At 38.9% G+C, this 58544-nt stretch overlaps 2 protein-coding genes across 22 annotated transcripts; both read right to left on the bottom strand.

Annotated features, from left to right (window-relative positions):
- Positions 1 to 642: 642 nt before the first annotated feature.
- lpin1a (lipin 1a) lies at positions 643 to 20886 on the bottom strand. Of its 20 annotated transcripts, none has more exons than XM_020699726.3 (24): positions 20403 to 20886; positions 14513 to 14713; positions 14152 to 14247; positions 11415 to 11505; positions 11109 to 11331; positions 10234 to 10293; positions 10025 to 10123; positions 9740 to 9848; positions 8689 to 8872; positions 8060 to 8209; positions 7885 to 7978; positions 7361 to 7560; positions 7003 to 7096; positions 5881 to 5950; positions 4960 to 5046; positions 4508 to 4600; positions 4352 to 4413; positions 4128 to 4260; positions 3452 to 3600; positions 3211 to 3297; positions 2679 to 2831; positions 2464 to 2578; positions 2203 to 2306; positions 643 to 2109 (listed from the first exon to the last, which is right to left on the bottom strand). In XM_020699726.3, exons 1-24 carry the CDS (start codon positions 20475 to 20477, stop codon positions 1941 to 1943), a joined length of 2898 nt encoding a protein of 965 aa, XP_020555385.1. In that variant the 5' UTR covers positions 20478 to 20886; the 3' UTR covers positions 643 to 1940. The 20 variants fall into 20 exon arrangements, with proteins under 20 accessions (XP_020555385.1, XP_020555401.1, XP_020555388.1 ...); XM_020699742.3 differs by having other exon boundaries at positions 8060 to 8119; XM_020699729.3 differs by having other exon boundaries at positions 9740 to 9845.
- A 157-nt stretch (positions 20887 to 21043) lies between these two features.
- greb1 (growth regulating estrogen receptor binding 1) lies at positions 21044 to 47352 on the bottom strand. 2 transcript variants are annotated; one of them, XM_011492600.4, is made up of 35 exons: positions 47215 to 47352; positions 42065 to 42216; positions 41839 to 41946; positions 41056 to 41232; positions 40693 to 40875; positions 38149 to 38244; positions 36636 to 36758; positions 35021 to 35182; positions 34765 to 34887; positions 33427 to 33612; positions 32622 to 32758; positions 32249 to 32519; positions 32046 to 32174; positions 30673 to 30861; positions 30363 to 30560; positions 30036 to 30219; positions 29726 to 29909; positions 29504 to 29640; positions 29060 to 29411; positions 28837 to 28952; positions 28520 to 28731; positions 28204 to 28409; positions 27872 to 28104; positions 27585 to 27741; positions 27170 to 27272; positions 26904 to 27059; positions 26640 to 26776; positions 26396 to 26557; positions 25670 to 25874; positions 25231 to 25390; positions 24954 to 25072; positions 24144 to 24376; positions 22825 to 23025; positions 22607 to 22745; positions 21044 to 21869 (listed from the first exon to the last, which is right to left on the bottom strand). In XM_011492600.4, the coding sequence occupies exons 2-35, from the start codon at positions 42207 to 42209 to the stop codon at positions 21706 to 21708; spliced, it is 5787 nt and encodes a 1928-aa protein (XP_011490902.1). In that variant the 5' UTR covers positions 42210 to 42216; positions 47215 to 47352; the 3' UTR covers positions 21044 to 21705. The 2 variants fall into 2 exon arrangements, with proteins under 2 accessions (XP_011490902.1, XP_020555377.1); XM_020699718.3 differs by having other exon boundaries at positions 27872 to 28101.
- Between the last annotated feature and the right edge of the window lie 11192 nt (positions 47353 to 58544).

Below are 58544 nucleotides of genomic sequence, written 5' to 3'. Positions count from 1 at the left end.
CAGGGGATTTTTCTTTACCCTAACAGAAGAAAATGTTTTCACATGTAAAGAATTTAGTTTACTTTGCAAACCAGAAGTAGAACGTTTCCTTTGCAGGTCTGGGGAAGTTCCTTTTAACTTGGTTTCTGACAGAGGAAGTCAATGAAAAGAAGTTAAATTTAAAAGAATAAAAATAGAAATTTTCTTTGAATTTTTGGAAATATTTTTCTTTTAAAAAGATAATAATAATAATATGTGTGGTTGCACACTGACTGACAAAACACTAACTTTTCATGGCAGACAGAGAACTATAGCTTCAATTAATTTATTACAAAAAATATGATTATAAAGCTCATATTCTCACGAATATTCACATTTTACATTCAAGGCAATAATCTATCAGATGTGTTTTGTCACTCTTGTTCCATAAATATGAGGTCATCTTTACAACCACATAAAGTTACAAGATGACTTGTGTGTTATGTGAATGCAAAGTGTAAATTAAAAAAAAATATATATATTTTTGACAATCTTCACTTCAACCAGAAATACAGCAGCCAACCTTACATTTAGGTGCAATTGCATGTATTTATTTATTAGCTATGAGATGTACTTGCATAACGTCCCACTTTAGATGGCTGCAATTAGCACCAGTCAAAAAAGTTTCATTTGTTTTATGTTTATTTAGAGTAGTTACATCGTATTGAAGTCGTACAAATCTCACAGACCATCTTCCATCTCACATATAAATACATCATAGTAGCCGTTTTGAGGACCAGTGCTTAAAAACATAAACTTCAAAGAAATATGCATTAAACACCTGATAGATGCTTCTGATGAGGAGTGCTCCTGGCATCTCGAGGGCAGGTTAGTGCGGCTTACACATAAGTACAAAAGATTTTTACAAATCTGCGAAGTATCAACACTTTAAACATAAAAAATATAAGATCTTAGTCATTCATAAGTCCATGAAAAAAATTGCATTGATGAGCATTAGTTGTTAGAACAATGAGTAATATCATAAATAACATTCTAACATATTACAAGTCCCTTTAGTTGCATATTTAAAAAAATACAGACTGTTTATGTTTGCATTGGCCTCGTAACTGAACAGGTTAAAATGTGCCTTGACCACGTGTTTCACAGTAGAACGGTCAAAAGACCACATGTATGAAATGAACCTGAAAAAATGTGGGCACAGAAGATTCCAGATGACATTTTCTGCACTTTATATTTTCATCCACTGAATGGTTTGGGGTTTGGTTCATTTTTGTCTACATTCTGAATACCTTTACCAGGCAAAACTTAAAACAACTTTATATGCTATACAGAGAATGCTTTGCATGTTATATTTACAAATTATATAGATATACTAGAAAAATACTTTATAAATAAATTATTAAAGATGCATTACTTTCTTTCTTGTGCAGGTGTAGTATTGTGGAAAGAAATGATTACCGTAGTTGAAATAATTACTTATAAAGTAAATTAATACTACCGTACGCAGTGCAATCTTGTTTTTGAGTGAGTTTGTTTGAAAGGCAGTCCCTTAAAAATTTCTAACATTTGTAGAACTCCAACTGTGTTGTATTAACAAAAGTTTCACACTAGTTTAACTACACAAGTTCTGTTTAAGCTTTTTATCATTTGTAGCTGTTTTTTTGCCTGGATTCAAATGTTTGATGTCTTTTGATTGTTGTCATATGTTAGTGTCATATTTTTGTAATACTTTCATTTACTTTAAATCAGTAGTCAAAGTTCAAAAAATGTGTTTTCTTTGAGCTTGAGAGCAACTTTCACTATCCATGGAAAGAAAAAGTTTGCTGGTTGTTTCCATCCCTGTTCTTGTAATCCCTTTTGAGCTTTGCTGTCAAACCGATAGAAGATAACTGTTGGCTCTTGCCAGCCTGTGAAATGAACAACTCTGTACCAGCCTGCCTGCTAGCACTGATGCCATTTCTTCAGCTTGTACCCTGCAGGTCTTCTTCCTTGTCCTGACTGGTGCTGTCACATAGTTCTTTGTTCCAGGAATTGCACTCATCTGAAGTGTCAGGGTGAGAGAAGTTGGCCTCCCCATCTGAGTCCAGGACTGGGAAGACGTGGTCAACCATGTCACACAGGCGCACAAAGCTAATAGAGACAGAAAAAGATTTCAGTTTTCAATGTGCAAAGATTAAAATCAGGCTGTGTTAAAAAAAAAAGTAGACACAAAGAGTTGCTTACGAGGAGACATTTGTTTTGGCATGCTCCTGAACCAGCTCCCCCTTTGGATTGACAGTAAAAATTCGGTTTAGAGGAATGCCTACCTCCTTGTAGGAATAAACGTCCTGAAATCACACACAACAAATGTGAAAAAAGTAAAAGATCCATATTTATATATGAATTTAACATCAAAAGATGACAACGATTATGCCAACATCATGAACATGTAAGTTTCTGATTGAAGTGGGCCATACAGAGTGTGTACCACTTCAGCAACCTCACCGTAGCTCTGTTTCCAAACGCCGCGTAGAAAGGTTCACTGTTTGGGTAGAAAAGGTGCTTGATGTCTGTGAGACACTCAATCTTAAATTTCTCTGGTTTCTTCTCAATCACTTCCCTGCACAACATAAAAAGAGCTCTAAATCATCTGTTTTTTTTTCCTTAAAACCTGAGGAGACCTCTAATTATTTTGGTCTAAAACATTCAAACGTGTTAACCTGTGGAAGGCAGAGAACAGACTGCTGGGGCTGAGCAGCACCGGGCCCATAGGCAGCATGGTTCCCCTCTCGTTGACCCAGTGCAGGTAACCTCGGGTCATATCAGCCATGCCAATAGCCCTTGCTGAGCAATACATAAATTTATATCCATTCCTATGAATAAAAAAAAAATGATAATACATTTTATTCATAATGCTTGAATATGTTAAATCTTACAGCAGAAATACATTAAAAAAGTTGACAAACTTATTCATAGAATGGAAACTATTCAGAATTTCTGTTTAACAGATACTTTTTTTTATTCAAATGATGCTATGTTGACAATTACATATTTTTAAGAACCAAAATGTTAATCTGGTAGCATAGATATAATTTTGTCATACTTTTCTGTTAAGATAAAACTAGCTGAGCTCTTCAAGGGAGGCAAACTTAATTTAAATTTTTGCCAGTTGTTTTGTAAACAAAAGAAAAAGCAAAATGTGGCAAAACAAAAGAGGAAATCTTTATCAAATTTATCCAAAACAGAACTCACAAGCTGACTCTGTGGTAGAGCCGTGCAATACCCTGGTGTGTCCAATCTTTTCCTAGTGTGGGGAGGATGTGACCCAGGGTGTCAGACCTGCAGCGTTACAGGTGAGAAGCAAAACCCTTCAACTAATCCAGATGTTACTGAGCACTAATTGCATATTCATGCATGGCTTTAAGCTTTAACCACAAACAATCTACAGAATGGTGTGAACTCAAACTGATGGAGAGATCTTGCACTAAGTTACCTGGTAATGGTTCCATCAATATCGGAGATGACTATTTTGTCATTCCAGCTCCACAGATAGATTGTGCCATGGCATCGACAGGTGCCTTGATACTGGGTGGTCACACTGAACACGACCTCGTTGGGACCTTCCTTTAGCTGCAGGCTGGCCTGCAAAAACAGGTAGAAACATAATTCAAATGGGATTCAATGGTTCACAAGCTAATACAACCGATAAATCATGTTATTTGTTTCATAATTAGCCAAACTTTCCTAATTTTTGACTGTTGTTTGTCTGTCTATAAATTTGGCAAAGACACTGTATTTAAAGAGGTAACTTGGGGGAACCATATATTTTGAAGTGGGTGTTTTTGTCCTAGTAACAGCAAATTTTGAAATAACAATAATTAATAACAAGATATGAAACTTAGAAGACATTAAGGATGACTTGGAATCAACAAGAATGTGTAGCTTTACATCTTTTGTTCTTTGGGAGGATTTTTATTTTCTAAAGTTGCTACATGTGTAGTGAATAACAAAAAGCAAAGCTACTGCAGCCACTCAGGTTTCCTGAAATGTGTGTTCAGTTGGACTGTTTTCCAACATAAGATTAATCACACCTCTGTGACACTCAAACTCACACACAATAATTGAACTAAAAATGGGTGTTAATTTTTCAAAAGGAACAGATATTGTACCAATTGGTCTGAAGTGAGGCGGAGGGTCTTCTTATAGCAGACAGTGCCTGAAAGGACCTCTGGCTGACACGATCCAGACACCTGAGAGGGGATTCTGTGATCCTCATCACTTGATGAAGACTCATCCTTGAAGCTGAAAAATCAAAGGAATCCAGTTTGGTGCAAGAAGAAAAAAATGGCTTAAGGGAATTTATTTAGGAAGTTAAAAATACATTTAAAGGCACCTGTTTGCTGAAGCCATAGCTAGTGAGTTGTCTTCTCTGTCTCCTGCTTCCGTTACCATTTCCTACACAGCACAGAGATCACAGCTGGTTCAGTTTACCAAATCCAGCAGGGAAGGCAAAGGATGGTTAGATCTGCTTAACAGCTTTTTCCCTGACCGATTTAGAGTCAGTGTTCCTGCTTCTCCACGAGAACCACCAGCGTCCACCCTTCTTTGGCATCCTCTCTTTCATGATGTTCTCCACAGACTCCTGAGGGCAGTGATGAGCAGACAACTCAAAACTGAATGGAAATGTGACTCAAGAACAGAACAAAGACCAGCAACCAAAAGAACAAAATAACGAAGCATCACATTTCAGTTTTTCCCAACTAATCTATCAAACTGAAAGAAGATGGAAACACAGGCGAGAGGTAAGGGGGCAGGCTCATGAATGAGAGATCTTTGACAATATGAAAGAAGAGGGGAATGGATGATGGATTCACTAGAAGACTAGCAAGAAAAACAGAAAAGAGAAGCTGGCAAACAGGACAACAGAGATGACGAAGAACCAACTAGACAGTAGAGAACATGCTCTGAACAACAATCAAGCAAAGCAAGAGGCCATCATACAGGTGGAGAGGAGCTGTAGCCAAACAGGCTTGGGAAGCAGTACGAGAAGAAGCCGAAAGCAGAAAAGACATAACTCAAACACCAACACTAGGTGAACATAAATGTAAGGAGGATGGTGATCAAAATAACAAATATAAACGAACAGAGGTAAAAAAAAAGGGGATAAAAAAGGACATTATTCAAGTGTTAGGATAGCACATTTATTTTAAACTATTAAATGACATTTGGCTATATACATTAGCAACATCTGCTGCTACTGCTGCTAGCTTTCAGCTGAATTATCCAGATGTAAAAGGATGCCAGCTAACAGCAGAGTGAAAAATCAGGTGCAGGGGCATTCTTTACAAAATGCTTGGAGGCACAGGAGGAAAAAACACAGAGGGTTGAAAGAGGTCCAATGTGTCAATCACTACCTAACAAATGATTATGAAACACGCAGACTTGGTTAAACCCATTAAACTGCATGCTCAACAGCCTGTTTTACACATTCAGTCTGTCGATACACAGAAAAAGCAGTGATTAGAGAGTAGAACACAGCAGCTGCAGGCTTTTCACCCTGACAATTAAACTTCAAAATGGTTTTCACTGAGGCTCAAACACACTGGTAACAATTTTTCATGCAGGTTTTTCTCAAATCTGATTGAGCTCTTGAGTATATTTTATTTGCTTATTTTATTTGTATTACATTTTTGCTTTTAGTCAAATATTTGTACCTTTTATGATAACTAAATACTTTATTCCTTTGTCCATTCCACAACAGAGACTTTACATACAAGGTTTTAAATCAGTTTCTAAGCGCTTTATTGAAGAATTAATCCCACAGCAGTATAAAAATCATAAAAAATAGCTAAAGACATTTTCTGACTAATACACTGCTATATCCCCCAAACATGTCCTAATCTTGTTCCATGGCGGTCTTACCTGTGGCAGGGGCTTCTTGTAGACCTGCATGGCCAGCATGACAGGAGCAGCGGTGCTCCAGTTGTAGTATCTACAACATAAAAGAACAAAAAAAAAGGTTTGTCTCTTCAAAAAAAGTCATCTGTAAAAGACTGATTACGGATTTGACTCTAAATATCAGACTGAAGGACCTGCATTACCTGATTTTTTTAAATGTGTAATTCCTTAAAGCGGTTGCTCCTATATAATTCTATAACCTTCAAAAAATACTGCAGATACTGATAATCAACTCAATGACAAGTTTTCTTAAACAAAAAAACATGTTTGTTAGATTTAGCTTCAAGATCTTAAAATCGGCAAAAATGAGCCAAAAGAGCTATCTTGACACTAACATTGAATCTAAATGTCAAAGTTGTCTTGTGAAAATTACCATAACAAGCGAGCTTAATATGAATATGTGCAAAATTAGCTTAAAAAGCTAGTTTGAAATCATCGGAAAAGATGGTTTAAGACCAAATTAGCCTAAAAACCCCAAGAAATGCCAAAATGCTTTTGACCTGATTGCTCGACGCTGAAATCAGCTAAATTAGTTAACGATGGGGCAGAATTAGCTGGAAACACTGGTAATCTCTAAATTAGGCTAAAGATATGACAGTTATTGTATTTTTGTTAAGTTCAAAAATACAGAACTATGACGACTTAGCAGTTTTGAAAGTGAATATTGCATCGCTAAAAGCATTTAGCTTTACACAATCGAATAAAAAATAAAAAAGATGAACAATATTCTCTTTTAGTTTGAGAACAGCCTTCTTTTTAGTTTCATCGCTAGATGCAATTAAGAAAATAACTAAAGAATGACAATAGTTTGATTGCTTAATGCAATAAAACTCTTAAAAATGTTCTACGATTGAAAAGGAGTGGTTGCTAAATTTGGTAATAATTTTTAAACAAAAAGATCAAATGAAAAAAGCTTTCAAAACAATATAAATGTTTTATAGACTTAATTTGCAAGCACATTTCATGTGAAAAAGGACATGCTTAAACCAGAATTTAACACTTTGAAATACACTGTTTTTATTTGTTTCATTCAGCTACAGCACATGTCTAATTAGTTATTACATCTTTTGACAGAGTGGTACTCACTTGTTTCCTATCTTGACTACCAAGTTTGGATCATCAATGATGGAAGGATTTTCTGAGAATTGCTGGTAGGAAATTGTCCTCTTCATGAATTGCTCTGTTACACAAAGCACACCCAGCACATAAACAAATCAAGAAAAATGCACAGATTGAGGTTTGACACACTACTTAGTGAAAACTGTCATTAAATGTTCCATACTTTGCCTTCAATGGTTGTCCTAGTTCAATTTTAAAGACTTTGACAGCTAGATTTAAAGACGTAACAAAAAATGATGAACGCAAATGACTAGAAACTAAAGCAACTGAGTGCTTCACTGAGACAAACGAAGCTTCTTTCTTTGGACAAATGTTTTGTTTTTACCTCTGGTTATCTCCTTGTTGTCAGTAAGTCCTCCACACAACGAGATTGCAACGTGGGGCAGGTCGCTAATTTGATCCAGCAAGCTGTCAATCCCACTGTCCATCCCACTGCTGCTCACTGACTGTGGAGACTGGTTGGCGCTCCTCACATCCATCATCATCAACTCAGACTCCCCTTTCATGGAGCTGCTGCCTCCATCACTGAAGAGGAAAACACAAAAAGGTTTGTAAAAGTTGACCTAAATTGTTATTTTTTTTAAACTTAGAAGATATTATTACTTATAGAATATATATATATATATATATATATATATATATATATATATATATATATATATATATATATATATATATATATATATATATATATATATATATATATATATATATATATATCAGCGGCTATGTCAAACATGGCAGAAAATGTTTGTCTTCATCAGTAGGTTCACACTTTGGCCACCAGAGGGAGCTATAATGTATTTAACACAGGTGTTCATGTTTAGGCTGTAAAGTATGAATTTTTACCTTTTAGGGAAATATAAAGCAGCCACTTCTGGCTCCAGCTCGGCAATGTCATCCAGATAAATGCCATCTGCACCAAGATGCTGGCTTCTCTTTTCTACAACAGACATTATTAAACTTCTTTAGCAGCGAGAAAATGAAGTGCTTTGACAGATGAAGGCTGGCAAAAACACCACACCTTTCTTCCTGGATGGTGAATCAGTCCTAATGATTGGGCTTCCTCTGTTCCTGCCTTCATCTAGGTGATCAGGGAAAATCTTTGTTGCTGAACAAACTGCAAAACTGTTCGTCTCTGTGTATGACGACCCAATGTTCTCTATCTCTCTATCTGCATAAAAAAGCAGAGGTCAAACCAGACTCAACGCACTCATATCTTCATGTGTATCAATAATAGTCAAACTAACTTGCAAATAAACTTCATTAAACCCTCATCTTAAAACTAAAGCTGCAAAATGTCAAACAAAGGTCAAGTTGTACTTCTCAGTACAACCACTAGAGCTCAGTAAAGTTTCAAACTGATGTGTGAAATAGAACTGTGTTGTTAACATGTAAGTTGATGTGTTATAAATTCGGTCACATTAAAATCAATTATGAATTTTTATCTTTCAGAGATTATTCAGCAGGAGAAGCTGGATTCAAAAAGCACTTGGATCTTCGTTTTTCCCTACAAGAACATTTTGATATTTTTGTCTTAGCCTCAACACACTCGATTTCACACTGTTTTTCTATCGGCCCACAGTGGACATGAACTACATAATCACCAAGCTCTGCTCCATATGCATCCCCACTCCCCCCACATCACTTTACCTCCATTCTCTTTGTCTTTGTCCTTTTCGAGGGCTGCAGTCTCCTCAGGGTGAGGGGAGTAGGAAGCGATGGAAGCAGAAACTGGCCCTGTTTCACAGATGGCTCTGAAATGAGTGCTGGCAGTAACTGGGATGGAGACTGCAACTGAAGAATCCTGCTTCTGATGGGAGGTGAGGAATGGTGGCTGTAAAAAAGAGGAACTGTTTACAAAACTCTTCTTTTTCGGTATAGAAACTTAAAACAATATCACTTAAACTACACAGAAAAGGTTAAACACTTCTAAATGACCATGTTGGTTACAGAGATCAGTACAAGCAAAACTTTTAATGAAAAAATTCACATATCTATTGAAGGAAAATGTAATTGTACAGGATTTTTTGCACAGTTTTTTTTTTTTTTTGCTATTTTTTTAAAATCCCAAGTGACAAGCAAAATGCTTGTGAGGTTTGAAAAGCATCTACGCTATGTGATGAAATTCATTCATTCATTTTCTTCCATTTCTCCCTTTCGGGGTCACAGAGCCTATCCCGGCCACTTATGGGCGAAGGCAGGGGACACCCTGGACAGGTTGCCAGTCTGTCGCAGGGTCACACATATCACACACCCATGCACACTCACATTCACACCTATGGACAATTTGGAGTCACCAATTAACCTATGAAGCATGTTTTTGGATGGTGGGAGGAAGAAACAGGGAGAACATGCAAACTCCACACAGAAAGGTCCCCCATAGTTGTTCTGTTTCAGGTCCCCCAGCCAGGACTTGAACCGGGGGCCTTCTTGCTGTGAGGCAGGAGCGCTAACCACTGCGCCATCTGTCTGTTTTTCAAATAAAAATAGACAGAATGATTTACAGATTAATTATGAATTACTTCGCTCTAAAGAAATCTACAGTCACCCCAATGTTTGGTAAAAGGGTTGAAGCATTTTTAGGGTTATTTTTTATACCTCGTATGGATAAAAGTGTAATCTGATCATAAACCTTTCTCCAAAAGTAGTTAGTCGTGTAATCACTGGGTAGTTTTACATATGTGTGTTTGTGTGTGTGTACCTGGGCGGCCTGGGGTAGCTCCCCCCACGCCCACTGCATCTCAGGGTTGGCCCGATTGGTCAGTTCTGAATCACTCTTTGGTGTTAATGATGGTGATTCATCTGGACTGCTATGGAGGAACAAATACTTGATTCAGACCAGTTTTCACTCTACGTTTACCATGCGCTTTTCTTTTATTCCCAATTGAACATGATTTATTATATGAAAATCTACAAACTTTTCCCTTTGAAGGGCATTTTCATTATCATGTCATTTATTCATAAGAAGTGGAAATGAAGTCGATACCCAGCAAGAGAAGAAAACTGAGATATCATCTGAGGACAAGAGATGGAGAGACCGCACAGTGCAGGGATGGACGGAGTCTCTTTAGCCACATTACTGAAGCTAGAGAGGGTGAAAAAAGAAAAAAGAGATGAGAAAAGAAGAAAGAAATAACAAAAATCCCACTTATGAAGATATATAAAAAAAGGTAAATATGAGAGGTGGATAAAAACCTTTGCAAATGAGGCCAGCTGATTGGGTGCACGTTGGCTGATGGGCTTTGATCACTGGATCTGAATACAAAAACACACAGATGCAGATTTTTACAGCAATCATTCTTTATTCACCCCTACTAAATTTAAATAGTCAACATGTTGATTTTTAAAATCGCTTTAAAAATCAAAAAAGAGGTCTCAAATGCTTCGAAAAAAAATATCCCTGTTAAATATTGGAACCTTCATGCATCTTGACATTTTTCTTTTCTATGTTACGGCATTTCAAAAATGTTCCCAGCTCAGCATGTGGGAAGTTTGCTTTAAAAAAGGTTCAAACCTCTAGCAGAACCATTGCCTTCCCCGACTATTATTTCAGGGAGAGCTCTGTGGGAACAGAACCAACCACTGGAGCAGATCCAGCAGCTCAGATGCTTTTCAAACAGCTTCATTCACAACGTGCTTGAACATGCAGTCTCACACGCCCATGTCTTTAATGGTTTTAAGGTTTGTTATTTAGTTTATTGAAATTTCTGAAATACTTACAACACATATTAAAAAAAACATTTATCCAACTGATGAAAATAAAAAAAGTCCCAAAATGCACAGTCATGCATGATTCATTAAATGATTATGTATATTTACTGAGCAGCCTTATGCAGCATTGTTTCTGCACCAAATGGTTAAATCTGGGAGGCAATAGTTAGGAACCATTTGTTTTGCAGCTACCATCGATGCTTAATCCCCTGTTTTTAAAACTCCTTTATTTATTTCTAATCCTCTGACTTTTGCCAGACAATCCTTTTACCATCATACATGACTAAAGGCACCTAAAATTACTCCACCTAACACACTTAGGAACATTTTTGAACTATTATTGTTGCACACAAGCACACCTGCAGTTGTCTCCCTCCTTCTCGTCATCAGAGCTCAGGTCAATAGTGAACATGTCCTCATCCTCTGAGAAGTCATCGCCACTCTCCTCTCTCCTGCCTGCTCCTCCAGCTCCTCCAACTCCTCCTGCCTCTGGCCTAGCCTTTCTTCTCCTTTTTCTCCTCTTCTTTTCTGTACCTCCATCAGCATACTGTGCTCCCAGGCTTTGGACAGGATGTGAGCCGTCTGCAGAAAGCATAGAAAACCCATCTTCAATATTGTCACAATAACACAATTCCCCAACATTCTCTTCTCTCAGCTGATCCTACCAAGATGATGTGGGCTTCGCAGCTCCTTCTCCATTAAATCCTCCCCTGTTGACAAGATGGGGGATGTTGCAAGGTAGGATGGAACCACTTCCTGTGGGCACGGAGACATAATTACATGACTTTAGATGAGTTCATGTGTAAATAAAAATGAATCCACAACAGTTTTTGCTTTCTCTATAGTAATGTTTTAATTTTTGCCTTCAAGATGGAACATTTTTTATGAGAAAAGAAAAATCAATGTGACTTCCTGTTGTAAGAATCTGCTGATAAATTGCATTCATCCTACAGCCAAGCAGCAGATGGTTTAATTTCCCAGCGGGGACATGGACATGTGTCTTAGTCAAACTTTAGAGAGCGAAAAACTATGAGTTTCCACTAAATCGAAGCAGAATTTAAATATTAGTTTGTCTTGATTTTCCCCAATTATTTGTGATATATTTCCAAAAGTGTCGAAATTGTAAGGAATTATGCTTTTCTTAAAAGAACTTTACAAAAAAAACAATACAATAAATGTGAACAATATGAACAAAATAATGCACAACAGTACAGTTTAAAATTACCCTATAAGCTTTAAGAGAACTTAATAAGTAAATTACTATTATTTCTGTTCTAATTTAATTCTTTACGATATAACCCATCAGGGTTGTCATATTTAAAGCTAAAAAAAATGCCCGTACATTTAGCATCATTTAAAAGGGTGAATATGCATTTTCTGTGTTTCTGAATATCACATTGCGATAGCTACTGTCCTCCATCTCCCTGAAAGAGACTCAACATTTCCCTGTTGTTTTTTTCTGAATTTCTGGTAAATATATAATATATGATAAACTGAGCAGGCCACAGGGGGCACATGCAGCATGCAGCAGGGTCTACTGTCTCAGCATTCATTTTGTCACAGCATTAGGTCACAGTCAAATGAGAAGACTACATTCTCACAAACATTTTCTACAAAGTCACCCATCCCATCTCTTTTTTTTATACTTTAGTCTTTGATGACCATTGTTTTTTTTCCCTGCAAAACAATTCAGATGTGATCTTAATGGTGTTTGATATGAAAGAGCATTTCACAAAAGAATCTAAGTCACATGGTGCAAAAAGCAAACATTTAGGGTAATTCGCCTATATTTACATTAGTTTTATCATTGAGAGACTGAGCAATCAATGGGATTATTGGACTTCAGATCTCGGATATGCACAGATATCTGCTGCTGCTGCAAACTGAACTTGGTAAACATGGTTCATCATGTCTCACATGCAAGTTCTAGACTATGACCAAATGAACAAGCCCCAACAGGTAACGTAGGTCTTGAGGAGCACAGGTAAACACTGTTGGGTAAGAGCAGCACAGTGAATTGAGCTTTGTGCCATTTATTTGTTGAAGTTACGGTCCTAAAATTAGTGAGAGGAATTATCTTTGATGGATATTTTTGATTTTAACAAAGACGAGTGACGGTTTGTGAGGAAAAATCTAAAGCTGCTGCTGGAAGTGGAGTTTCCTTTTGAGTCTAAGTTAAGCAAAATTTTTAGTATTACAATCAGAGTAAAATATGATATTGTTATGTGACATTTTCTCTGACCTCTTGTGTTCTCCATTGAGTGCAGAATTTTAAAGCAGTCGGGGCTTAAGACGCAGAGCCTGAAGAGAGCAGAGCTATAAATAGATGCCTGGGGGTTTTCCACTCTCCAGGCAGGTTTGCGTTCAGGAGACATGCTTCTTTAAAGTCATTGATAAGAGTATTTACAGACGTTGGCTCACAAACTGCAGGCAGTCAGAAAGGCAGAATCGCACCAATGTTATCCTACAGATTTAGAAGTAGTGCAAATCTCCCGTGATTAGGACTTTTCTCTCTTAACTCTTCATTATGGAACAAAGCCAGCCAACACAGCAGCTGCTGATCTTTGCCCACCACACACAAACAGACTCTTTTTCTTTAGGAGGAACTGTGGTCACTAGTTTCCCACATCTGATGCCATCTAAATATCAACCCACCTTAAAATATTCTGATACTTTGGAAAGCTCTAGGAAGGAGATTTGGAAATCTTTCAAAAATATTTTTAGTTCATTTCCTGTTGTTGTCAGATCACATAACTGCAAAGAATTTACCAACTGTGCTAGTCAAAATCCAGATAAATAAAGATGGAAAAAACAACATCAGAGGAAGGACAACCTGGATCAACATGGCTGTGACAGGAACTGAATGTTTGCCAGCATTTCTGACCAATCCGATCATGGTATGAGAGTAACAATGACATCGTCAGCTTAATTTGAGTGTGTATTCCGAGAAACTGGACATGCTGACTCCACAAGAGGACAGGAACTTCAGATCTGATAGGTTTCTTGTTCAAACAGAGAACAATATGAATGTACAGAACATTATATAATAGTACCGGTAACTTTAAAATACAGCCTATAAAAAAGTGAGTTATACAGTAATTGGTAGATCTAAAGTAATTTCAAACTACTAAGAAGATGATTGTTTCTGTCATCTTTGGGCTTGCCTGAACAGGAAAAACCCACAATTTAGGAATGACTATGACTATTACAATAACAACCAGGTGTAGTTTTACGTTGATCAAAGTTGTAAAACTAGTGGGACATCCCAGGAGAGAAAAAAACAGTATCCCTCCCTGACACCAAACTTTCTGCAGCTGTATCTTGAGGCTGTATAATTTCTGCAGATATTTGCATAATCGGTTCACATGTGCGTTTATTTATTCACTGTCGGTCACAGCCCACCAGCTTGTTCTCCATCTCCTTGACGAAGAAGGCCTCTCCATTCTCCCCCAACTTCATGTGCAAGCTCACAGGCTCCCCATTGATCTCTATGTCCACCTGCAACACAATAGAACAAGCTTTTTAATGGATTTTTTTAACCTCGTATGCATTTTCTGAATATGCTTTTGAGTAAAATATACACCAAAGACAGTCATTAGACACAAAGTTCATCCCAGATATCTGGATGTATAGCTGTCATGGATTCCTACATGCAAAACTGAAAAAGTGGAATGTCATCAGCATACAGTTTAGTTCTAAAAAGAAATGGTGTTTGAATGTGAACTGACAAAGTAGGTGTGGAGAATGAGTCGACCGATCTCACCACTTTTTCCCGGGATCTCAGCACACCCATTTTTCCAAAGCGGACATGGAACGGGGAGCACTGCAGGGAGCCATCGGGCTGTCGGACCACTATGACGTCGATGCATCCAGACAGAGTTGCAGGGTTGAGTCCTCTGTACAGCTCCTTCACCTGGACAAACACCTGGCCCGCCAGCTGTCCCACATAGTTCATGGTCTGTAACTGGGGACAAGACGAACGCATCCAGAATTTGTTCTCTTCATGATCAATTGCCTAAAAGGTCACATCATAAATCAAGGGGTGAACAGTCGTTCAGTCACATGAGGATGTGTTGTGACCCAAAAACATGGAGTCATGTCGCAGAAACCCCTTTCTTTACTCTGAATGAATTTATGCTCAGTGTGTCAGGTATGCTTGTGGGTGTAACTGATGCTGTCTGGAAAAAAAAGTCGGCTTCTCTCAACGTTTTTCTGTTTTTTCCTGTCACTTTTAAAAACAATTGTAAAGCTGAAACGTAGATACAACCGTTAGAATTAGGAGATTTTTTGCCCTGTGATGTAGAATGTTTTACTTTCACAATACCAAATTCAAGCCTCAAGAGGAGAGAAATACTATAACTGGGCTCCAGAACTGATGCTGATGCTTTTTATGTTTTGCTATTTTATTGTTGATTCTCATTTATATTTATTTTATTTACATTTATATATAGGGAAAAAGGAATTTTGTGAACTGCATGGATGGGTAAACACCTTTAGAGTGAGTGGATGTTTTTCTAAAGCATGTATCTCTTGCTCAATAACTATGGGGTGGGGGGTGGGGGGACTGATTGCATAATAAAACGACCCTTTAACTCACTCTCGCTTCCTAATTCCCTGAATTGTTTTGTTCTAACAGAAACAATGTGCGCCAGTGTGTACTCATATGTAAACCTTTGCACTGATTTCACTTTCAACATTACCTACGTGCAAACCGACCATTCATTCGCAAACAAGCAGTTCCGCAGATGTTTACAGAAGTACTGCTGTGACTTTATCCAGCGTGTGCACAGCCGAACCTCAACATTAACAACTTATTTATACCTTTTTTTGCCACTTCATAGGGAACCAAAGCCAACAATTACAAAGCATTTCTTAAACGATGATTTGCATCGGAAGTGCATCTTTTTTCCTGCACACCGAGGTCAAATTGTCAACAAAAAGGGTCAAAATGTCCTATTTAATTGATGCAAGTCCAAATATAACAGCACGAAAAGGAGGTTGATAAATTTTATTTCTGCACAATTTTGATCAATGTGCCAGCAAACAGTTAAAGAGATAAACAATAGATTATGTCCTAATAGAACACCAACCCAAGAAGGGATAGTTTAGCCCATAAAAAAACATAATGCAAAAAAAATTTAGCATTCCTGTCAGGAAAGGCCCCCATAGAAACAGAAAAAACCCAAACACAGTGGCATCCTGGCTCACTCTTCCAGGACATCTCTGTTTAGCAGCCAACACTCACTGGGCTTTTTCCATTATGTAATAAGCCATCACGAGACATCTCATAGGGTGACTGGGTGTCCTTCAATGACACAAAAGAATGAAGTAAACATAACAAACAACACTGTTTGTTTGAGGGGCAGATTTTCAGATTTTAACCAAATGACATTAAGATCATTTATGTGTGCAGACCAGCAGCCACAGTCAAAGAAGCTGTAGGATTAAAAATAATCAAGTGAAGGATTACCCTAATAAATCCCGTTATTCTGCTGGAGCAGCCACTTTAACTCTTCTTCTTGTTCGATTTCTAAGCACAAATATTAATGGTAGATTTTCACTTTAGGGGCATCATCGTGGATGCTTTCACGATCACGTTGCTGGAACACGAGCAGCGACATGTAAACGTCTGGGGTGAAGCTCTGCAATCCACTGGCACGGCGGCACATCAGCAGCAGGCTTTCCACCAGCACACACAACCTCCAATCCCACTGACACGACGCTGGTGTAAACACATTAGGCAATTATTCACACGGCTGCGGCGCGCGCGCGCCCTTTGCTTACACTGTTTACTGACGTCGCTCTTTGCTCCGGGATCCGTCCGCCATTCAGTTCTTCTCCCAGCCTCCCGGTCCTCGGTACTACTGATGCGCGCTAGCTCCCCCCACAAACGAACCCCCCCAACCTTTCATATCCCGCATCATTTAGACATTTGATCTGCAAGCTGCTCCTCCAACGGCAGCTGAAATATTCCACCCACTGTCACGCCGCGCCGCGCAGGGAGGCTGTGATTGGCTGACTCCGGGGTGACGTCATTTATTTTTATTACTTTTTTTTCCTGAGAGATCCCCACAAAACATGCTGGATTTCATCATAACTGGTCCCTGTTCATGCATGTTCCAAATACCAGGCAACAGAGACTGAAATCCTTATAAGCATGGTCCTCTCATACCATAATTTATTTGAATGAGAAAAAAAGACGATTTTACAACATAAAGAACCCTAAAACCCGGTATTATACTTGTCAAACTTAAAAAAAAAGTTATTTGGTTTAAAAAATAATTGATAGTAATAAATTATTTCTTAAAGTTACAATGTCTCGTTCATATACAGACTTTCCACCTAAATCCTGCATGCACACCGCTGAATAACCCAGATGCATGCAAGGTTAACCTACAAGTATTTTGTTTTGTAATATAGTCTGTTCAATCACTATGCACACTAGTGAGCAGTCTTTTAGATAAAACTTTTTATAATTTGGATTTTTTATTAAATATGCAATTTAACTGATTTTGTGTTTGAATAGGTGACTGATAACGCATTATGATGTAGATAGATTTATTGTCACATGTACAATGATATTTAAAGCTGTCACTGTAAAAACATTTAGTAGAAAATGTATTTTACAGATTGTTTTGCACAACATTTAGTGAAAACCTGAAATTCTGTGACATTGTTAAAGCCTCATTTGTGAATAATGAATGTAATAGCTCACTTCTTGTTAAGCTGGATTCATTACTTGATTAATAAAGTGTCGGAGTGGGACACTCGATTACACAAATATCTGAGCAGATCCCAAATTAAACTGCTTGCAAGAACTTAAAGCACAAATAGTATACATGCTGCACGTTACAAAAGAATGAGGAACCCTTATATCATGTTCCTGCTCCGAAGAAACATAATGCGTGTTGAGGACAAAAATAGCAGTGAAGGGTTCATTTTACAAGAATAGCTGTGTTCTCTCTCGAAAGCAGTCTTCTCTCATTTTATAAGTTGACAAGAGCAACATGATGGATTCAGAGACACTCTAATACCAAAACCAAAGATATTCAAAGATGATCAGGGCCTGGCCTTAAGAGATGGCTTTCAATTACAGTGTTTGCTTACTATTTTACAACAATTTTATCATGTGTTAAGGAAAATGTTCCTTTAGTTTATTGTCTAGTTTAATCAAATAACTACAGTCTTATGTAAGGTGCTGTTTACTGTCGCCAGAGTCCACTCTGAACACAGAGTTCATTTCCATCTTTTAGAAACAAACATAAAAAGTTCGCTCCCCTCTGAGTCACCCCAAACCAGGACTTGGTCTTGCTCAATGATTCTAAGAATCCCCTTGACGGAGGTAGGCTGATTCTCGCTGGTCCTTCTTACATAAATGGCAGCAGATTATGTGTGTGAAACTTAAGTACAAACATGTGCTCCAGCTAATGACCATGAATAAAACGTCACCACCATTTGACAGATAGTTTGGTCTGCAAGTGTAGACCACGTGATTGCCTGTTTTCTTTGGCCAAATAGCTAAAGAGCACACACACAAACACACAAGTGCGCCCACACAGAGGCTGTCCAAGCCAGAGAAGAAAGATGGGAACATGTGCTGAACTTTCTAAGAACTGACTCAGTTCACAGGGAGGAATAAATAGCCAATCAGATAGGGAGGGAAAGGGAAGCAGAGAAAGGACCACCTCTCGTTTCGATGAATGCTTGTGTTTGAGAGGACATGGGGGTGTCACGTGGACAAAGTTAAATGAAGTATGACATGGAAAAGATTTACTGCAATGATCCTGTGCTATGTTCAGGTCAGGCGCTCAAAGAGGCTTTTCGTGCACCACCCATGATTGCAAGTTAGAGTAGTTAAAGTAATAAGATAAGATAATAGACAGTGTCATTGATACTGCCAGAATTTTTAATATTTTGACCAAACTTGCAAAAAAAGAATAAGATTGTTTGGTTGCTAACAGTAATTAAACTTAACTGTTCTTATCAGTGCCAAACTAATGAATTGATTCGTTTGATTCATGAGCTCACAATTTGTTTCAATTCATCTTGATTTCAGTAGATATCAATTTGTTTGTCAAATTTTCCTTTTATGGAAAGCATCTGGTATGGCTATAAAATGAACTTTTCATAAAAAAATAGATTTTCATAGTGAGCAAATAAGGAAATATCCCCTAAATGAGACAAAAATAATTATTTGCCTGCTTTATTTAAGTTAAATTATATTTGTGTTATTTGTAGCTTAGCACTCTATATGCCCACGTTTTTTCAGCAGGACGGGTCTGTGGGGCGACCACGTGACAGAATCGGGATCAAGGGGAACGATAGGAGTTTGCCGAGACAGGGCTAGACTGATCTCTCTCTCTCTCTCTCTCTCTCTCTCTCTCTCTCTCTCTCTCTCTCTCTCTCTCTCTCTCTCTCTCTCTCTCTCTCTCTCTCTCTCTCTCTCAGGGACTCCTTCTGAGGTCAACAATGCATTCATTTCATCACCATAGTTGTGGGAGGGGTGGCGGGGTCTGTTAGGGGGATGGAGTTGAGTGAGCCAATCACAGAGCTACCTGAGCCACACACTGCAGCTCAACCACTCAATCCTGCCAGACACATTACAGGGCTTTGAAACAATCTCATTAGTTTGTCCAGGAACAGACAAGCTAAGTTAAAGCTGGTACTGGATAAAATACAGCGTACAGTTCATCATTTAAAACATACTGTACTTGCAGAACGATGCAGGGCTGCTTTGTACTTTAGTTGTTTCTGTGCATCTCAAGCAGTGCAAAAAGTCCAAAAAATGAGGTTCATGAAACATCTTAAAAACATTTCTGCATTTATTTATCTAATTTTTAATACTGATAGAATCTATCAGCTTTCATCACAGGTATAGTATAGAAAAATACACAGGTGCTGAATAGGTCCAGAACACAAGAATTTAGTTGTTAGGTAACATCTGAGCTGCTTGAGCTACAAGCTTTTCTGTGTGGACTTCAGAGCATGTGTGGAGATATGAGCTAGAGATATGAGGCACATGGATCTGTTGCAGGTTCACACACACCAACTTGTAAAGGGCACACATGGGAACTGTAAACAGTTATGTGAAGCACCTCCCCTTTCACCTGTTTTCAGACATCACACACATTCGGGGAGCCTTAGGAGGTCTAGAGTTTAGAAAATAAAACCAGATATGAGCTAAAAAATAACAGCTGTAAAAGAAAATGTCCTTAAAGATAAAAAAAAACAACCTTTTACAGCTTTGGTTCAACAAAAATAGGAGAAGTAGGAGCAGACCCTGTTGTGAAAATGATAATAAAAGCATTAACACCTCAAAAAGTGCTAGTTATCTGAGTTTGCAGATCTGAACTATTTAGCGTGACTGAACGAGAACATACTTTGTTTTTCATGCAAACATGTCAGACTGGGCTAAAGACTCAACATGAGCTTCTGGCAGCCTTGTAACTCCGAAAGGGATGAAACGGGTTTAGAAGATGAACGAATGAATGACTCAACACGTTAAGCACGAAGACACCAGTTACCTTTTTATTTTACACAGCTGTTAGTTTGGTACATCTCAGCTGTTTCCTTATACTACCTCCCATCTTTTATCCCCCCTTTCACATGTGCAGAAGTGCAATATAGTCTGTATAATAATTGAGTATTGTTACCAAGGACCAGCTGTCAGGGGGGCTGCTATCCTCACTGTGGATGCTGAGGTCCTCCTCCTCTTCCATGGGGGTCATGGCTTCAATTTTGGAAAATCTCAAGCAGAAGCTGCTGTTTAATAGTCTCAATGATCAGAACATCTGTAGGAGTCCTTAAGAGCGAAACAAAAATTAGTCCCCGTAAAAAAAATAAGAGAAAAAAAAAAGATTTCCGTGGCTTTAAGTTCAGTTTTAGTAGGAACACTTGTTTCTTTCCTGGACAGCTTTATGAAAAAGTTTTATTAGCTGTACAGTATTTTGTTATGTCTTCATGGAGGTGCAGAGGCTCTTCTAGAACATCCATGACGAGTTCTTCAACTAAGTGAGCGGCTCACGTGCAAGTGTTTTAGACTAAATTTATCAACCAGGGTCTACTAGAAATGAACTTCTTGGAGGAAATCTGAGAAGATCCTAAGCTACTGCGCTCTGCTGCTGCCTTAGGTGCTGTTCTAACGTTAAACGGCAACAACAAGATATATTACAGTGTTCTTTAAATCCATCTGCTTGTGCTTGTAAATCTATAAACAAAATGTAGGGCATGGTAAACATTCAAGGCTATTACACTGTCACTTAAAGGGGCATTCACAAACACACTCAGGCAACAATTGAAACAACTGTACATTTATAAAATCTGCAGTATCAAAAACTGTACAAAGGAAAAGGCTGTCAGAATACAGACGGTTCATGTTTCTAGCACAGTTACAAAGATCATAACAACTTTTTCCCAGCCAGATTGTGAATAAGTACTTTTCTTTACATTAAACAAATAAGAAAAAAAATATACATTTGACATTTTGGTAAAAACTTACTGGACAATGAAAAGAACTTCTATAAAAAGTTGCCAGAAATTTTACACAAACTGCAAAGACATGAGCACTGGCGTGCAGTAAGAAACTCTAAAAAGGTAAAATAATGATCCAAGCTAGTCTCCGAAATGTATCCACTCTTTCTCTAGTTTGTAATCTGATGTTGAATCAGAGCAAATTATGATTGGCCTTGATGTACTTCAGAAAAGAACTAATGAAGGTTGCAAGAAAGGAAGATCAACAGAGTCTCTGCTTTATCTGCTGCCATCATGAAGCAGTAAATGAAAGACTAAAATTAATTAGTCTTTCATTTACACAAGATTATTGTCTTCAACATCAATGCATACAGAAATAAACATCTGTGCTTTGTCCACATGTGATATGGTAAAGTATTTTAGTGCATTCCTTCTCTTTGGTGATATGAAACTCTGAGCTACTCTGAGTTTGAATGCCTGTTGCGGTCAGATGTGTTTGCCAGTCAGAAAGAAGAGCGGTCGGTCCTCTTTGGCGTTGGCGGTTTGGAATTCATCGCTGAGCCTGAACCTCCACTCCTCCTCCAGCTCTAGCCTGCCCACCGTCTGCCTCAGCGAGCTCCGGTCTGCACTGATGACACACAGGGTGGCACCTGTAGGAGATTTGAGGGTGGGGGGCAGACACTTTTTTCATGACGTAAAAATAAGGAAAACAAGTTGAAGACGTTCAAAACATGGATCTGGGCTTTAACATGTTAGTGTGAGTTTATTTGAACATCTTTCTAAATGGCTTTTATTTATTATTGTTTTATTTAAACCTTTAAAAAGGCTGATAACGGTTTTGTGTGCAAATATAATCTTGACTTCTTAGTCAAAGTTAGACATTTTATCTAATAATTCAATAGTTTTTACTAAGGTTATAACTTTGGAATTCTTTACTAATTAGTAAGAATCCAATAGTCTAATAATGTAGCTGTTACTCTGCAGGACTGTGATTCAATCATGTAGGAATATTATTAATCATAATAAAAATAAATCATATCAAGTCTGTCTTCTTTCTCATTCGGCTTTTCCCATCAGGGGTCGCCTCAGCGAAACAACCTCTCTTTTTGAGGACGAGTCGCATGGTTAACTTGGCAATGTTTTACACCGGATGCCGTTCCTGACGCAACCCTCTCAATTTAACCGGGCTTGGGACCGGCACAGAAGCAGAGAAGGGAATAGGGAGCAGCCCGGATTTGAACCCTGGTTTCACGGACGGAAGGCGCCACAAACCAGCACGAGCTAAATTGGCTCCATATCAAGTCTGTGATCATCTTGATTTAACTTTATTTAAGAGCACAATTTCACACATATTCTTTCCTGATGTGTTTACGGTTTTCTGCTTTACCTTTGAGGAAGGTGAACTTCTTGAGGAAGCCAGATGTCACAAACGCATCGGCAAAACAGAGAAGCAGTCCACTAAACAGCAACCCTGTGGTGCTGATGTTGACAGAGTGAGGTCTGGAACTCATAAAACACACCGTTACCTGCAGGAGGGAAGCAGTCTGTTACGCTAGCACAGGTAGAGGGGGTTTGACCTGGCAGGTTAGGTGTGAGAGTCCGTACCTCAGGACCCAGGTTGAGGTAGCAGTCTACAGACAGAACTGGGTTTGCGTAGTTCTTGATGCTGAGCGGAAACAACTTCTGGCTTGTGTGCTGGAGGTACTTTTCCAAAAGGAGCTGCGCCGGTGTGGCCAAGAAAAGATGCTTGCTGTCTGGGGCACAGATATACTGTGAAGGTCCCACTGAGGTGGGAACATCTGTCATCTGGAGGAAATTCAGGTGAGAGAAAAACCTGATCAGATAATTTTCTTCTAAAAACTGACGTCAAAACAGTTTGAAAACCAGCGAAGAAGAAAACAGAGAAATCAAGCTGCTTGTTTTGTGATTCAACTGTTGAAAATAAAGTATTTCCATAGAAAATATCATAACAAGAATAAAATCGTGTGACTATCACTTTTTTTTTGTTCTGTTGGCCTCTGCTTATCAAAGAAAAACTATGAAGATGTGGCTGGAGTGTTTATGTACCAGATTGACTTTTCCCTCTATGACTCCTTTGTACAACCCTATATTAATAAATGGACAGGAAAAATCTAAATATATTGACTGTATCTGTTTAAGGGGCTCACCCAAGTTTCTTCTAACACTGCGCTCTCACCGAGCTGGGAAGTCTTTGTAAACGCGCGCATATATGCACTTTGGGCTTTCGTGTTCAAAACTCTCACACTCATGCGTCGCTACTCAAGTTTTTAAGTTCATTTGGCATAAAATGCGCAGCAACTGAATACGCACTGAAAGTTAAACCCGTTGAACTTTGACCAATCAGGGACTCAGCTTTTGTAGTTTCCTTTTTAATTCATGGAAGTGCAAACCGTTTGAAGATTGATCATGGAGAAGAAATTAATCATTTTGTTTTGTACCCAGCCAGAATTATATGAAACCAAGTCTTTCATATATCAGAATAAAGCTGTGAAAGGAAAAGTCTGGAGCAAGGTTCATGACATTTGCACCACTTAAACATTATATGTGACTTTAACTCTTGTCAGTCCATGCCAAAGGTGTTCTTTTTGTAAGTAAACTGTGGTTTTTAGTCTACCGGTACGTCCTGTTAATGTTTCGTGCCGGAGACACTGCATTAGTTTTATTAACAAAATTGCCAATCCTGAAAAAACTACTGAATGTTTTGGTACTACATAAGGAGGTGCAACAAGATGTATTGCTTACAGGAAAAAGAAAATCATTATTTACCTTTATTATTATCTTAACATATTCAAAATCACTTGTTTCCTTTTGTCTCTTTTTATAAGTAACTCATTCAATTCCTTTTTTATTCAAATGTTATTTTTTATGTGACAGCTGCTGTTAAATGTTTTCTCCATTTGTACCTTGGTCTTTATGATAAAGGTTTTGTATCCTCCTATAGTGATCTGCTTCTTCATGACGCTGAAGTTGTTGAATCTGCAGACAATGAGGCCAGCACTGTGCAGCCTCAGGGTGAAGTCTACGTCATGGCAAGTGAAGCGGTTCTGGTCATACTGGACGTTCTGACTCCGGTCAACATTGAGGAGAAGGAAATCATAAAGGTGACCCCTAAAGAAGGGCTCCCATCTTTTACTCCCTAGTTCAAAAGTAAAAAAAAAAAGAGATTGCAACCTTAGATTAGTACAAGAAGGTTTTAAAAATAATAACCCCTTTAACACCGGAGCTTAGGCTTCGGTGTTTACATTCTTTTGATTATTGTTCACAGTAATGAAGTAATTTATGCAAATAACCAATCAATCAGCTGATTCTGTTGGGGGAAAAAAACGTATTTGCGCCATTATGCAACACTTCACGTTAGTAATGTGTCGCTGTGCAAAACCGATACGAAAAGCTGCTTTTCTCCGCGTCAGAATGAGCGGTCTCACATTGATCATGTAACCAGTTGAAGATTTATGGTATGTCAAAGAGTGTCTACATTTAGGTGTCCCCTGCGACATCTCCGGTGTTAGAGGGTTAAACAATACTTCAGAATCATTCGGAAATCCATGTTTGGGAGGATAAAAATGTGTCTATAAAAAGCTAATAGCTGCCAGTCGTTTAACTGGTCTGTTTGTGTTTTAGGTAGAAATGTCTTAAATTAAGTTTTGTTCGAAGGTTAAGAAAGTACTTTCATTTGTAAGTGTTCTTCTGTCTTTAATGTTCTGGGTTCTGACCTTTAAGCCCACGGCTACTCCACTTCCTGATGCCACACAGGCTGTATTGGGCCAGTTCCGGACAGGCCTCCATGTGTTGAAGGACCTGCTTCAATGAAACTGCATGCTCCACTGGTCCACTAAAAACAGCAAGGTTAAAAAGTATAAAGTACTATACAAATAAAGCTAACATCTTCAACTGTGACATCTGTAACATCTTCAACTCTAAAGTTTACAGTGATAGAACAATAGACTTGATAAAAATATTGTCATTCAAGCACCTAACTACATCAAATACCTCCGTGCATCGAGGTCCACTGCATTCCACATCACGCAGGAGTCATCTGCAAGGATGATGAAGGGCCACACATCTGCTGGACTTCCTCCCTCCAAACGCCGAGTGCGCTCCAGTTCCAGGTTGTGATACGAGAGCTCTTTAATCAGGAAATGAGCAGCACCTGCAGGGACAACAAAAGCTGGTTATTAAGCTGATCTTTCACATCTGGAAAGTTATGTTTAATTTATGGATGTGTCCACACTGTGGGGGAAAGGTACAAAAATCTTACATTAATATAAACACACATTAATATAAATCAAATTTATAAGCAATCTTTATAAGCATAGTGTTAACCAGCTACGAGAATTCAAAATTTAACTCAACAAAAAAGACAACAAAAAAAGAAAATTGTGAATTAAAACCAGTAGAGGGAATGCATCATAGGTGTTCCCACAAATACCGATTCCAGCTCCGTTGAAGATGGTGGGCAGGACCAGCATAATGTGGTTGGGCCAGTACTTCTTGTAGACGGCCATTTCATACTCCTTCACCACCAGAATGTGCAGATGTGAGGCTCCGTCCATGGCGTGATACAAGTTGAAGAGACCATGTTCATGGCGGCCTGTGGTCGGGGTAAAGATTGGAGTCTTAATGCAGTCTGGATTCTGTAAACAAACAAAAAAAAGCAAATTCTGAAAACATTCCTTAAGCATGTTAATTTAAAGTAATCAAAGTAAAACCAAATTCCACTTCTATTTTTTTAACAATGTAAGGAAAATAAAAGGAAAAGGCTCTGTGGTATATGTATCATCAGAACATTTCTACAAAGTTTGATTTAGTTACAAAAAGTACCGGTAGTTTGTAGCTTTACAAACAGTGCCACCTAATGGACAAATCAAGAATTACACTAATATCATAAAAACGTACAATAGTCGTAGCTGAAAGCTTTAAAATAAACTCACATCCTAATATTTTACCATTATTTAGTTGTTCTCGGTGGATTCAGTTAAATAAACTGGTATACAGCATACTAAGAGCAGCACAAATTATTCATAAATGGTGGCAACTAATGAAAATTCTACATTATTCAGGAGACCAGGCTCTATGGCAGTTAGTTATGTACAGATTTACACAAGATTTAAACCTCTGAGGCAGAGATTCTGTGTTTCAGTGTGGAAGAACAGACCTGTTCAGAAGCCAGAGGTAGCCTCATGCTCTCCAGCTGGCCTCCCTGTTGGCTGAAACTGAAGTAGTGCTCTTTGGATTTTGGAATGATGAAATACAGTTGGATGTCTTCTCCCAGCAGCAGATGGGTGAATGTGAAAGCATGCAGTGTAGACTCATAAATCTGAAGGTTGTTAACAGAAAAATGTCATTTATTTACATTGAAAAACAGCTTACTTCTTCAAACCAAACTCTGTTATCCTTACCTGATATCTGGGGTTGAAGCCTAAGTATTGATGACACTGTTCACAGTGATGGTAAGTGTTGTAGGCTGCATACTTGGACAACTTAATTCTGGATGTCCGCCTGCGTAGGTAAACATCTTCCTGTCGCAAAGGATTTCCTTCACAACAAGTGTTTTAGATTGCATCAATACATGGCCAAGGGAAGATCAACCCATATAAAGTTATGAAAAGGCAGCAAACAAAATATTTGTGGTAATGCATTAGTATCCCTGCCTCAGAGCTTACTTTCAGCAACCGGTTTATATCCAGGGCAATATATGGAACTGATGTCGTCATATTTAGCATCATGGATGATGTAGTCAAACGGCATTCTCTTCATTATGTCCATTTTGGGCCAAGGAGCATTAGGTGGGTGAAACTGCACACACTCAGCCTGGACACCTTGATTTACAAAGACAAGTGTGTTTCATATGAGTTTACAGAAACAAGAAAACCCTTTATAAGCAGAATAAATAACATGAAAGTTTGTTTTGTATAGCAAAGATACTGACTGTTATTGATGTCTTCTTCATCATAAATATCCACCTCCATAAGCCGGATCAGCATTCGAGACAGAATCCCCAGGAAGTGCAAGTATGCTCCTGTCTTACCCACCTGACCATGGACAAAAACAAGAAGACATGCATTGGCATTAAGTTCAAGAAAGGGACATCGTTGGTAGTGACAAGATCTACAATAAGGGATGACATACAAATCCATACCTTTAAAAAAAAAAAAAAAAAGAGTACATATCACTCAAGATGACACAAAGAAAAATGTATTTAATGCATACATACATGTCATACAGAGAATGACAAATAACAAAAGCACACAAAACTATGGGTAATTTTTCGAATATAAAAATGTGATTGGGGTAAAAATAAAATAATAATGGCAAAAAAGTAAAAAAAGTTAAGTTAGGGGTACCTGAGGGGGTCCACTGAGCAGAAGTCTGCGAGGGTGAAAGTTGTCGCTCCTTCCTTCAGTTCGGTTGCTGCTGTCCATATGGTTGGATTGAGGGACTGTCCACTGACGATAATAGAGTGACTGCTCTGTACAGGTCATCATTTTACTCAGCAAAGGTCTGCACACCAAAGAAAATCGCTTTTCCAGTCAGTATACCAACAGCGTAAAGGCTGGTAAAGATTATATCAACAATATGTATAAACCACTCTTCTATATTTGTGTAATGAAATTATAGACGCATGGTTTACCTAAAGCTGCTTGCCCATGCAACATAGATGTGAGGCAAGAATGAGGTGCAGCGTGGAAGCCCACTGCTGTCACTGACTGTGATAATGTCATAGAGGGCACGAGGCAGGAGCACAGAGGGCGGGCGACCCACTCCTCGGGCCCATGAGCAGTTCTGATGGGGAGAGGAGGCCCGCGGGGATGAAGAGTCTGACGATGTGGATTTAGGAGGCATTTGATGGGAAACAGGTGCCTGCTGGGAGGGGGGACAGATGTTAGCCTGGACTATGGCTTGGGATAACACTTGAATTTGACTTTGGGACTGTGAGTGCATCTGAGAGGTGTAATCTTGAACCTGAGCTTGGTTTTGAGGTGCTGTCGGAGCATACGGGAAGGACTGAGATGAGGGCTGGGGCTGAGCCTGTGCTTTTGAGAGAAACGGAAGAGTGTCAAACGCCCCCTTCTGGACATTTGGAGAGGTGGTGCTTTGTGCAGGGACACACTCAGCTGCACTCTTTTGGCAGGAAAGGACTGGCTGGGTGGACTGCAGCAGAGTTTCTCCTGAACAGACAGGAAACCATTTTTTTTAAAATGTCATTTTAGTTTGTGCAATTGTTTAGAAACAAAATTTAGCTAAAATGTACGTAATTGTATTGCTACTGTTATCTGACCATTCTCCTGCGCCTCCTCCTCCTCGTTGTCAGTGCTGCTGAGTTTTTCCGGTTCCGGATCACTTTCAATCACATCACTTCCTGGTCCAGGTTTGTGTGGAGGTCGAGACTCTGCCTTCACCAGATAGGCTGCCAGTCCCAGTTCCTGCTCAAGAGTGGTGCGGTGAAGGTAGGAGCAGCTGATCACTCGGAGGTCACAGTACTTCAGAGACCTGTGTCAAACAGTTGCAAATATTCTCAGTTTAAACTGATTTCCTGTAAAAACGCCAAAGAATTGCTTTTTTATTGTGAAAATCTGCTGAGTTCTGAGTGGGCACCTGGGCAGGGATTCACCCAGAGGCTCGGCTCCTGAAAGAATCAAGATGCAGGGAAGAGCCTCCAACTCTAAGTAGGTATGAGGAACCCAGTCACAGTCCTGGTCCTTTAACCATGTCTGAGGAGCAAAAGCATGCAAAAATACACATTTCTAACTGTAGGAGGTGCTTCAGGTAGCGCAATATTAAGATAAGAGACGTTTTCATAAATCTCGTTGTTTCTCACCTTAATCTGGTTGGTAAAATGTTGTCTGATGGTCAGAGTCTGACTGGGATTCCCCAGAATAATTTCGAAACAATTCTCCAGATCGAGCTGCTTTCTCACCCTGCAGAGCCGCCGGTGGGCCCACTCTGCCAGCGCTAAGGAGGGGATCCGCAGCAGGACCATGTGACCGTGATGGGAGGGGCACTGCTGTGCGGCGGTGAGCAGGGCTTGCACGATTTCCATCGTTTCCACAGAGGTGTGTTTGTGGAGATTGTGAGAGCTGCTGATTCTGCCAGAAAGGGCCACCAAAGCCATACAGTAGTGCTGGATCAAAACCATGGTGCGAATCACAGCACTGTGCAGCTTAGGAAACCTAAAAATCATAGGGAAATAAAGATTGCACAAGTTGCCTTAAATGTCTTTTTAACTTGAAAGACTATCAGGGAAACTGCGAGGTAACTTCACCTTTCTTCCAGGGCTGAGGACATGCTCTCAAAGGAGGAATCATAACGCAGCAGAGGCAAGCAGCCACCCGAGCGAGTCGTTTCTAAAAGCTCCGACACCCCAAAATAGCGTGTCCTTTCATGATACAGGTCCACGTCCTGCACACACAACCCCATAGCCAGACAACTTCATAGCAAAGAATTCTACTGTATCTCTTATATATTTAAGTTGAGTTTTACTTACATTACTGAAAGCAGGAGGCCAGTGGATCTCATTGTATGGGCTAACACGGGTGCACTGAGTCTGCAGAGCAAACGGGAATGAAGTGACGTGGAGAATCAGGATGTTGGCCGCATCTTTCACCTGTTGAGAATTTAGCAGCAGATCCACGAGACCCAAACCACTGTCTGGGCTGCTGCAAGATGAGCTGAAGAGGTGAAGAGAAAGAGATCAAATGAACACTCCTGTTTTCCTGCTTTTATTTAACGCCAGACTAAAAGAATAACTTAAAAAGACAAAACCTTTGGCCTTAGTTTTATTTTAAAATACAAACCTGCTAATATCCCAGTGAGCGTGGTCATGAACCAGGATATAGAGCGTGTATGGGTTTCTATGTGCTTCCTGGGTGAGGTTGTCAATCCGTGCTTGAGCCTTTCTATCCATCTTCACTACATATTGCTCTGGCTCAAGCTTAGACATACATTCTTGATCAGAACTTACAAGGTCCTGGAGGACACCTGAAAAACCCAAAGGGAGATTTCTTTTCATTCATGACAATCACAACAAAACAAAAACTGCTTAACTGTTGTGGGTTCAAATATCTGGGCAAAGGTAATTAATGAATGCACCCTTCAGATTTAAAATATTGAAGATTACTGACCAGAGTTCCTGAGATGGAAAACAGTTTGCTGAAATGTGACCTCTGAGGGCGGTACTAGGATGAGGAAGCTGATCCTGTCAAACGAACCAAGGTCCAGGTTCTGTGTGCTGGAGTCTGCGATGGCGCAAACGTGAGACAGGAGCTTTCTGGCCACTGCTAGCTGGATGGGACGAACCTCACGCCATTCTGCAGAGTATTCTACACACAAACACATGAATTCAAGATCAAACATACCCTCACCAGAAAAGCAAATAAACACAAAGATGTTTATGCATTATATTCTGAAGCATGTAGGGGACAGAGTTGCTACCTGAACAAGAGTGTTTGCTCTCTTTAGGGCTGACTTCATCTTTTGAAGATTGGGTTTGAGAATCCTTTGAATTAGGTTCTTTTTTCGGGCTAGACATGTTCTCCTCAGGACACTCCTGGTTTCTGGAAAGGGGCAACGCTTCATTGCTATTTGCAGGGTTGCTCTCCAAAAGTTTATCTATGTCACCATCTGACAAATAAAAAAAACATTAACAAATTATCCCCACATATGATTAAACTCTCTGATGGGACAAAAGGATTGACAGATACACTTGTTATGTTTGGTAAAAATCTTCTTTTTTGAAACGTGAAGCCTTGGATGACCGGTGAAATGTTTCAAGAAAGAAGATTTTAGGTCCAGATGCCATGACCGAACTTCAAGACATTTCCTACATAAAAGAGAACCTTTTTTAATATTTGTTCAATAAAAGAAAAATAAATGTACGTTAGAGCAAATTATTGTGAATTACAAAAAAACTTTATCTGCTGAAAGTAAATAAGTAATCCATTTCTCTTCACAAAGTTGAAATTTCTTTTTGTAAAACACCTTTAAACTCCCCGACAACACTCACAAATAGAATCCCGACAGAATTTTTTTTTTTAGATTGAATAATACATTCAAAATTCACAATTTCCATTGTATATTTCTGCTTTACTCAAATCCAACATATTGGTGTTTTATTCAGCTAGTATAGGTGAATCGCAGCTTTTGCATGTCAGCTCAAAATGTTTTTGTTCACTAGATTTTTCCTTTTGCTGAAATCCTTTTTCCATCCACTACATTTGATTATAAACATAAAGTCAAAAACTCTAAACTAAACCAAGAAATAAATATAATAATATACAAGTATGACATTTCTGATTTTTTTTAATGTTTTTAATTTTATTACTTTTGAATAACTTTGACTTCCATACTCCAATATCACATAAACCACTGACTTTATATTAGCGCCTCAAATAATCTAATATATATAGTTCTTTAAATAAGTCAATAACAACACAATCCCATACTTTTTAGCTATACTTTTTACTAAGACATATTGGCAGCAAGAATTTGTTTTGTGTATCTTGATGGAGTTTGAACTGCTGCTACAGTTTCATCTCTTTACTTCAAGTTCACACTGAAGTGTTCCATGACTTTGTTTTGTTTAAGTTTACGAAATTGGTCTGCAAGAACTTCAGTGCTCTTTAACTAATGAGAATTTTGTTGCAGCCTCACCTGTCTGTGGCCAACATTGATAATAGTTTCCAGAGTTTACAATATTCCTCAACATTAATATAAACTATGTTGTTACTTTCATTTAAGTGAATTCTCACAAATAAAACACTCTTTAATCAGTCAATAAACAACTCTAATCTAAGCAGAGCACAGACCTGATCCAAGAGACTTGCAGAAGTGGATGAGTTCTTCTGCAACGCCTGAAGACAACTGCAGGTTGATTTCTTTGAGCCCCTCACTGGGAGAGAACATGCTCTCTGATAAGGCACGGCACTGGTGCTTACCTGCAGCAGAGATAGACACACTCAGCAAAATCTTCACTGCTTAGTTCCAACTGTATTCATGAAAAAGACCCAACCTGTGACCACCACGCATGACTGTGTTTCATGCCCTGGTGTAGTGACAAGGATGACCACATAGTTGGTGTTTTGAAGCTTTCCTTCAATCAATCTGCTGAATGTCTGATCGAGTCCTTGAGCCAAAGACCTGACGTCCTCCCCCAGCACCACCACACCCTCCCCACTAGAAGATGCAGCAAGCTGGGCCAGCCAGGGAAGCTGACTAGGGGTTAATGTTTGTTGGCTCTGCAGAGAGATCTGTTGCAGGTGGCCAGGCAAAGAAACAGGAGTCTGGAGGAAATCAAATGGCAGAATTTGGTCACTCAGTTAGTTTATATTCTTATTGGTGATGGAAATCATCAGTGACACTCTGTGTTTGTTCCCATGCCTGACCTCAAGAGTATAGTGTCTTCCTTGGACAGCTGGTGCCTGAGGCTGCTGGAACTGCCTGATTTCACTTAAGTGGGACTCCCTCCATGACCTCATGAATATCTGCTCCAGGTCCTCAACCAAGGGCACCTGCTCAGGGCCTGGCAAGAAAAAAATTGTGACCATAAAGTTGACTGATTGTTATTTTCATTTAGCCAATATTAAGAAAAGAAAAAAAACAGCTAAATATGTTTTTTAGTTAAGAAACAAGTTCCAGAGACCGTGGACCTTTCTATTTTTTAACAGCACAGTAAAGAGATGGATGATGGGAAATGGTAGAAAGTCTTACTCTGTGTCAACAGTCATGCCCACAACTCAGAGGTAAATTTTCTAATGGGCTACTGCTGCTCTGCAGAAAAATTGTTCTAAAAAACATTTTTTTTATTTATTTTTTGCTAAAAACAGAATAATCATAATTAAAAGACCACTGGGAACGCTTTTACAACAGATGAAAAGATAACCGGAGTGTGACTTTAAACCTTGTGCTGTCCTAGGCACTTTAACATTGGGAGTTGGGTCATCTAGACCCACTAGAGACTAGACAGTGCTCTGAACCTTTTTTCTTCAATGATTTGTGAACCTCACTGGTGTCCATGGATTACATGAAATCTTTCCACCTTTATCCACCTTTCTCATAGTAGGGAGAACACGTCAAAGTAAGGGTGGGGTCATCTAAGATAGCACAAGGGTTAAATACTTTTTTTAATCATGGCCAACCTAAATCATTAATGAAGGACTAGTTCATGCTGAAAAGAGGGTTTACACTGACCGAGCTGAACCAGGTAGTAAATGGTGAGCAGAATCTGCATCTCCGTAGAGAGTGGCTGAATGGGCGAAGGCCCATAGTGCTGGTAGATTCTCGGCAGTGTTTGTGAGCTCATGTAGCAACTGTGGAGCAGAGAACTGACCAAGATGTCTCTCACGTTGCCGGTCAGCTGAGGAAGAGGACCATGTCCTATGCAAAAAAAAAAAAAAAAGCAGAAATTTAATGGAAATAAAACATAAAACATTTGCATGAAAAAATATAATTAGCTTGATTTTTCTTTTCTTTCTTAAGCTGCTCCTGTTTTGCATTTTCTCATGTCCTGCAGAGAACAAGCATGACTTTAGATAAAAGAATCTACCTTATCAATGAAATGTAACACAAATGCTTTGACTGGTGTTTTGATGGGAGGGAGGCTAGTTGAATAAATGCTACAAATGCAAACAACAACAAAAGTTGTTCAGAATCAGATGGTGGGAAAATGAATGTCTGAGGGCACTGAAATAAGATGGCAGGGGTCACGGGAATGGCAGAATCCCAAAAGCATGCTTTAAGGAGGAAAAAACAGGAAACAGAAATAAAAGCAAATACACATGTCCACCTACCAGATATTTTGATTGAGAAAGAGGCTCATGGAAGAAAATAAAGACCAAAACTCTAAAAAGCATTAGTTAGACCATCTCTCAGAGTTATTTGACTCTCTTATAGGTATAAATATATCTTCAAAGTTTTAGTCATTTGGTTTTAGGGTAGGGGTACTTCAATCACAATTGATGTGTGGGTAGGTTGTGGTCCATCTAAAATAAACAAACATAACAAAACCAAAACAAATGTGTGTGTATATATATATATATATACACACCATTTATTTTAAAAAATTGCCATCAGCCAATCCCATTGAAGTATGTCGCTTGATTGATATGCGGAAAAGCCCACTTTCTCCTAAATTTCAGGAAGGTTTGACCCTTCAGCTCCCAACTCTTCACTGTGGACGCAGCTGCTAATGTGCTTTATTTTTTTCTTGACTGACCCGAGGACAGTCACTCAAAAAGAACACTGTAAGAGAATGCACACAGGTCGTTTCTTTTGTCGGCACACTGTGTGCTGCAGCGCCGCTGGGATGACAAATACAAACACACAGGTCCAATTCAACAAGCTTTTGAAGGAAAAATGACAGAGGAACTTTTTATCATGTCTAAGTTTATCAATTTTAATCAAAAGAGTTTGATTAAGCCTAAAATCTGCTTTTCTTAGGATTTTATAATACATGATTTTATACAATAAATTATAACATTTCTCGTTTTAGGGGGACCTAGGTCCTTTTCCTACAAACAACTGTTTCACCTTTTAATATGACAGGTTGAAGTCTGCAGGTGTGCAGCAGCTGATCAGGAACTGTGACAGACAACTGTAGAGGGGGAAAAATGGCGGCGGACGGCTGTGATGAGCTCTGCAGAGATGGAATCTCTTAAAAAGAGAAAGTGAATAGAAGAACAGTTATTTAAATTGGACAAACAACACAGAACATAAATAATATATACATCAATCTAGTATACTCTGTTGCTCTAATTAATATTAATTGTTTAGTTAAATATTGTACCTGATCTGTTGCCATTGGTGACGACAGAAGACACTGATAAGGTGGATAAAGACAATGATGCTGGTGGAGACTTCACAGTGCTTTCCTGCAGACTGTTGGCGGATAGGTCAGGGGACCATCCTTTGTGTCTCTTTTTGGGAGGTCCAGCATTTGTATGGGTAGCTTAATAAAAAGATAAAAGATTTTAAAACCAGTTTCAGATTATCTTTTTGTTGATTTTTATTTTCTAATTTTCAGTGGTTTAGTTTTATGTGTCAATTTAGAATATTTTTCAAATGAAAGGGTTTTCTATGAAGCTCGGAATGGAAGGTCTTCTTGAGAATAGCTAACGATTTAACAACTAGACTCGAAAATGTTTAAGGAAGGACTTCTGGTAATTCAGCAAAAACAAAGAGTTGTATTTTAGTCGTGCTTTTATCTGTCTTTCCCTCTCAAGTATCTGCTGAAATGCAGCTCGAATTCACACACATGAAAGGTTGACCTGTTCAAAGGGCAATTAAAAAACAACAGGGACAGGAAGGAAGCTTCCCTCACAGAGAGAAACCGCGAAATAAAAAAAGGACAAGACAGCGAGGGAATTTTACAACCTCGTTTATAGAGGAGGCAGACTGAGGAGGTTTGGGGAGAAGGGAAGAAAAAAAGAAAGGTAGGGTTTTAGTGCCTCAAGTGTTGGCAAATAAAAGCAGGGAAAAACAAAGAGTAACCCCCAACACATACACAGCACAGTTTCTCTCTTTCTCACACACACCAACACAAAAACCCACAACTACAGTCCCTAATGATTTGATCTTCCCAAAAAGAGGTGTGAAGATACCAAAGGAAGGGGTTTATTAAAAAACTGCAACCTGATAATATTCACACACACCGTCTAAATGGAAAAAAGAGAATACTTTGCAGCACAAAAAACAAGTGAAAGACTTTATAAAATCTAAACTAAAAGTTGCAAATATTCTCTGTTGCAATTGCTTTGTTTCTTTAAGGAATATTTACAGTTAAGTTGCTGTTGAAATTTGAATTTGTTCCACCTTAAAAGTATAAGAAGAAACCTTTCTGTCTTGATGATGAATAAATGGGAAACTTTTATTTTAGAATCACAATAAGACCATTTGACAAAATTCAAACCTTATTAAATAAATGTATATCTCTGCGTCTTACTGCAGACACTCCATTTTGAATTTGTGGCTTAAAGGGTCATAGTGCTGAGGGATCAGTTTTTGTCTGGAATGGAGATCGATGACGATTAAAAAGCAGGAGAACAGACAACAACTAAACTTAAACTTACAAAGCAAAACATTAAAGGCAATTTATGACAAAGTTGAACCTGAATATGTCATTGAAAAGGGCCAAAAATGGCCTTAAACATACTTAGGGTCAATTAACTCAACGCAAACATTTACATAATTTTTTCAACAATTTTCATAGTTTTGCTATAACAAAACTGTGAATCTTATAGAAGAACATGCTTGTTAAAAGGCTAAACCTGCTTTATTATGTACAATGTTTTAAAGCCTCTAAAACAGTTAAACTCACAGCAGGTAAAATTAGTTCAGGACTAAAATAATAACTGCCCGTCTGTCAGACAACATGCCCATTATAAAAGTGAATAGCTTGGTACCTGGAGCAGAGGACCTCCCGGGCTGGTTTAAAGACGACTGAGCAGAGGAGGGAGCACTGTGGTTGCCGTTGATCAGTGTGTGAGCCAGATCTGTTGTTTGTTGGTCCACATGAGGTCCTGCCACTTACAAATTGAAACAATTCATACCAATTAGAAGCATTAAAATCTGTAAATATTCTGTTAACAGTGTGGTTATGTTTATATGATCTGCTCTGTCTAATTGCCTCAAAAAGGGACTTTGCTGTGTAAAAAAATCTGCTTATTTTCAAACTCAAAGCTGAAGTGTGTTTCAGAACAACCACTTTTTTTTTAAAACCACACTTCAGCAGAAAATGCGGTAAAATGTCTCTGGCAGCATTCACACTGCAGGCTGAAACGTCCCAATTCCTATTTCTTTTGCCCCTATGCGACCTGTATCTGATCTTTTCATGACAGTCTGAACAACACAGATCCGATCTTTTCAAATGTAACCCAGGCCACTTGGGTATGTGGTCCTGAATCCGATCCGTATCTGATCTTTTGAAATGCGACCTCCGTCTGAACGGCCAGACCACATGTATCCGACCCATACGTCATTGAGACGCTACAAACGTCATCATTCTACGTTGAAGTAGGCGGGAAAGAGAACATAAACATCAACCATGGCGGACGATGCTGCTGAGACCAGTCAGTGGAAGAGAAGCAAGGTCCCCGATTGGATTAAAATTTGGGGTGACAGCTGTATTCAGGCCAAACTCAAGGGCTCTTATTGCAACCGGGCGGTTTTTAAAAAAAATTCCAGCGAAATGGCCGAGTGTGGTGTTGAACCTTTCCAGAAATGACTTTTTTTTCCCCTTTCCGACCGTGGTCAGAAGTGCGGGGGACCGAAGGCGGATCCTCCTTTGTGGTTCACTTCCCCCTTCGACCCTCAGATTCTCCAGAGCGGGTTAATAAAGAGTCAATAGCAGTTTTTCTGGGGGGAGCCTTCTTTTATTATCGTTCTCCTTCCTCCGTAACACACAACATGAATGCACTGCCCCTCTCACTACCCTTCAGAGAGGAGAGAGCACGTGCAGCGCAGTAATCCCTACAGCGCTATACGCGCTCTCTCCTCTCTCTTACACACACACGCGCTTGTCCCCAGCACATACACATCCCCATTTCAAAACAGTGCGTACAGATGATCCTGGCTCCAATGCCTTCTTAAAATCAGAAGATTGTAATTGTGCTGGCTCCTTTGGGAAAACATTAAATACAGCAAAAAGAGCTCTGCTGTTGACAACACTGTAGTTGACATCCATTGTTAATGTTAGCTACTTCCGCAAACAACGAGTGACGTTGTTCACCGTTGAGTGCTCTTCTGCACATGCGGGTCACTTCTGGGTCATTTCACGGTAACACAGGAGATCACAAAAGTTCACATTTAATTGGAAATGTGAACGGCCTTGCAAAAAAATCAGATTTTTTCTAAATAATTGGAGTTGAGCATTAAGCCCTGCAGTGTGAACATAGCCTCTGTTAAATGTCCCGTTACCTGCTGTTCGGTAAGTTAGCGCCATGTTTGGTGGCTGTTCATGGGATGTTAGGGTGCTTTCTGAGTGAGTGGGCCTTATCGGTCTTATTCGGCCATCTGAAACAAAAACAAATCTGTCAAACTTCAATATGCAAACACAGTGACCCCTCTGCAATTTTGTGCTTTAAGGTTGTTTTTTATATGTGGGGCTTGAAGCTTTGGTCCTCACGAATCCTATGAGAGTCTGTTACTGACTTCTAAAACACAGCTCCTAGTAAAAGCTAAAATTATAAGTATTATTAACATGATTGTTATTAATGAGAAATATGCTTAGGAAAGCTTGAAGAAAAAACGTGAAGGTACTGAAAACGAAATAAGTGGTATGAAAGGCGTTTAAGACTGACAGCATTTATCATGCTGAAATCATGATGGTCACTTTTTTTGTTATTTTTTGACTTTGAGCATTTCCGAATCTGAAAGAAAAAAAAATATGGTTCGATTTTAGTGTTCTTTTTAATAATTGAAAAAAGATCTTTGTCTACAAACAGAAGGTTAAAGTAGGTGAATAATCAGATAACTGGTGTAAAATAATAAGACTGCAGGGTCTTAACAGGAGGTATTCTTACAAACAATTAAATTGTTTCTTACTGTTCTAATCTTTCTAGTCACTGTGCTACTTTTTCCTTTTTCCTATATGTATGTCAACCAGTGCTGTATGCGATGGAGATGTCAATTTCCATGCGGGAACCTCCCAAATGGATAAATAAAGTTGTCTATCTATCTATCTATCTATCTATCTATCTATCTATCTATCTATCTATCTAGACTGACTTTTACCTATTCTAAAGATCCTGGGAAACAGTTGTAAAATTTGAAAATACATTTTTGTGTTCCTTGCTTTAGAGCAGGAACAGATCAAAGATCAGGAACGACAGAATTAGCGTAAGCGGCACATCAGACGGCTGGGTAGCTCGGTTGTGAAAGGCTACCGCGCAGGAAACCAGGGTTCGATTCCCGGAGGGAAGACCCTTAACGCTACTGCCTCCAGAGCGCAGTTCGGCTGCAGCTCACCGCTCCCCCAGCGGATGGGTCAAATGCAGAGAACAAATTTCCCATTGTGGGATAATTACAGTATAATAAAATAAAAAATCATTGGCATGGCCGACACATGGCCACCCCAGGGCAACCCCACTAGCCGCTATAAACTGTGGTAACATCAGTTAGGCATTTCATCCCAAATGCACAGCCTACAGTTGCCAAGTCGCTCTTATCATCTAAACCGCAGCCCCCACCCCACCCCCGCCCATGCGTGCGCAGACATCTGTAGCTATAGACGAGCAGCTGGATGCAGAACACGAATAAGACGGTGAGGGTGATCTTCCTTCGGGGTTCACTTCTGCCTTCGAACCCTCAGAGGCTCCAGAGCGGGTTAAACAAAAGAACCAGTCTCAGTTCTTCAAGAGGAACTTTTATTATTTTTTCCTTAACTCGAAAACACCGACAGACCACGCTTGTATGCTCCACACACTCACACGCGCTCTCCCCCCTCCCTTCCTGCATTGCACAAGCACCGGTTTCAGCACACACACACACATCCCAAAACACTACATTTCTTTTCACACCTGTTAAATATTTTCTGTGGTGTCTTTTAACAATCTGTTTACTATACTTTAGATAACCTGATCCATATTGTGCCCAAATACAATTGCATTGATGTGTAATGACATTTTATGAGTAGTTAAAAAGAGGATGTCCCCCGTCAGATGCACCTCGCATTTCATGGCACTATTTCAGGACTGGTGTGTTGTGTTACTGCAGCATTTTGATGTGTTTTTGACCTGTTTCCACAGAGTTACCTAAAGTCATTAGTTGATGCTTGTGTATGTCAATTTTAAGAGAATGGAGAAAAGTCTACATATATTCTTATTTTAAGAAGAAAAGTACAGCAGAAGGAGCGAAAGAGATAGGAGAGCAACAAAGGAGTAGTGAGAAGGAGGAAGATGAGACAGAGCAGCATGATCCGCAGCCAGCATTAATGACAGAAGATAATGAGGAAGACACACATGAGACGGCATCAGACGAGGGACAGTCTGCATCGTTGGTCAGAGACGCAAGGGAGAACTCAGCAAAAGGCCCTCGACCTGTTCTTGGACCAACAGGTGAAGTTAAAATGATTTTGCCCTTATAATAAAACTGTTTCATGTTTATTAGTCTGAATAGAAATGTCTACAGATATAATTAATAATTACCATGGAAGGGCATTATTATTATTTCACAACAACTGATTTGACTTTTTGTTCATTATAGATATCTCCCAGTCAAGAGCTGAACACCCCAAGCAGACACACCTAAGCATGAAATATAAACACAATAAATCAAAATATATCAGTAGGCATTGAACTTTCTGTTAGTTTTCTAAAAGCTGTTTTATTACATTTAGTAGAATGAATTTTAAAATTATAGCTCATGGTTTTTGTGTGCTACCCCAAGATTTAAAGTTGCCCCCTCCCGGCCACCCTCATGACAAATTTCTGGAGGCGCCACTGCGCCACATCCATCTCTTACCGTTTACTCTCCAGCAGATGGGAGCTCCTTTAACCAGGATGCCTTGCTTGTTTCTGTACAGGTGGTACTTCAGGTGTTTCTGTTTCTTCGGCTGCGTGCTGAGTTTCAGGTTAATGTGGTTGGAGAACTCAGTGAAATAGCGGAAACCTTTCTCTCCACACCCCATACAGTTTCCAGAAAAGCCTGTCAGAGTTTTGGGGAAATGAATGATCACAGGAAATATCAGCATGACCCGAGGTACAAATTCCTGTATCAACGGCAAAAATATATTTGCTTAAGTAAAAAGAAAACACATACAATCATTTTTCTTTCAGACTTGAAAGTTGATATTTGACTTATTAATCCAAAGCTCAGCAGACTCACCAAGCAGGGCGTTGCGACCCCGTTCGTCTGGCAGAAAGCGGTGATCCACTGCGCACACCAGCAGGTTGTCCGGGAGGGAGGGGGACTTTACCCCAACTAACATGAAGCCAGCGGGAACATCCAAGGTGTCCGACGCCAGCGAGGACAAACGCAGGTCTTTGCCAGCCTGACAAAAGCCTGCAAGGAGAACACGATGCTTCTTTACCAGAACCCTTTAACCACCAGAGATGCTGCTGGTGACACCTAAATAACACTCGTTTTACCTACCGTACCTTTTTGACTATTAATGCCAGGGGTGTCAGAATAAAAGCCTCAAGGGCCGGTTCAAACATGTTTGCCAACCAACAAGCCAATGAAGCTCCTTATTGGCTAAACACACTTGATCAGGGTAATCAGCAGCAGAAAAGGCGGGATTTCCGGAAAACCCTTTGTTGTGGAGTTTGACAGCCCTGATTTACGCAATCAATGTGAATCGGCTGATACCAACGTGGAGAAACCTGCTTTTCCCATCGGCTTTGCACTGATGTGAAGCACATTAATAACGTAAAGTGCTCTGTAATCACTAAAAGCCTCCGCAACAGAATCAGCAAATTTATGCTGATTGCGTAAGAACTTTACTATTGTAAAGTGTTTCATACCAGTGCAGGTCTGCTTTACTCTGCTTCAGAATCCGCTGGAATTAACAGAATTGCATGAAGGCTTGAAGAGCTACAGTAGTAAATAGTGTCAATACTGAAGCTAAAACTCCTGTGTTAAAGAGTTACTGTGCGTTAGCATACAGACCATCTGCGGTACAGCAGCCCTCGGGGGGTGGTTTCATCTGGTAGGGTATTGGTGGACTGTTTGACTCTGAGCCATCTTCGTCGTCTTCATCATCGTTTTCTGCTCGGCCTGCAAAAAAAATTTAAAAGAATATTTGCATGTTGGTAAGTGATCCTAAAATCCTAAATTAAACTAACGTTTGGAATCCAAACCGGAGAGGAATCCACGAGTTTGATTTTGCTCTCACCAAATGACTGCTCCGTCTCGAGGTACAGCTGCGAGAAGACAGGCCGAGGCACCAAGGTGTTCGACCTCAGAGAGGCCTCAATGGAGTTATGGAGGACCTCCTCGAAGCGAGCGCTTCGCAGCTGGCCTGCATAGGAGTTCCCCATCAGCGTCCTGCAAACAGAGCGGCACAAGATTTCACATCTCAAAGAAGGTTGTTTTTCTGTAGCATAAACTCTCCTGTGTGATTCACCGAAGTTTTTATTCAGTTTAAGAAAGAAGCAGAACAACTATGTTGATGCTCCTTTTAAAAAAAGGATATGGAAGGAAAAACAGATACATTTTTAATTAACCTCGTATTTAGATACACCGAAACTCAAAATCCTCTGACACTTAGCGAAAAAACATTCTCAGAATTTTTTGACACACTTACTGACAAAAACCTGAGCACAGCAAGTAATAGGCAGAAAAAGAATATGAAAAAATTCAGCTGTGCATTAACTCAAATACGTCCAAACAGGCTCAACCTGTGGTTACTGGTGCATGGCGTCTATCCCAAGTGCTTCATATAAAATCAGCTGCACTGACACAGTCAGGACATCCTGACCTAGACACCACTCCCCCTCTCTGTTTTTTAACTTTCCACCACGGTGGATCTCTCTAGATTCAGTTTCCTGGTTCCTTTGGGTGTTGACAGAGACTCATGTTTTTAAAAACTGGATAAATAACAAAAACAACAACAACAACAACAATAATAATAATTCTATTAATAATAATACAGCCAGTAAAGTTGGAAAATAAACAAACTGCTTTAGTAGAAACTGACATTTTAAGTCTAAACTCCTTTCTGTTTTGCACAGCCTGCAGCAGAAAACAAAGAACTAAAGGATCATTGGCAAAAAATTTCAAGATAAATTGATTTAAAAGGCTATTAAGGCATTGGATGGTCAGTGAGATCAAATAATTGATTTTACTGCAGTTGAGTAACAACACAAACTTGATTAAATTCCAGTAATACTAATGTTTTAATGCATGAACGGCTCATCTGTTGTAATAATAACTTCAGATGAATATCATATTATGACTGGTGAACTCTTTATGAGCACACAAAGATGACCAAACTAAGGATGGAGAAAGTACAGACAGTATTTTCTGAGCAGAAAAAGCAGCTTCTCGGGTCTCTAGTGTGTCTTAAGCGCAGCACACATGAGTCACATGCCACGCAGCTGCTGTGAACGCAGCATTTTAACACTGTCTCAATGACAGGGAAAGACTACCGGTATGTTAAATGTTTTAAAACTGATGTGCTTTAAAGCAGGTTTATTTTAGGAATGTTTTTTCCTAATCTAAACTCTGAATCCAGAAGAAGCTTAAAAACAATTCACAAGGTAGCCTAAATGTTGAGGTAAACTTGGACAAACAAACTGCAAGCTCTGTTTTTATTAAAATAAAGAAGCTACTTTTTATTTTAATTATTTTAATATATTAATTAAAGCTCCTTTAGTTTTGGAGTATCATTTTACCCTAGACAAATGGAATCTATTACTATGATTCACGCATTTTTACTTCAATAGCGATTATGGATTTATTAATTTCCTGTTGTTTGGAACGAACACAAACCCAGTAAAGCAGCTCCAGGTGTTAGCCTGGGATTTTTAGTCCCATATGACGGCATGAGTGCAGCGTGTGTGTGGGATGGGATTATCCTCACATTCCCCTCCTAAATTCACAAGCACATGGACAAAGATCTCATCCGCTGCACCCGGCTCCCGCACTTTCATATGCAAAGGTGCAGCTCCGATTTTTAGGGCTTTGCACCACTTCGCAGAGACGTGCAGAAAAAAAGAAAACACCCCCAGTGCCTTAAAGTTTAGAGGAAGTAATCCTGCCCCCCCCCCCCCCCCCCCCTTTTTTTACAACCATGGAGAGACAACACTGGAAGGGACAGGCAAAAGATAAGAGATCAGTAGAGAGGTGTTTCTCAATTCTTATTTGATGTTAACAAAAACTCAAATACTTTTACTAAATAGACCATCGGTGCAAGTCTGGAAAAATGTCTGCAAAGCATCCAGGAGAATAAAAACACTAAAGCACATTTTCTGGTTACAGATTCACCATAAAAAGCATAAATCTAATTGGAAGAAAATGTGGTTTCAAGTCAAAATTCCTAAAGAGCCCAATCTCAAAATTATTTTTGTTCCAGCTCAGTTAAGTCAATTAAAAAGACAACAATGTATAAAGCAGGACTAACAGACGAAAGTTAAACTTTCTGGGAGCTTTGTAGATTTTTTTTTCTCCCCCCACCGAATCCCCTTTTCTCTCTCCTTAACGTGGAAGTGGGAGATCCTTTCATCCCCCCTTCCTCTTCTTCCCCTTTTCTGCTGTCTTTCACCCTAGGGATTGAGACACTATTGTGGTGTTTTATGACCCCTTGAACCCATTCCCTTCACCCTCTAACACACATACGACCTCACACACAAGCATGCTGTTAGGATCTGTGAAAAGTCTGAGGGCCGCTGCAAATCACAAGGATTCATTGCTAAACCTAAAAATGTCCAAGTCAAGTCGAGTTTTTAAGCATAAAGAGTTACATCAATTGTATTTAACTAATGGAAAAGGCTAATTGGACAATATTTAACTAAAGTAGAGACTAAGTAGCTGTAGCATTTTGAGATAAAAATGTGAAATTAATGCATAATGAGGTAAATTCACAACATTAATTTGGCAAAGAAAAAACAAAAAAGAAACAATCTTCTCTGTTTTTACTTTATGCATTACCTCACTTTCTATTCAAAAACCCATAAATCCGTGTTGCATGGTTGCACACATAAATTATCTCAGCTTTTTTTTTTAAGGGCATGGGTGAATTAGTTTTGAAGGATGTCTCATGACAGCAAGGTCAAAGGTGAGCACAGATAATGTTTAAGTAAGACTTTGATGTCACCCACACTTGTCATATGCTGTCGCACGCACACACACAGGCACCCACACACGCTCTCCCGTGGTCTCTCGCCCAGCAGACACAAAAGACTTGTCTTCAGGGGGGGTGAAAGGTCAGCATGGGAGAGGTCAGATAAGAACCTCTGGCTTCTTCACTGTTAGTCAGACCCACATACCAGCCACACAAAAACACATGCAGCATCCACACCGCTCCCTCTTTAGGTTTAGTCTGACGCTTTGGATCCAACTGGAAGGAATCTGTGCAGATTTGTGAATTTGTCACCACTGTGGTGTTCAAAATCTCACTCCAATCATCATTTGATCTGTTGTACAACAGTTCCCAGTGGTCCTTTAATTATGATTATGCCATTTTTAGGCAAAAAAAAAAAGACGTGTCGATTTCTAGGACATACTTTCTGCAGAGCGGCAGTACTTTATAAGAAATTTCCCTCTGAGTTGTGGGTTGGACCGTTGATGTGGAGTGAACCTGCACTTATTTCTTATCATTCATTTCGTAACCCCAACCTAACAATAGCGGAGCAACAAAATAGTGAACAAAATCAGAACTGTCCAGCAGTAGAGTTTTGAGACAGATGCCAGCTCAGACCAGGAAAACCAAGATGTACATGGGTCTAGTCGTCGATAGGCGGATACTTCAGAATGGAGGGGAGCAGGGAGTTTGAGGCAGATTTTATGTATCTACAAGCTTTTTCAAACAGCACTTCTTCATGTTTCTAATTCACCGCGATTTGAATAAAGAAATACTCCGATATGCAATTTTAAGGTTAATCCCCCCCCCCCCCAAGTGTTTCCTGGTTTCCCTCACTAGTTGAGATCGGTGTTAGCAGATACATTCTAGAGTCACGGATTCAGCAACTATGTGTTTATGTCTGCGTGTGAGAATAGGATAAGATAAAAAAGCTGAGGAATGTCAAGCGCTGTCAGCTGCAGCAAAAAAAATGAAACTAAAACCTACTAAAGCTAAACGATTGAGCATAGAGATGTCAATCACAGAGAGGAACAAGTGGAGCCTCAGATGTGAGTGTAATTGATCAGTCGCCCTCAACAAATGCTTCTATTCATAGTTTGCTAAGCAGACACAGGATCGATGACCAACCAGCCAACTAGTCAGGAAACCCATCACCAAGCCATTCAGTAATTCACACATTGGCCTGACACTCAGCTCTACAACAGACATAAATATTTTTAACAAAGTACCATTTTTACAGTTCTTTTTGCTGGAATCTTCCAATGCAGAAAGCAGCAAAGCTCCGCCGGCTGGAAATGAGGTGGAATCAGAACAACAGTGTGTCCTCCACAGGTCACTCACTGTCTGAGAGTGAGTACTGAACAGCGTCTGTCCTCAGCTCTCGGCATGTTCCACATCTGCTTTGCTTGTCGCTCTGACAGCGCCCTTGCCAAGTTTTTGTTTTCTTCCCCCTCATTATCTGGCAAAAAACTCTTCAGGCACTTCTTGTGTTGTCTACATGCTCAAATAAGCTACCATCAGAAACACCCTTATAAGCATTTCTATTTCTATGGTTTCTGTCTTAGAAAAAATGACATGTGTGCTACTATGCAAAATATTTGATTGTTTTGCAATCAAAACATATTTTTAAAATGGGCACAAACATTTTTTAAGCAAAAGAAACACTAGAAAGCACTTTTAAGTATAATAATGCTTCTTAGAAGCACTCAAGAATAAAACACTCTGATTACCATAAGGCATTTCTTGGAACTAATAGTGAAAGTTAACTGTTAGAGTTTTTATTAATTTAATTTTATTTGTTTATTTATATCGTGCTTTTTTTAACCTAAAACTCACAAAATAAACAATTTAGGCTCACTTGCGTTATAAAATCACTAAAAAAAAAGAACAAATTTTAATCTGCTTTAAAATGGCAATAAAAACATGCAATTATACTATACACACAAACAAATGAAGCCTAAATATTTTTTCCAGATGGTAGAGAAATTGTATTCAGAGAAAAACTAAACTTGTTTTCAATTTTTCCTCTTTCAAACAGACGTTATAAAATCTCATTTCTAATCAGTAAGGATTTCTATACCTGTTTGCTGAGATTATTCTACAGAACTGGCAGCGTGACGCGAGTTTGCATAACGTCTTAAAGTAATTACGTGTTTTACCTGCAAAACTATAACTGTTAAAAATCAAAGAAAGAAAATAACAACAACATGTGCGCTCTTTCTTTCTCTCTTTTTTCTACTCACTTCTACGGTCCGGCGGAGAAGTCGACAAAGGAAACTTGAGGAAAAGCTGCCGAGCTCATCCAGTGACTGTCACCATGTCTCCAGCGCCAGATCTACGCTGGGACAGCATCACCTCTGATCCTCGCCAGGGTCGCCCCCCTTTTACTGCAGGAATGGTACGGTCCAACATGTTTTTTAAAATGTATTTTACTATTTTTAATCAAGTTTTCTTTTGCAGCACACACATCCATTCCATGTCACATTTATATTTTATTTTACTTCTTCAAGTTAACGTCATTTTTAATGGGAAATAAATTTGTATATGACCACGTTTTATTTTTGACATGCGGGTCAAACTAATGTATTTTGTTTCTTGGGCTCATACCAACTGGAGTCTTCTGTCTGTAAGGTATGACACCAATTAGTCAGCAAATGTGTTTAAAAACGTTTAGCTATTTGAGATTTAAATTTAAAGATGTTGGTTAGTTTTTCATTGTTCTCCTCTGATGTCCAAACAGATCAATGCTACCTGTAGGTCCAAGATAACCTTAACCTGCAGTTTTGTCAGGCATATAAGATGCAAAATATTTAAAATCTACAAAAAATCAGTTCCATCCATGTAAATGAAGATATTTAAAAACAATATAGCTTTCTAAATATGTCAAAAAACTGTCATGTGTAATAAAAATAAATTTTAATAAAGCTACTAAAATTCAATAAATGTCTTGTGTCAACCTTGAATCCAAAACTGCAGGGATATTTCACATGTTTAAGAATTGAATTATTACGAGGCAAACCAAAGTGTTTACAAAAACACTTTGATACATGTTCTGAAATGTAAGCATAGTTTTGATCACTTTTATTTTAAACCACAGACACCTGGAATCCAAACAAACTTATTCAGCCTTGGAAAATGTCAATGGAACATTTTTCATTTATTAAGTTAAAAATATGATCCATACCTAAATGTCTCTATCTGTGATATCTTCTGTACATTCAAAAGCCTCTTGGAAACTCATAGAATGTCAAATTTCAAGTCAACGTGGTGAAATAAGTCAATGGGCGAAAAGGAATTCTTTTAATTGATTTCTGTCGCCCTCTAGTGTTCAAACCTGAACATGCACCACTTGTATTTTCACAAGCTTGAAGTCATAATATTATGGGATGCAAAGAAATCGAAGCAAGGAAACTGTTAGAGTGTTTATGTTTTTAATCTCATACTGATTGTATTATTGTATGGAAATATGAAATACACAATATTTTTTAACAATTACTATTAATTAAATTATTAGTAATTGAATAAACATATGATCTTTATAGGAGAGAGTAAATGTAAAATAATTCTCATAGGACTTTAAAAAGAAAAAAAATTCACAATTTCATTATGGTTTTTGGTGACCTCAAAGAAAGTTTAAAAAAAATCATAATTTTGTATTTACAACTGTTTTCCTATATATTTGATCCTGAAGTTATAATATTGATTAGCCTACAATATTGATAAGTGATGGGCTGAGCAGCTAGAAAGCCATTGGTGTGGAAAATGCCAAAAGACTAAATATAGAATGCTGATCAGGGACAAAGGCTCTGATTTATGGGACAGTGTTCTATGGTCTGATTAAACCAACAAACTGTTTTGAATCTAGCTGAAAAGCAAAACAGGGATTTTATTTTCAGAACACAATCCTAAGAAGTATAGAGGTGACAGCATTGAGTCTTGAGGTTATATATTAGGTAAAAGACAGAGAATAACGATCATATTTTAACTATATCAAAAAGTTAAAAGCTTGGTTGTAAATTGTTTTTAATTTGTTTGAAATAAAATATATTTGAGTCAAAACTCAATTTAATGGAGAAATTATAAGTGGACATTGTTGTGGTTTGGCTCTTTCTTTTTGGTTTCTGGGTTTTCATTGGATTTCTACTGTGCAGGTCAGCTGTGACTTCTACCCTGCCCCCCTGGGTTCTCCAGAAGATGGTCACAGCTGCCTTGAGTTATCTCATTTGATCTCATTATTTCAGAAAGTGTCCTTTCTGTGTCAGACTGTCTTGTGGATTTAAGATCTATGGTTGGTTTTGCTACCAAGTCTTGTTTTGATGATGTCGATTTAAGTCTTTCTGCATCCTTACCAGCTTCCCTGTGACAGGCATCTGATGCAGCTCCAGGAGGAATGGGGATAAACTCAAGGAAGATATTGTGAGCAAAGAAGAATCGCCAGTTTTTTTATTTCATTTATTATTTGTCTGTTATTAAACTTTCTTTGAAAAAAAAGCATTATTTAAGCAAGTTATAATGAACTTGTCTAAATTACTCCCTTAAAAATAATAGTGACTATAAAAAGAGGTTAGTTTAGCCTCATTGACGGGTCACATTACTGTGACTTTGGATTGAACTGTAAAAAAAACATTTATATTTTTAAGGAGTTTTTTATTTTATTTACATTTTGGCTTTGTGTTGTACAACGAAAAGTTTCCATTCCTCCCAGATGACAAGTCCACTAAGTAAAAAAAAGGCCCTCTTTGCTCCCACCAACACAGACAGAATTATGAAAATGTCACAAAGCTACATCACACCCAGATGAGATGGCTTACCTCAAACGCTGTACATATCTCTCTCAACACCTCCCCCTCTTTCAGGCAATCTGTCATGCTGATAGGACAAAGAGGCACCCTTTGACCCCCCCCCCCCCACCCCTCCCTTCGCTAAATGTCCCCATGGCTACAACAGACCAAAAAAGAGACAGGTGAGTTTATCAGAAGCAAGAAGTTTCTGTGTCATACCGTTAGAAACATATGGATCACAACTGGCTTTACTATCCCTTTAAATCATTTTTGACGGACACAGCTGGCGCAGCAAGACTCGGGGCGGAGAAGCAAGAGTAAACGTGTCCCTTCGTACATTTTTACTTAATTTAGGATGGCTTTACAAAACAGGACATCACATCATTGAAAGTAGAACACATTATAATGGGATTCTTCTCTTAATGACAAACAAAAATATTTAACCTTTTATGAATAACAGATTTTTGTTTTTCAATTTGTTTTTTGAAATTCTCACCATTAAATAATAGGAAAAAAAAATCACATTATGTCATATCATAAATCAGTTGTGATGATTCACCTATTTGTAACTTGAATGTTTTTAAATGTCTTTAACTTTGTGTTCCAACACATATACAGGACAGGAAGTTCAAAAACGTGCTTGTCCTTCTGTCCTTTTTAAGAAAAAAATAGGATTAACATATTTTTTAAATTAAAATGTTTGTCTATTAAAGGGAAAATAGTTTTACCCTGTGGTCCTGTTTTCTAATCACAGGTTGTATTTTGTCCCTGGTAAACTCATACTTCATCATTTTCTTCAGCCCAACTGGACAGTGCCAATCTGTACAATGGCACAGCCTACGCCACACCAACACAACATCCCCTGATGGGAGAACAGGTGTTGGACAGGGTCCAGCGGAGCAGAGCGAAGCGGGCTGCTATCAAATACCAGATGAAACGGCCAGCCCTGACTCCTCTGGCCCGGGGGAGGAGGGCCCAGCCATTTATTAGGTGTGTGTAGTTTCTGTGAAGGCAGTGCAAAAATGACCCCCCCCCCCCCCCCCCCCCCCAAACAAAACTAAATAGTAGCCAAGGACCCAATAGGGAGACAGGCTAATCTGGGAAACCTCTGAAGATGAGATATGTTCCTTTGTACAGCTTTTATTTTAAAGCCTGCTGCAAATTTTTGATAGTCATAACTCAAATCACTTTTAAGCATTTCTGCCTATAGCCTTACCAAATAACCAGTCGTTGGAGTTATTGAGAACAGTTTCTAAAGCTGCTTTAATGCTCATTTTACATCCAAAATGACAAAGGCTATGATGATTTGCAAAATTGCCGTGGAGCCATTCATGTCTAGGCAGGACTTGCAGATCCTGTTAATGGGTAGAATATAATATTTGATGTCCCGTTGCTATAGCCACGGTGCTTAACTTGTGATGTAAAAATAGTCCGGCCCATTCATTTTAGTGTAAATAGTTCACTTCGCTTCAAGACACAGACAAAGCTGTATGTGAAACATCTCCATTTGAATGTGCCCCGACAGAGGGAATAGGTATTGCTGCTTTACACATAATGACGGCCCAGGTCATTTGGCTGAGAATAATGGTGGTTTTGCTGTAAAGCATATCACTCTCATTAGGTTTTTACACACTGGTTGTGCCTAGCTGGAGATGCGCTTGTCTGGGTATGCACTTATCATGCACCTGCACACACACACTCGTACTAATATTCATCTCCAAAGTCGTTAAAGCCCTTTCAAAAGAGGCCTCATTTGAGAGAAGCAATAAAATTTTTAATCATTTTATTACCAAAAGAGTATTTAACAAGTGGGTAATGAAACGCCAAAGGCAGGTTAGCCGAGTTTAACCTTCATAGAGGAAGCCATGTATCACATGCTGCCCCCAGGCATGATGGGACAGAGATGTCATCCTCCATTATCCACCATACCTGAGGTGTGGTGTTGTGTGGCTGGCAGGCAGGCATCTCGCTCTGCACGGCGAGGCTGACGGGAAATTAGGGGGGAATTCAATTAACTGACGTTTTTTACGCACCAGGGAGAGGGCACTACGGCACACACACACACTACACACGCTTTGCAACATGCACACCTCAAAGTATACCCTTTGCATCTCACACGGAGAGAATCAAGAAACTGGAAGGAGCACATGCTCTGTCCCAAGTGAACTGTAATCGTTTTGCTTTTAATTAACACATTAATCTATTTTATTTTTCAACTTGGAGTCAGTTTGTTGAACTTTTGATCCCTCAAATCATTTTTGCTGATGTGATAGTACAGCTGAGAGAAAATTACCCAAGAGAAAAAACTATGATAATTCTACCATTGAGAATAGTCCGTATCACCTGTTTGTCAAATTTAGTAAACCTTTTAGCGTAGCATCTAGAGATGGGAACTTGGATTGGAGCAGAAATGACTTTAAAAAATTGAGTTAACTTAAGACTTAGGGTTTGGGGATGCAGAAACCCCATCTGCAGGCTACTGTGTCCCCACAAGTTGTTTACAACTAATTTAATGACAATTTTGACTAAGTTTCAAGACTTGACTTGATCTTAAACACAGAGACTTCAGATTTGACTTGGTAAAAAGCAACTTGTGAGCTTGTAGCAGCAGTGTGAATGTCAATGAGCAAGTCCAAGAAAGAAAAGCAAGCAGAAAGCCCATCATGTTGTGTATTTTTGTTGGAAATTTTCAAGAAGTTGTTCGATAGAAAAGTAATTATTGAGTTCCAAAGGGAGGGCAAATACAGCCCCCTGCTTCTTGCAGCACCAAATAGATGTTCATACATTACATCTTGCAACTTAATTGACATGGGGAAAAAAGGGATGAAAACAACTATTTTCAATAATAAGTTCCCATGGCAGTTACAGGCACTGCCCCCCAAAGTTAATTGAAAAGTGTCCTGTCCCTCATTTGCATAGAACACACATTTAAAGGTGAAAAATTATAAATAAATATCTGGCCACCTGTGAAATATGGCTTTTGGCCTGCTGGTCATTTATAACTTTGCCTTTAATTACATGACAGTCTGGGCTTCTGCAGCTGTAATGAGAGGCTAGAGTGATGGAGAGGGGAGTGTGAGAGACATAGGGCTATAGGTCATGTAGTGTACGAACAGGAAAACATGAATGCAGAGGTTCACGGATGGACAGATGCAGAGATATCTGCCCATCTGAAATGATGCTGGAAGTCTGTGAACAGGCTGTCTTTCACATAGAGACACACTCAGGTGCTCTGAAATGCACATATCTCTAAGCACAAAAGTAAATTCACATCTAAAGATTTACTTCTCCCAAATGTAAATTTTAACTGCTTCCTTCTATGAATAGATGTTGCAATAAGAAAGTTTTGCTCTTCCAACATACGCTGTCCTGCCCACTGCCTCATTTTTAGGGTTTTTCATAGAAAAATGACTAATATATAATAACATTTATTAAATAACTACAGCAGGGGTGTAACGATTAATTTTAACAATTCCATTCATAAGAATTTATGGTCGCTGATACGATTCATAGTTTATATTAGTTCATTTTGATTCGCTGACCTAAAATCGATTCAGGACATCTTCAGCCAAAAATTCAACCAGTGTGACTCACACTGGTTCAGGTGAAGTTTTCCAGATTATCAAGTGTACATAAAAAATGTGTACAAACAAATAAGTAAACAAGAGTTAATGTCAAATTCATTCACATATATTAGATATATATAGTATAACATTCTACCACACTGTATGGTCACATGTCTTTGCGACATTCAGTGTTTCCACACATTGGACTGGAATGAGTTGATCATTTTTTTGATGACCTCACTTATGTTGTCCGCTGTGATACATTTGGTCATTTTTGCGTTATAGTAAAAACAACCTACCATGTCTCATTCCAACTGGTATTTACCAGTATTGATATCTATTTAATTCACTGTGAAACAATTTTATAATGATGTATGTCAATTTGAGTAACAAATTTTCTCACACAAATTGATCTAGTTGGAGTGTAGGAATATTAGTGGTCCAAATGCAAACGGGACACCAGACTGTCTTGCTCCTCTTTGTGTTTTGAGAAAGTTAAATTTGTTTTTTAGGAAATGGGTGATGCAGTTGAGTCATTACAGAACTTAGGGCAGATATGGTTGATGATCGTAAACCAGGGTAGAGATGCAGCATGTAACACCTCTGCCTCTCCTTCTTGCTCCCTCCCCTTTTCTCCTCCCTCTTCCTCCTATATGCATAAAGAAAACAGCTTGCATTGCCCTGCAGCTACTGCCAAAGCGCTGTGCCGCCCTGCGCCGCTTTCACTTTCACCTTCACTCCTTCTCCACGGTCGCTTCCCAGTAGAGCTTGCTGCAGCACTTGCTTGAGTGGTCTTTTCCTCCCTCTCTATATCTGTTCCCCTTAAAAAAAATAAAGACCTCTTTCTCCATCTCCTTAGAGGAAGGGAACTAGGGACGGAGGCTATGAGCATGCCCTGGCCCGGCCCAATAAGTCCTATTATAAGCAGAAGACGGCCATATTTTACCATTTTACCCTCCAGAAATATTACAAGATAGACAAGCAAGCAGGGGCTAATCCCTGGGATGAAATTAGCAGTGGAGGGGTTAGCGGCAGGATGGAGCGCTGATAAAATTGGAGGAAGGGGGTTGGGATGGGTAACTGAGCCCAGCTAGAGGCAATTCGTCCACAGGGATAATTACAAGATGCTCCTGGGGTCTGTCTGTGGGTCTGTTGGCTGCACTGGGCCGGCCTTCATTTTTGATGACTCTATTTTCAACAAAGGGGACTTGTTCTCTCCCTCCCCGTGTGTGTGCGTGTGCGCATGGGTTTATGTTGCCCTTTCTTTCTGTGTCTCCAGTGCTTTAGATACAAAGTAAAAGCTATTAAAATTGAAATTGTTCTAGGGCCAGTGAGCGAAAGAAGGAGAGGGGCGATACTCTCAAACCCCCACGACAGGCTGTTTAATAATGGCTGTGCAGTTGGGTGTGTGTGTGCATATGCGAAACAGAGAGGTAAGCCTGTGACCCGACTGACAGGCCCTTGTGTGGACATTTCTCTTTACACCAAGTTGTTTTTGCCTAAAATCAGATGAGAATTTTGCCCCCAAAATATTTCACTTATTTAGTGACTTTTATGTGACTTTGGGTGCTTAACATAACAGACAATTTTTGGACAATAAGAAAATAAAAGTATATGGTAACATTTTTCTACAGTTCCAAAATATCCCCATTTTCAGCAATAACACTTATAAATTACAGTTATTTATGCAAATACTATTCTTATGTAAAAAATACATGCAAGTTAGCATCTTTTTCTCATTTTTTTGGGTTAGCAATGAAAAGTGATCATTAGAACAAAAAGCTTTGACCAGCTCAGCGGCCTCTTTCTCTCGGGGCGGGGGGGACTTTGATAGTGATAAAGCCCACTGACACTTAAAAGATAAAATGTATTTATCACTTTTACAATATTGATGTGCTAAAATTTGAGTTCCTTTTGTTGAATACTCAAGCTAAAACAGTGAGGCCGATGGGGATACTCTCTGATGCAACACACACAATTGCGTAGCATAAAATTCCTGAAGATGAAAGATCAGAAATCTTTACATCATATTGTTTTAGACAGTCTGAAAACAGGCTTTTACTCATACTTTAAGTGAGTCTTCCTCCAAATGACCTGATTTCTCTCCAAATATAGAACTGCGACACACTTCAAGCACTTTTATTCTCCAAGCAACTTGGAAACTCATGGTATAATTCTTTATGTCCACTTTGTTCAGTTGCAATTATTCACATAAAATGCATATAAGTGTTGACAGCAATCAAGCAGCACTGTGGCTACTTATTTAATGACCCCCTTGAGCATGTTACTGTTTCTAAAAATGGTTTGTCTCCCGGTTTAAAAAAAAAAAAAAAAAAGAGGAAAAGGATAATGAGAGGCAGAGATGTGAGAAGCAGGCGAGGTGCTTCTCAGTGAACCTGTAGATGGAGCTGCATACCAGGAAATGATGGTGAACTGTACTGGAATGTGAGCACTGCAGCACAGGATAATGGCGCAGATGTCTGGAAATGTGTGGAGATATATGCATGTGTGTGTGTTGGATATAGATAAATAGAACAAGTAAGATGGAAAGTGTGTGTGTGTTTGAAAAAGAACCAGTAAAAAGGTACCTAATGTTACAGAATAGCCTAATGACCGTCCTTCCTTGCCTTTGAGATGGCAGGCAGAGTCATTGAGCACATTCAGCACCAGAATAGCTCCAGAACAACCGTGCATAAAACGAAGTTATAAACAAAAAAGGAGCACACTAGATCATCAACGACGATAGGACCAGCACAACATTTTCTTTCTGATAAATGCTGCTTCTCACACAAAATTCTGCAGGTTCACTAAGTACTGAAGCCGGTGTCCACACTACCCAAACTTTTACCATGTATTGTGTGAAAGAACAAGCTCCATGCATAATAGTTTTACAACTGCAATCAGTGGGTTTTATAGTAACATGCTGAATTCCTAAAGTTTACAAGAGAAACAAAAGTAAAATGTCGAAACAGTTTCTTTTTCTTGAATCCATATTTACAAGGTGAAAAGTGCTAATCAGTTTATATTTAGTATTCTAAATCTTTTTAGAATTTGTCTGACATTTGTACATGTCAAATGATCAGATATTTGGCTCATGATCCATGCAAAAAAATAAAAAGATATTTAAAAACAGCAGAATGCGCCACAATCAAATAAAAATGCCTTAAAGTAGAAATACATATGCAGATATTACTGAAGTCAGATATGCAATGTTTAAGCAGTTTGTCATTGATTTAAATCTCAAAGCACTTTTGCACCATATGCTTCCTTTCTGCAGACACTCTAGTCATAATTTAATAAGAGCTGCAGATGCATGACCACATTTGTCGCACCCTGCACTGAATGGTAAAAACGGTGTCCTTGAAAACGACTCGGCCCTTATCTATTGATGCTCTCTATCATTACTTCATTTAGCATATTTATTCATTTAGTCAACCCAGACGCAAAAGGAAGTTTCCGACAAGCAAAAGTAAAACTTTCAGTTTTTAGCATTTTCACTTTAAATAGTTATAATAAAGGCAAAGCTCAATCTTTATCAATCTGTTACAATAATGTAACTCTAACTATTAACATCAAAAATGAAACTTTCTTTTTTGTACTCTCTCTTTAAAAAAAAATACAATAGAAGAGAAACAATGCACTAAATCAAAAAATCACAATGATCTCATACTAACTTTATAGAAATATTTTTAACTTACATAAGGACCCTTTAAAAAATACATAAATACATTTCTGCTTGTTCTTCTGTGGTCTTTACAAACCAGCCCAATTTATTCACAAAAGGTTACAGAGAAATGTTGCTTTTAACCATTCAGTCTTGCAGACAAGTTCTTCTATTTACTGCCTCTATGGAGGTCAGAAGTAAAGGTTGACTCGTACTCATGCGAACAGTCCAGGTGGCAGGATCTTGCTTCGAAACACTACCGTGGAAAACCTTTTTTAACATGGGGAACGGATGCAATATGAGTTCTGTTGGAATTTAAGAAAGGTATCAATGAAATTTTGATGTTGGAAATAAAAAACATAAATAAATTCTCCAAATTTTAATTACAAAAAAGTTTTTATATTTGAATATTTTAGTAATTGCCCTGCGATTTTTATATCTTTGTGTGTAGTTAAGACAGGATTTGACTTGACCATCATCACCTCAGAACCCCCTTAAGGAGTCTCACACATAGAGGGACGCACATGCACACACTCTGCTGGCTCTTTAGCACTCTTCATTTCACTGTTCTGTGTCCATCTCAACACAGTCTGAAAATAAAAGCATCGCCCTTGACAGAGACAGCCCAATGTTATGAGTCCGCTTTTTTCCCCCCTTTTAAGAGTTTGATTGGACTCTCGGCTCAGTTGTGATGGTAAATCTGTCACAGAAAAATGCATCTTAATTCTCCACTCAGTTAAAACAGTATAATCCTTCAATACATTGTGACAACTGACAAGTATTATTATTTAATCGATTTACATAGTAAGAGAAACAATATTTTGCATAAACTCAAATAAATGAAATGGATTTATTTTTTTTAAATATCTTTTTCTTTCCTTTTTTTGAGTAATTTTGACTCTTGTTCTACACTTCCCTTTTGCAGTTTTTGAAGAATGTCTCCATATCACATCTTAGTGGTTTTTAAATTCATTCATTTTTTTGTCACTAAATTAATGATAGCAAATTGTTTTTGTTCTTTCCAGCTTTGGGGTAAATTTGTAAAGCCTAGCTGCGTCTTAACAGTTTAACCAGTTTAATGCCCAATGCAATAGAGCAGGGATAGAAAGGGTGCACAGAATTAATTTGTAACCATCAAAAGCCAAAAAAGGCAATTGGTGAAGAGAGCAAATGACAAAAAAGTAAGAGAGACAAGGAGATACAGTAAAGTCGGTTTGTGTATGTGTGTTCATTTGCCGTCTCTTAATCCCTGATTCAATTTCCAGCCTTTAAACATGACGAATTACATTCCTGTCCTCACCTAATGCTTTTAACACATCCATATAAGAGGCCTTAATCAGGTGAGATTGGCCCCGTTGCTGCTGGCTGTACACGAACATGCACACATTAACACACTCATTGCAAATAGACATTTGCAGGCAAGCAAAGATTACAAACACACAACTGGCAGTGTCACACACACTCACACACAAATATGAGCACACACATAGGCTGATTAGCCTAGCCGTGGTGCTATCCACCCTGGATAAGCCACCAGGTGGATAATGTGCTGCTTTAGCGCC

This window comes from Oryzias latipes, chromosome 3 (assembly GCF_053564925.1).
Source record: "Oryzias latipes strain Hd-rR chromosome 3, Olatipes_Hd-rR_3.1".
Taxonomy (NCBI): Eukaryota; Metazoa; Chordata; class Actinopteri; order Beloniformes; family Adrianichthyidae; genus Oryzias; species Oryzias latipes.
This window is presented reverse-complemented; position numbering and strand designations above follow the sequence as displayed.

Bases quoted from the DNA above. Each gene is read 5' to 3' on its own strand.
- lpin1a (XM_020699726.3), bottom strand. From the start codon at position 20,477: ATGACCCCCATGGAAGAGGAGGAGGACCTCAGCATCCACAGTGAGGAT. The intron at 5,951-7,002 runs GTGAGTACCACT...TTTATGTTGTAG, and splicing joins GTAGTCAAGATAGGAAACAA to ATACTACAACTGGAGCACCG. The intron at 5,047-5,880 runs GTAAGACCGCCA...ATGTTCACCTAG, and splicing joins ACAAGAAGCCCCTGCCACAG to TGTTGGTGTTTGAGTTATGT.
- greb1 (XM_011492600.4), bottom strand. From the start codon at position 42,209: ATGGGGAACTCCTATGCAGGCCAGCTGCGAAGCGCTCGCTTCGAGGAG. The intron at 35,183-36,635 runs GTACCAAGCTAT...CTTTTTATTAAG, and splicing joins CGGGAGGTCCTCTGCTCCAG to CTACCCATACAAATGCTGGA. The intron at 32,175-32,248 runs GTTGGGTCTTTT...TCTCTGCTGCAG, and splicing joins GTCATGCGTGGTGGTCACAG to GTAAGCACCAGTGCCGTGCC.